This window comes from Labeo rohita, chromosome 9 (assembly GCF_022985175.1).
Source record: "Labeo rohita strain BAU-BD-2019 chromosome 9, IGBB_LRoh.1.0, whole genome shotgun sequence".
NCBI classification, from domain to species: Eukaryota; Metazoa; Chordata; class Actinopteri; order Cypriniformes; family Cyprinidae; genus Labeo; species Labeo rohita.
Genome location: NC_066877.1, coordinates 29,976,429 through 30,048,517, shown reverse-complemented (window position 1 = coordinate 30,048,517; position 72,089 = coordinate 29,976,429). Strand labels below are relative to the sequence as shown.

The window sequence follows — 72,089 nt, the reverse complement described above, 5'->3', positions numbered from 1 at the left end:
TTGCGGCACTCATCAATCGTTATAAACGGCATTTTTTTTTTTTTTTTTTTGCACTTTTTTTTTATTTTTTTTATTTTTACTAGATTTTTTATTTGAAAATTGTCAAACGGCGTTATTTGCGGCATTTTAAATGACAGAAAGCGACGTCAGTTGCGGCACTCATTATTGAAAATTCATTTAAGTTACGCCGTTTAGGGGATAATGAGTGCCGCAACTGACAGCGCTCTCTGTCGTACAACACCGTTTAGGGCAGAACTGGGCAAGCTCTATCCTGGAGGGCCGGTGGTGTCTCCTGCAGAGTTAGCTCCAACCCTGATAAAACTTGAACAAGCTAATCAACCCTGATAAAACTCACCTGAACAAGCTAATCAGTGTCTTCAGGTTTACTAGAAAGCTACAAACTGGTGAGTTTTATCAGGGTTGGAGTTAAACTCTGCAGGGACACCGGCCCTCCAGGATAGAGCTTGCCCAGTTCTGCCCTAAACGGTGTTGTATGACAGAGAGCGCAGTCAGTTGCGGCACTCATTATCCCCTAAATGGCGCAACTTAAATTTTTTTTTTTTTTTATTTTGCATTTTACTAGTTTCTTTATTTGAAAATTGTCAAACGGCGTTATTTGTGGCATTTTAAACGACAGAAAGCGACGTCAGTTGCGGCACTCATTATCCCCTAAACGGCGTAACTTACATTTTTTTTTTTATTTTGCATTTTACTAGTTTCTTTATTTGAAAATTGTCAAACAGCGTTATTTACGGCATTTTAAACGACAAAGTTTCAGTTGCGGCGCTCATTATCCCATAAGCGGTGTTGTTATTCAAAATATTTTTTTTTTTATTTTGCATCATACTAGTTTTACTTTTTTTTATTTGAAAATTGTCAAACAGTGTTATTTACGGCATTTTAAACGATAGAAAGTGCCGCCAGTAGCGGCGCTCATTATCCCATAAACGGTGTTATTCAAAATTTTTTTTTTTATTTTGCATCATATTTTTTTTTTTTTTTTATTTGAAAATTGTCAAACAGCGTTATTTACGGTGTTTTAAACCTAATTTAGGCCTTCAGGTTACGTCGGTATTTGGTCATGCAGCAATTTAATTGAGGTTACCACTACTAACGTTACTACTTTTGTTGCGGTTGTTGTTTAACGTTACATTTTCTCACTCACCACAAGACAGGAGCGGCGGACTCTTCTTCTTCCATCAAATCCGCGAATCCGTGAGTTGCTGGCCTCTAGTAGACACTCATCGCACATGGCTTTGTGTACTCATGGTAGTAGCCGCATCGCTTAATCGCTCGTTTGCAGCGTTGATTCGGGCGTATTTCTTCTCTTCTCTATAATCATCGTGTAGCGTGCGGTGGAGAGGAGATTCTCCCAGTCGATACCACTTTTCGTCCCATTGACTTCCATTCAGAAAAGCAAACGCGTGCAAAAGTTTGGCGTTTCGCTGCATTGCACAGTTAAAGCTTCGTGAACTCTGACCTGCCAATTCGTATCACGTGAAACCGTGTGACCAATAGCAGATCGATACGTCACCGCGTGACCTCGTAGCTAGGTGTTGGCTAGAAAGAATACAGCTCTTGCTACTGGGCATGCGCACATAAATCTAACGTTATTTTTGTCACACTGTACAACAATAATACTTTTTTTTTTTTTTTTTTTTTTTTTTTTATTATAGTAAGGGCTACGTTTATGGTTGGGGTAGGTGTAGACGTTATAAAACACAGTCTAATAGCTAGAACAATTCATTTCATTGTTAGTTTCCGGTCGGAGTTACCCTTATTTCACTTCCTATATCCGGTAAGCGAAGCAGTGTATCCCCAAAATATTATTTTAAATGAAAACTAATAGGAGAATCCTCTCTTTTCTTTCTAAAAGGTGTTACTGCAGTGTGTTTGGCTGCTTTTATTCTAAACAATTTCCAATTTTATTGTTTTAAGTTTTTCCTACACATACCATGGTTAATTTTCGTAAGAGCGGTATAAAATAGATGAATGAATGCGCGGGCGTTGCCTTAAAAAATAACAATGTTGAAATTTTGCTAATAATCTGAATAATAAATAAATTTAACCTGATTGCAGTCAATTTAAGAATTTTGGCATTAACAATGTTTTTCATCATGAAATATTTTATACCTGAAAAATGACAAAATAAATTTTAAATAAAAATATGTTGACTAAATTAACCATGGATTTACTATAGTAAATGTAGTAACCATGTTGAAATTTTTGTTTATGAGCCATGGGTTTTCAGATCGGTTTTTGGATTAAAACTAGTTCCGTTGCGTTTGGAAAATTCTGTGCACAGTAATCATCAGAATATTTCTTCGCCTGTCTCTGAAAATGTCCGGATTTTGAAATCAACCTGCAGATGCTCATTTTAACAGGCTTTTATTCAACTAGTGATTACAGCATATTGAAAAATATACATAACTGGAAGAATCGAAACACTGCTTCGACAAGCACTTCCGGTGAAGTGGAAAAATAAACAAACCGGTTGGGTTAAAATAACCTAACCCGCGTGTTCAGTGGTGAAAGAACCCCTAGAGCCCATTTGACCCAGCATGATCAACCCAAACTTTGTGTTTACAGTACCTCAAACAACCCAGAATTTTGACCCAGCACAATTAACCCAACAATGTGTTCACAGAAATAACCCAGCACTTTGACCTCAAAGTAAAGTCTACATGGACAGGCGAGGGGGCTGAATTGGCTTTAATTGCGGGAAGTTTGTGTCATAATCCAGGCTACTTTGATTTATGTAATGGGCCGTGATGGCACCCCTGGTCCCAGGTAGGCATCTGTGCTGGGAAACAGTGAGGTAAACAAAGCTCAGCTGCATTATGGTATACATGGAGTAACATGCCCCTTAAACCCTAACCAGGCTCAGTCTATTTAATGAGATTCACAGTGGATGAATGTGTCAAAGTCACACTCACAGCTCTGGAAACTCTGGTCCCTGTGCACGCATCCTCCCCATGAGCCACACCATCACACGCTCTAAATATACCCGCATACCATCTACTGTAATGTGTTAATGCAATTTCCACGCATCGGTGTGAAAATCTATTTAGAGTCATTGTGACGAGCACCTGCTATAGGCGGTGTTTGAGCGTTCGGGCATTTACCGGGAAAACACTGTCGGTAATTAAGAAGTGGTTTAAAGTGGAACTGCCTACTTCGGAATGAGTCTTCTACACCTCTGGCTAAATTATGGAATGATAATGGAATCTCATTAGCATTATAACTTACTTGAAGATTGAAAAAAAAAAAAAGTAATGAAGCTAAGTTATTCATCTTAATGTTCTCATTTCTGAAAGTGTCCGCCCTTTTTAGGTGGGGATAATCATAATAATGTTAAAGCAGATTTCTGGGCTAGAATCTGCATCTGTAATCTGGAAAAAATTACAGATTGAATTTTTGAAAAGTTTTGATCGAATTGGTTAAGTGAATCCCTAGGGGTTGACCAATATGTGTTTTTCAGGGCCAATGCCGATACCGATTATTACAGATCAAGCATATCGATAACCGATATTCTGAACCGATATACACTACCAGTCAAAAGGTTTTGAACAGTAAGATTTTTAATGTTTTTAAAATAAGTCTCTTCTGCTCACCAAGCCTGCATTTATTTGATCCAAAATACAGCAAAACGAGCAAAATTTAAAAGTGTAAAATATGTTTGCTATTTAAAATTAACTGTTTTCTATTTAGTATATATTTAAAATATAATTTAATCCTGTGATCAAAGCTAAATTTTCAGCATCATTACTCCAGTTTTCAGTGTCACATGATCCTTCAGAAATTATTATAATATGCTGATTTGTTGTTCAAGAAACATTTATTATTATTATTATTATTATTATTATTATTATTATCATCATCAATATTTAAAACAGCTGAGTACATTATTATTATTATTTCTAAATTCTTTGATAAACAGAAAGATCCAAAGATCAGCCTTTATCTGAAATAAAAAGCTTTTGTTACATTATACACTATACCATTCAAAAGCTTGGAGTCAGTATAATTTTTGGGGGGAATAAAATTATAGAAATTAATACTTTTATTTAGCAAAGATGCTTTAAATAAATTCTGCTCTTCTGAACTTTCTATTCATCAAAGAATCCTGAAAAATTCTACTCAGCTGTTTTCAACATAATAATAATAATAAATGTTTTTTTGTTGTTTTTTTTCCGAATCAGAATGTTAGAATGGTTTCTGAAGGATCATGTGACTGGAGTAATGATGCTAAAAATTCAGCTTTGAAATCATAGAAATAAATAACATTTTAAAATATATTCTAATAGAAAAAAGTTATTTTAAATAGTAAAAATATTTACAAATTTTACTTTTTAGTGCTTTTGTTGCACTTTGGATCACATAAATGCAGACTTAGTGAGCTGAAGAGACTTCTTTTAAAAATATTAAAAATCTTACTGTTCAAAAACTTGTCTGGTTTAAAAATGAAAATTAATGTCAAAATTAAGAATAACAAGGACTCTGACAAAAAAAAATCTTTAAATGTTTTAAATAAAAAACAAAACGGTTCTGAAAATGACCAATACGCATAACCAAAAAATGCTTAAAGGGGTCATCGGATGCAAAGTTCACTTTTTCATGTTGTTTGAACATTAATGTGTGTTGACCGTGTATGTACAAATCTACCCTATAATGATAAAAATGCAGTGGTTTTTAATTAATCTGTAAAAATAATATCCCCTTTTTCAAATCGAGCCACTCTCAGATGCCTGTCGTTGTTGCGTCACACCGACAGAGGCCGCCCCTACGACAGTTTATTGACATGAGCGTCTTACCTCAGACCCGCTTTAAATCAGCTGTAACAGTTCGACCTCCATTGTTTCGATGCTGGATGTAATAATGAACATAGTGGTCGTCATTTACTCCCGACATCTGAGCTGAAGATTCAGTGGATTACATTTGTTTGTGAAGGGAATGCGCCTCCCAATCTACATATATCCGTCTATGTTTGCACAAATCATTCGTGATCCAGCTTCACTTACAGCAGAAGTGAGTATAAGGTTTTTTTTTTTATGAATCTTTGCAATTGCCTTTCCTAATAACGTGCTAGTTAACAAGTTTAACGGCTAAACGCAGCTAAACGCGGCTAAAGTAAACAGGCTTGTCACTCCACAGAGAGAAGAGAGGGGCGGGGCGAGCAGAGCTCATTAACATTTAAAGCAACCTCGACCAGAACAGGATGATTTTTGCAGAGCTGATTTTGGCAAGGTAAAAAGGGTGTTGTTTTACACAACCATTGAGAATTTTTAACCAAAGTATATTATAGACTTTTCATTAAGACCCTAAAGAATCATATCAACTTGTGGAAAATGGGCATCTGATGACCCCTTTAATATCGTATATGTATAAAAAAAAAAATTCCAAATATCTGTTGACCCTAAATAAAAAATACATTTTTTCCTTTGCCTTTTTAACATTGTCAAACGATTCCCCTTTCACACAGAATTGCCAAAATGAATAAAAGAACTGTAATATACAGGGGTTGGACAATGAAACTGAAACACTGGCCAATATAGTGTTGGAGGTTTCATGGCTATATTTATGCAGCCTGGTGGCCGGTCTTTACTGATCGCACATTCCACCAATAAGAGCAGAGTGTGAAGGTTGACTTTGTGCACCCAATAGCTCAAACATTGTACCCTGAAGGTGGTGCCGTGTATTAGGATGATAATGCACCAATACACACAGCAAGACTGGTGACAAGAGTGATTTGATGAACATGAAAGTAAAGTTAAACATCTCCCATGGCCTGCACAGTCACCAGATCTGGATATTATTGAGCCACTTTGGGGTGTTTTGGAGGAGCGAGTCAGGAAATGTTTTCATACACCAACATCACGTAGTGACCTGGCCACTGTTCTGCGAAAGGAATGGCTCAAAATCCTTCTGGCTACTGTGCAGGACTTGTATTTGTCATTCCCAAGATGAAATAATGCTGTATTGGCTGCAAAAGGAGGCCAAACACCATACTAATTGTGGTCTAAACCCAGGTGTTTCAGTTTCACTGTCCAACCCCTGTATATGCAAGGCCTGTAGTTGGCCATATCACTTTTCTATAGAGTGAACAGGTAGTACATTTTTTTTTTTTTTTACACATTTGCATTTTGATCGTTTACACTGATTCGATAACTGAATCACTTTCAAAAACTTGCACTTTCAAACCTGTTTTCACATATATATATATATATATATATATATATATATATATAAAGACAGCAAGTCACATGTTTAGTTTCAGAATGAATCTGTGTTTTGGAACGAATCGAATGAGCGAATGATTCAGTGATCACAATCTCTTCTTTCGTTCCAGACTGTTTTTGAAAGAATCAGTTGATAGAATAAGTTCACTTATAAAGACAGTCACCTGTCACCACCTACTGGCCACATTCTATATTTGAGAAGTAAAAATACCTGCTGTAAAAGTACAATCAAAACCACTGGATGCATTACAATAATGAGAATTTGAAATATAAAGCAAATATTCGAAATAATAAATAAATAAAAACTGCAAAAATAAATAAATAAATGTACAAATCCACATATTTCTGCTCAAATATAAATATATAACTGTGAAGACATATACATTGTATTTAGGGTCCTATGATTTACGCGATGTGGAAAACGTGGACGGAATCACAGAACCCAGTCATAAAAACGGAATTTTACTCTTTAACGTGAAATTTATGACCTTTAATAAATTGATGCTAAATTGTATAATTTCATGATTATAATTAATTAGATCTGCTTTTTTGATGAATAAAATTGAATTTAACCATTAAAAAGGAGTCCAGAAAAATTAAAACGGAAAATAACAGACAGAAAAAAATAAAACAGAATTTGGGAAAAAATAAAATGGATTTCAAAGGGCCCTATTATACTATTTTATTACATTTTGTCTCTAAATTAAAATGTGACTTGCATATATTATAATGAGATTCACCTAAACATAAAAACAGCTGAAATCCTGCTCGACTGAAGTCTAACTACCACTGATTCACAAATTACAGGACTAAAGGAGCAGGAACCCTGTAGCACATGTAATCACACAGACAAATGAACAGTGGTTGTAATTATTGCAATTAACAGACCTAGACTGACTCCATGGGTGAGTGATTAAATAACAACAACAACAGCTGTTACAAACAAACAAACAAGGAAATATTCAAAGTCAGACGCACTTCATCACGGGCCAAAGGGTTAGTTGTCCGCCAGGAAACAAAACTGTTTTTACAATATACGAGACTGCCACAATGAGGAAGAATTCATCAATAGCTTTGCTTGAGTTTGCAATGCAGTCTATGTGAATTCAATCAGTGCAGCAAAATGCCATGATACACACATTCTGTCCATGATGACACAGCGAAAGCGGTTATAAATAGAGTCAGGATGTCTCTGGATATTACTTTGCACTAGCAGTTCGAGAACATGTTGTATAACAACAGATTTTGCATATTGCAAAGCAGGAAGCACTTAAACCCACTCTACTTTTCCCAAATCCCTCAAAAATAACACCACATGGGGCTTTTAAAGGGGTGCACCACAAGATAAAACGAAAAGTGTGTTTATCAGAAGATGCCACAGATAAAAGCCAGAAAGCAACAAACTGATGGATGTAATGGAGAGATGCTAGCCTACACAATGTATAATTGATGCGCATGCTATTTTTAACAGACAAGGTAGCAAAGAACATAACGTCAAGGAAGAGAAGAGATATCAAAAAAAATCAGGCCTGGAAAGTGCAAAGAGATGGGTAGGTTTAAGTTTGAAGACACAGAAGAGTGCTGCAGACCGAGAAGCCACCATGTGCAGCTGGTGTTAGGCCAAATTTTAATTTTGAGATGGTCAGAATAGTTTGTTTTAAATTAATTTAATTTTGTGAGAAATCAAACTAGCAGAGTGAGTTCACAGAATAAACTTAATAACTTCAGTTTGCTCAGTTTACACGGCACACTGCAGACGTTTTAGAAGTGCGTTAACTCCACAGAGTAAATATAAACAGATATAAATCACAGTTTTGAGAAGATAAAATATCACAACTGCTGGATATGATTCATAATTCTGACTTATTTTCACAAAATCCTGTTTTCATCTCAGAATTAATTTTTTTCTGCCACAGAATAAAAAAATTAAAAAGGTAATCACAACTTTTTACAATTGTAAGTTTATATCACTCAGTACTGCAGTTATATCACATATTTATGCATTTATATCTAACAATTTTGAGTTTTGAGAAAAAGTCAGAATTGTAAAAAAAATAAAAAATGCAGGATAAAAATCCTGTTGCAGAAACAAGCCTTCCTTCAGACATATTCTCTCACACATAAAAAATGTACAATTAATACATTAACACATCTTCTAACAATATGAGTGGGAAACTGTATTTTCTTTAAGCCCAGACTTTTGAGTTAGGGACATGTTTAGTCTGTATGCATTTTATGTGACCCTGGACCACCAGTCATAAAGGTCAGTTTTTTTGAGATTTATGAGATTTATAGACAATATTTGGCCGAAAGTCTGGAATGTGAGGGTGCAAAAAAAAAAAATTGTCCAAATGAAGTTCTTAGTGATGCATATTACTATTTATAAATTAAGTTTTGTTATATTTACAGTAGGAAATTTACAAAATATCTTCATGGAACATGATCTTTCCTTAACCACCGTAATGATTTTTGACATGAAAGTAAAATTGATCATTTTGACTCATACAGTGTATTTTTGGCTATTGCTACAAATATACCTATGCTACTTATGACTGGTTTTGTGTTCCAGGGTCACATATGAGAATGTTTTATATGACCAAATTCCATTTCCCATTATTCTCTGTGGCAGCACAAGAAAAAAAAAATCCAATGTGTTATCTTTTGTTCTTCATTACGCTGCACTAGCGCTAAATGCTCCTTGTTTTTGTCATTAAAAACAATGAAATTGTTCAGCGAGTAATTATGATTTCCAAACTCATAAGAAGAAACTTCCCAGGAGTACTTACAGTAGCTGAAATTATTAAAATAAGTCGGGGAAGCCTTGGTTCTTAATATTGTGTGTGTTTGTCTGGATGATCTACGACTGTTTGTTTTGTTTTGTGATGGTTGTTCATGAGTCTCTTGTTAATTCTAAACAGTTAAACTGAGCACTGTTCTTCAGAGAAATCCAGGTACTGCAGATTCTTCAGTTTTCCAGCATCTTTTGCATATTTGATGGGGGGTGTGAAAACTTTTGAACAGAATGAAGACATCCAATTTTTTCTTACTGAAATATGTAAATGTTTGAACCTGTTTTAATAAAGTTCCAAATGTAGGTTCGGGAAGAGCCTAATCATTCATTCCTGTCAATTATCATTACGAGCCTATATACTGTAAGCAGCTCTCATTGCACCGTCCCAGCGTCAGTTCTTCCGGCATCCCTCCACCTCACTTTCTCCTCCTCTATTTCTGTTATTCTCCCTCTAGGTAATATCGCAATGGGGGGTTGAACTCGGCTCTCGGCCTCCATTAAGGACAGCAAGACAAGTTTGTTTACCATTACCCATTAGGACTGGATGGGCAGGTGAACTTGTGAAATAGTTGTGTTTGAGTCCCTCAGTTGTCCTCAGTGAAAAGATGGATCTCAAAATCATACAGTCACTGCTGAAAAAGGTTCAAATATGTAAAATATGCTGGAAAACTGAAGAACCTGCAGGACCTGGAGGATTTTTCTGAAGAACAGTGTTCAGTTTAACTGTTCAGAATAAACAAGGGACTCATCAACAAACATCACAAAACAAAACAAAAAAACTGCCGTAGATCATCCAAGTAACCACATAAAGTATTAAGAACCAAGGGTTCCCAGACTTCTGAAGGGGGTTATTTTAATAATTTCAGCTATTTTTTTTAGTCTTGTGGTCTGTATCAAACATCTTTTAAGTAAAATATCTTACTCAGGACAGAACTAAATAAAAATAACATGCATTTTGTATTTTCTCTCTTATTTTGTTGAAATTATTCACATATTCTGCAAGGGGTTCCCAAATGTTCACATGCCACTGTATATGTGAATTCTCCATCATTTTGAGTCACCGAGGTAAAAAAAAAAGTCTAGCAATGCTGAAACATTAACAGCGACAGTTTTAAATAGAAGCATAATAATCAGAAAGACTACACTTTTTAACTTTAGCGCATGCAATTTAAAATGGGTCAAGTGAATCAAAATGATAAAGCAGACCACATATAATAAGTTAAAATGGTGTTTCATCACAAAACACCAAATAGAATTGAAACACTGGAATAAATCCATGTTTTTCTTCCTGTAAGAGTGGGCATTTGTAAATTTTATGGGTCTGGCTTTTGGTCTCATCGGCATCCAGCTGTTTTTAGCTGTACAAAACAGCTCATTTTGCTGCTTGATATTGCAAATTGATGTGTCTTACCATATTATTTTAATGTATTATCTTAACTATGAACACACTGGTTTGTAGTGCTAACAGTTTTACCATTTACAACACGTTGTTATTCTTCTCGTTATTTACCAGCAGCTGATAGTGAACCAGGAGTTCTCACCCATAGGCTTACTTCCACATCGAGGAAAAACGTGGATAAAACCAAACCCAAAGAAGGGATTTGCCTCCTCATTTCAAAGGATCACCACAGGCTAACAGTTTATCAAAATCATCTTTTCATGTGAATGGGATTAGAGCATCTGTCTGCGCTTTTAGTGGACTCAGATTAGCCCCTCCCCTTCCTCTTTCACTTCCTCTTCCATCCTCATTTCCCCCTGTGGATTTGTAGAAAACGGTTTAATAAACTAGTGAATCAGATTTTCTTTATACTCATCCTCTGCCCTTTTCATTCTCACTGGAACACGCATGTCTAGACAAAAGCCAGTGGGTTTCTGAGAGACAGAACTGAACCCCACCCGAGAGACATGGCGGTCACAGCCCTCGGGAATTAAACCAGCGGATCAATTCAGATCCTGTCCACGAGTAATTACAGATTGTGACACACACAGTAATATCTATCCCGCAGAAGCCATCCGGCATCGGCAGGGCCAGAATTCATTCTCCTGAACAGACTGGTAGAACAGCAAAGGAAATGTTCATACGAGGTGATAAAAGGCGTAAATTAAGGCTGCAGAAGGAAGATGATATTTGTCATGTGGATACTGACCAAATGCTGAGGCTGGTCTGAATAATCCTATAACACTGTGATACGCCTGAATACATTGCCAAATTGCCTTTTTAGATTAACTATGGGCAATATGTCCAGGAATGCTTATAGTGATTTATGCTTGTGTCGTCTGAAAGTCAGCAGAGTATTAAACAATGACAGATAATAAGGGGAAAAGAGAATTTAGCCATCATGTTGATATTCATGGACTTGTTAATGTAACAAGACAATCTAAACAACAATTACTTTTGTGGAGAGCTACAGTACAAGCGTTTCTCGTTACCTCTCATGCAAAACTTCCACCAGATTCACAACAGGTGTGTTCTCACATTTGTTCTCATGTTAATTAATTCAGTTTATTCTAAACAAGTGATTAGCATAAGACACGCCCAAACCATTTCCATATATGGACATCTATAGCAATCTCTCTTATCCACCTTTTTCTTCCTGTAAGAGTGGATGCAGCCATTTGTAAATTTTACAGGTCTGGCTTCTGGTCTCATCTGCATCCAGCTATTTTTAGCTGTACAAAACAGCTTGTTTAGCTGATTGACATTGCAAATTGGAGTGTCCAATACCATATTATTTTAATATATTATCTTAGTTGTGAGCACACTGGTTTGTAGTGCAAACAGTTTTACCATTTACAGCATGTTACTCTTCTCATTATTTCCCTATAGCGGATAATGAACCAGAAGTCTCAACCATAGGCTTACTTCCGCATTGAGGAAAAAGGTGGATAAAGTCATGATATGCTGCGTTCCAAATGGGATGGATCCACTAACGAAGGGCTCTTTGGAGAAAGAACGATCATGGCTGAAGGATCATTTCTAACTGAAGTGCTCAAAACTGGGCACTTCAAATAGCCCTTTGGAATCTGAAGAGTGCAACAGATGCACACTTAGCTTCCGTGATTTTTTTCACAGGTTTATTCGTGCAATGACGGACCCTCCTTAATTGGCTCGAGAAGATGATGCAGATGTGCGTTCTGGTCCCCTACACCCTTCATCCCTTCAAAGCCCTCATTCTGGAGGGTAAACCCTTCAAAGGGATTAGGGCATAGGGATGAGCCCTTCAGAAAAGACCGCAGTGATAGTCACTATTCAAATGCATGCTCTCTTAAGATGACTGACAAGATTTGGGATTAAAGCTAAACATGTTATTCACAAAACCACCTTTCACAAAAGCACAGACTACTCATGATGTATTTTCTATGCTGAAACAATCCTAGATTGAGCTACAAAAATATTATATTGTTTTATCATGTAAATATTTAAACAATAAAGGGTTTGCACTTACGTCACCGTTTGGTCAGTTACCCAGATGCACGGCCATATTGGAGATACTCAGATGTAAACATTTTAATATCACATTCTATAATAAAAGTAAGAGATTACCTGATTAACCAAGGTCTCCATAAAACCAATAAAGCATATTATACAAATACTTATTATTTAATAGTATTAAATCATTTGTTGATTGTATTTAACAGATAATACTTTAAATAAAACATCTGCAGTTGCAGTTTGTAGTGTGTTTTCATGCTTGGGTTGAGTTTTAGTTGCATTTACACTGTTCTGACATCAGCCGTCAAGCACTTCAAAACAGTGAATCGTTTTGCGAATTGCAAACTGATTCAATTGATTCAAAGTTTAGAGAAGCTTCGTGTCTGAGCGAGCTGTTTACTGAACAATATACTTTAATAGATTCTCATTAGGTTGTGATTAAACACCGTTATTTCCCTCTGGAAATTAGTGCAAGTTTTTCTAAACCATTATAGTTTTCACCAAGGGTTTAACGTTTCAGTCAAGAGCTGCGTTATGAAAACACAAAGCTGGCAGGTAGTAGAAACACAAGCAAAAAGAAACCAGAGAATACTTGCACCAAGGGGTATATTAGCTCCGAAAATGCAATATTAAGTACAGGGAATATCTAAAATAAGCGCACTGGTATTTGGTTGTTCTGTAGCATTACTGCCATCAGCACGGCTCTCTGCGTGTGTCTGGCACAGGAGAATTACCTCTGCCTCCCACGCCTGACAGTGTGGGTGGCTGAGAGTCACGCTCAAGGATCCTTATGGCATTTTCATCCTTCTCTGCTCTCCTTCGGTGAAGTCACTTTCGTTGTGCTACTCTCTTATTGAGACGAACAGAAATACCCCGACAGAGATCACAATCACAGCTCGCTGCTGCAGGAATACTAATGTCTTGTGATGAAAAGAGGCTCAACACCTGAGGATATGACATCATTGCTGTTCTATCTGACACAATGTGATCTGAATATTAAAAAGTTGTTTTTGCTTTACATTGTCCTTTTCATATGTAAGTCACCTATTGTGGGCTATAACCAAATAAAATTAGCACATTTTCCACATTCCCAGTGTGATGACCTCTATTTTCAGAATTATTCATGATTCATCATGAGAATGAGTTCTCATAGACGGTTTGCACTTACATCACGATTTGGTCAGTTCCCAGATAGCACACATACATCTGCAAGATGTCTGTTAAAGATCACTTAATCTGGAAAGCATCTGCTGTGTAAAAACATCTAACAGATGTCCGTAAGATGTCAGTTTTACATACATTTTAAATCATAAACAGTGTTGGGGATAACGCATTATAAGTAATGTGATTTACGTAATCAGATTACTTTTTTCAAGTAACTCGTAAAGAAATGCATTGCTTTTGAGTTTTTAAGAGTTACTTTTTCAAATAAGTAACGCCAGTTACTTTTTTTTTTTTGTTTAGCATTTATTGACTGACAAGTAAATATTGTGTAAATATTATTGGGGTAAATATTGATTCAGTATTCCTCAAAATTAATAAAAACAGCAAAATGTAAACACAGAATATGACACAAACCATGAATAATTAATTATGTGAAACTGAGATTTATACATCATATATATGAATAAATAAGCTTTCCATTGATGTACGGTTTGTAGGATAGGACAATATTTGGCCGAGATCTGAGAGGTCCAAAAAATCTAAATATTGAGAAAATCACCTTTGAAGTTGTCAAAATGAAGTTCTTAGCACTGCGTATTACTAATCAAAAATTAAGTTTTGATATATTTACAGTAGGAATTTTACAAAATATCTTCATGGAACATGATCTTTACTTAATATCCTAATGATTTTTGGCATAAAAGAAAAATCAATAATTTTGACCCATACAATGTATTTTTGGCTATTGCTACAAATATAGCCATGCTACTTAAGGTTTTGTGGTCCAGGGTCACAAATATCCTTTATGTATTTAATCCCGCTTTAGTAACCAATATTTTTGCTTTGATCCAATTGAACCATACTAATAAGCAAAAATTATTTTATATACACTAACATTCGAGCTTCATTTTATGTATTGCTGAAGAGTGTTCTTCCACTGAGAGTATTTACTTTTCTTTCAGCCTGATGTGCACTCATTTCACTTTTAGTGTGAAAGGGGTTTTATATTATAAAAAAAAAGTAAAGTAACGGAAAAAGCAACGTAATGCATTAGTTTCCATAAAAAGTAACTAAGGTAATTAACTAATGTAATTAGTTACTTTTTCGAGGAGTAATGCAAAATTGTAATGCATTACTTTTAAAAGTAACTTTCCCCAATACTGATCATAAACATCTTAAAGGCAACTAACAGACGTCTACTTGACATCTGATAGGACGTTTTGCTGATGAGTAATGTAAACACAAATGTTGTCAAGATTTTTGCCCTGGAAATCCTGATTTAGTTTGGCCAACCACAAACGCCTTTTGTTCCTCAGACAGTTTTTTGCACTCTTCTCCTTGATTTGATATAACTTTTGACAGTCTATAGTACTCCAAATGTTTTTTCCGGGTTGGATGACATTGATGACATGTCATGAAAACACTCTATAGACAACTATTGATTTTACTGAGATTGGAGGATCCTAGGTCTCCAACTTTTAGTACATTTGAGATGTCTTCTTCTTCTTCTTCTTTTCTTTTTTTTTTTTTTTTTGACGCTCTGCCAAAATTCCCTTGACACCAATAAAGCATGCTCTTGAAACATTTTTTTACTTACTCAGCAAGTATTAAGCTGGTTTTCCCTTCTGGACATCACATAAAATTACTCTTTTTGTTTTCACTGACCATATACACAAGTGTAACATAGTCTTTCCCTTGTGTAAGCGCTCTAACTCTATCACACATACTGAGAGGCATCTGTCGTCACTTGCCACAATCTGTCCTTTGGCGTAGCGAGGGCAAAGCAGGACGTCTGGCTCTGTTGAGAAAGCGAGCTGTGTGGACACTAGCATGCCAGCACCTCCAAGTGGGCTCAGCCTCCATCACATTCACAGCCTAATTATGACTTCAAAACGAGCAGATACTCTAGGCTAGTCATTAGCTTTCAATGGCATTGCCAGCAACATCTCTTATACATTACACCAGCACTGGCTCACATACGAGCAGATGTTAATCTGTGCAGCTAGCAACAAGACTGGTGATGATGAGCTGAATCAGAAGGGCAAAAAGAGTTTACTTGTTGGATTTTCAGCTTTTCAAACAGCCTTGGTTGGGTTAGACTTGAAAATGAAATATAAAGTAGTTATCAATAGTTCCATGAAGAACCTGTAACTTCTATGGAACCTTTCCATTGCACAAAAGGTTCTCTAAATTATTATAATGTTCTTCACTAAGAAAAAAATATTCTAAAAACTGCTACCTGAAAGCTGTGAAAACCCCCTTCTGGAGCCTTAACTTTTAAAAGAACCTCCTAACGTGTTTTTGGAGGGTGGGAATTGAGGAAAAGCGGTCCAATTTAGTAGTTTAGAAAACCACTTATAGCACATATTAGATTTGAGTTTGTGTACGAGAAGCTGATCATAAACCAGCAATTAAGGAACGGTTTTATCTCGCAACAGCAATCTGAAGCAGCAGGCAGTGAGGTAATTCACCACGGATCCTCCATCTCAAGCATATTGTTAGCGCCACAAGATTCCTCCAGGACTTCATTTGGAAACCATTTAAAGCAAGACACTGTGAATTAGCCTGAGGTAATTAGGACAAATAAGGCCAAGGTGCAGTGACATACTGATTTGCACATTTCAACTACTCCCATTAGGTCTGCGTAGTTCATCTGCAGCAGGACAAAAGGTTGAAGGAAAAGAAACGTCCATTGTGAGAATAAAGTGTTTTTTTTTTTTTCAAAATCAATGACCTGTCTATATATTCTGCATTTTAAGATTATAATAGCCTATCAACGTTAATAATAATAACATAAAATAGGGAGTATCAGGGGTGCTTCCTCCAAAGAGGCTTCCTCAAAATATTGGACGAGAATTAATTCAGATTAGCCTACAAAAATAAAACAACCACAATATTGCAAAATATAACATTAAAAAGTTTATTAATCACAAGAAACATTGTCCAACAGCGACAAGTCCACATTTCTCTCACCTCCCCTAAGTCCACTGAGTTTTAACAGACCCGGAAATTCACGTGAGAGTAGGTAATATCTGATTACGCAGGCCAAACTGTAAGTCGTAGAGACTTGAAACTTGGAGGGATGGTAGTACTCACACTCACCAAGGCTCGTCCCAACTGGCCTGACGGTGCTACAGTGAACAAAAGTACAAAATCGTTCATAACTCCTAAACTATTAGTCGCAGGCTCAAGTGCCTTATGCCTCAGATTCTATCGTGAACCTGGCGAAAGTTTCGGGTATTTTGGATTTTTTTAAAAACCTACTTTTGTGAACGGAAAACCAAAATGAAACCAAACCACTGCAAACTCCAACTCACTGTTGCAAAGGGATGCCAAAACGTTCGAAAGGGGCATGGCTACTTTTAGTAAAAAATTTAGTAAAAAACTCCTGAACAGAATGAGATATCTTCTCCAACCTCAATCTGAGGTCACAGGAAAAAACAAACAAACAAACAAACAAACAAAAAAAAAAAATCACAGAGCTTCGCCACCTCATGGCACTATAAAATGGAAAAAACATAAAAATGGCTATTACTACGCAACCATTTGTCCTATCAACATGCAAGCAATATTTGTATCAAATGATAGAACTCCTCATTCCGGACAACTTTGTTTCTAGAACCACTGCTGTCAATCAAATCGTTTGTTCAATGTCAAAAGGTACCGGGTTTGGTACTTTCTGTACTGAAATTTTAAAAACGTACATTTCCCGCTCACATCTGAGCACTGTTGAGCCAATTTTTAAACATAGCTGATTGGCCATAGTGTTCACGGGCTTAACAGACATGACTGTGATTGGCTACAATGATAAGCGCTTCATGCTCCTCACCGAGCGCTCACAGATAAGCACAATGGGAACATTTGAAAGCCGTATCTGTCAGCAGATCCATCTGCAGATGTATTAGGGATCTGCTGACACATGCGGTTTTCAAACGCTGAGCGAGTGAACACTATGGCCAATCGGCAATGTTTAAAAAACAGTTCAACAGCGCTCAAATGTGAGCGGGAAAATGTACGTTTTTAAAATTTCAGTACCGAAAACTCTAGTTCAATGATTAAGAATATATAAAAAAAAACTACTTTTGCGAACTAGTCCTAGGTTTTTTGGTCAATCTGGAAAAAACAATGCAGCACAATTCTCTGGACTCTCTAGGTTAGGGGTGCCCAGACTCAGTCCTGAAGGGCCGGTGTCCTGCAGAGTTTAGATCCAACTTGCCTCAACACACCTGCTGGAAAGTTTCCAGTATGCCTAGTAAGAGCTTGATTAGCTGCTTCAGGTGTGTCTAATTGGGGCTAGAGCTAAACTCTGCAGGATACCGGCCCTTCAGGTCCGAGTTTGGGCACCCATGCTCTAGGTCAATAATTATCAAAACAAATCTTACAGACTAATTATACAGTACCTACGCCTGTTGTTTGTTCGATACCTGACACACTCTGAGGAAGGCTAAAGGCCGAAATGCATCAGTGTGCATTTTTAATGTTTATGTTGATGGACCTTGGATTCTGGATTCTTTTTTGTAATAATTATCAAAAATTGTTGAAATTTACACTTTGGGAAGCTATAACGGGGTTGTTCAGAAAAGAGGCTTGCCTAAATTTACCCAAAATCCTATAAAAGCCTAGAGGAAAACTACCATCCAACGTTTTAATGAGATTGTTGGTGCTATAGTAATAAAAAAACATAATATTTCTATGGTAAATTACCAGAATTTGTCAAAAATTAAAATCATTGATTTAGGCAGTTACAGGCTTGCTAAATAATGTCTTTTTTCATATGTGCTCAAATGCCTTAAAACGTTTGAACCCTGGTAATTGCTGCTTGCAGCTATATTTATTAATATTTTTATTTAAAAAATAAAAAACGTTTGCCTCCTCATTTCAGAACACCACCACACACCAATGGTTTGTATCTACCCGAGTTCAGGAACACTGTGAGATCTGGCCACCATACACTGCCACTAGTAATGCGTATGTGGATTTGTATTATTTATTATCCTGTTTGATGGCATAATGGACCAATAATAGGATGATGGACTAGTTGGTGCCATAATGGAACACTGATGGCTCTAGATCCTGCATCCCAATTTATTTCATATTGAAATGTTATGGAGGAAGCAGACATGGAAAGACTACAAATTAATAAATGGGCACATTATTTATGATGTACCTTCATTTTATGCACTGTCCATGACTTCACAAAGCTCTGCCAAAAACATACTCTTCCATACACACCTTTTCCATTACGGTGTCCAGACCTGGCTCTGCCAGGACGGATGAGCGCAATCAAATAATACATGCAATCCACAAATAAACCAATTGCTGAGATTAATCCTCATCCTCAATTCCCAGAAAAAAATCATCTGGAAAATATTAGGAAGTATGAAAACATTAATTTCAGAAAGGCTGAGTGCATCTTTTCCATGGAAAGTCTGATTTGAGTTCATAGATTCAAAGTTCATAGACGAACGCAAATTATTTTAGCTACAGTTTTCAGTAGTGTGAAGGTACTTCTGATTTTGCCATTAAAGTTGAACTTTTCCATCTACAATCTTTTCAAACAAGTAGCAGTTGTTGCTAAAGAAGTTGTTCGCTCAAAAATGAACAATTGTAGGAAATCTGTTGCATCATGGAAACAGATTTGGAGAAATTTAGCATTACATAACTTGCTCACCGCTGGATCCTCTGCAGTGAATGGGTGCCGTCAGAATGAGAGTCCAAACAGCTGGTAAAAACATCACAGTAATCCACACCACTCCAGTCCATCAATTAACGTCTCGTGAAGCGAAAAGCTATAGGTTTAAAAGAAACAAATACATCAGTCTAAAGTATTTTAACTTTAAACCATCGCTTCTGTCCAAAATATGATCCCACAATCCATAACCGTGCTTGATCTGTGCATATTTCTCACCTGATTCAGAAGGCTAGACTTTTTCACAGAAGCCAGAACCAACGGGACTCTCATCCTACATTTCTCCACATCTGATGAACAAACTCTACATCTGGGATGGCCTGAAGGTGAGTAAATTATCAGCATATTTTCAATTCCTCACCCCATCTAAGATTCATTCATTCAAAAACCCTAATTGTTTTTAGACAGTCCAATATGCTAATTATGAACTGGCCTTTTTCAATAGCTTCAGTGTCAATGACTACTTTTCGTTAGTAGCTTGTAGTGTGGCTAATTACTTTCTTAGAAGAAGGACTGAAGTACTTTGAGTTATGTTGCTTTTCAAACAGTGGCCTGCCTAGTGAAGAGGTCCAGCAGTAGATAGTCTATGAATAGATCGAGTCATTTCAATCAGCGGGGTCGATTTTGACGGTTCCTGGCTCTGCTGAAAGAAGGGAGTGAAGATGTTTCTCAATAACGTGTTGATGAGCCGTGAGGTGACTTCACACGTCCCCCACCCTCTTCCAGCGGCTATGACAGGCGTCTTCATGTATCCTCTACTGTGATGGATTACCCAGGTCTTCCTCTCAATAATTCAGAGCAGGGAACTCTTATGGGATGCAGAAGCAGCACAAACATGTCCCTCTTAGGGACAGAACACGACTTCTACATTGTCCCTCCTTCACAGCTTTGCGTTGCCAGATCTTGCAAGAAAAGCAAGCAATCTCATCTGAAAAAAAGAAGTGTGAAATCAGTGTTAGATGTTGGATTACTGAATACTGGATTTTATTCATTCTGATTTACTCAGTAAATGCAGTAAATGTACATCTTTTTGTAAATGTTATGGGTCCAGTCTCATCCGCTTCCAGCTATTTTTAGCTGTACAAAACAGCTTGTTTTACTGCTTGATATTGCAAATTGGTGTGTCTTACCATATTAGTTTAATGTATTATCTTAATTATGAGCACACTGGTTTGTAGTGCAAAAAGTTTTACCATTTACTGCACATTGTTATTCTTCTTGTTATATCCCTATAGCAGATAATGAACCGGAAGTCTCGTCCATAGGCTTACTTCCGTGTTGAAAAAAAAGGTGGATAAGGAAAGTGCATTGTGCATTGGGAGAAATGTGGGAAGAAAAAAATTAATAATAACAATATATCAAGTGGGAAGATCTGACAGCTGCATTTAGGGGAAGATACAAGACTGTATTCTGGAAATAAACCCTTCAAATATTGCAACTACCTATATTTATAAACAACTTTGTGCGAAAACAGGAGAGGACATAGCCACAAGGACTAAAATCTGTCTGCATCTGTTACAGAACAAATGTGGATTGTGGTTTCTTGTTTGTTATGTGCACAGCTGAATATTTCAAAACACTGGGTTACAAGATAAATTAGCCTGGAAATTGTTGTTTCTTCAGCATGCATTTCACCTAAAATGAAACCCTAAAACAAAAGAAGCATGGACTCGGTTCATCAAATGATTTTTCTCAAACCTTCTTTCCCCCACTGAGGCACCATATTCTCTTTTGCAGTCAATACAAATACCATTTTCACTGAGTACACAGACAGTAATTGACACCAGCCGACCGACCAGCTGCTTTGTACAGACAGACATACAAAAAAGATGAGGAAAGACAACATTTAAACAGGATTCTCATGATAGTTGTGTTTCTGTACTTGCAGACAGGAAATAATTTAGATTAGGGCTGTCACAATTTTTTGATTCAATTTGAGTACTCACTTTTAAAAAATCTTGATTGCATGTCAAGTAACCGGCAAAATACCGGAAGTGCCGCATTCCACGGGCGAGAATCCGTGAAAAACATTATTAGACCGTTTTCAAATGCTGCTATATTAAACAAATTTAAAAGTCAAAAATAAAGCATAATGCTATTGTGATGTTCACAAACTCTACGATTCAATTAAATAAATATATGTGATGCAGGGTTAATACATATGCTTTAATTATTTCCATATGTGTAGGTTATGTATATGTGTGGAGTGTCTCAGTCTTTGCATATTGTTCTAATGCATAATGTATGTAAGCTCTATTGTTTATAATGCATTATATATTTTAACAGTTTTGTTCTATAAAACCATACAATTACTTGCTTTTGACACTTTATTTGAACCAATCTTCTATTGCCTCATTGCTATTATATGTGTATTTTAAGTAATTTTGAAGGTTGATGTTCATTTGGATCTATTTTTATTACCACAAAAAATGAATTATACATATAGCTGCAAGCAGCAATTACCAGGGTTCAAGCGCTTTAAGGCATTTAGGCACAAATGAAAAAGACATTATTTAGCAAGCTTGTAACCACCTAAATCATTTATTTAAAAGCATTTTTGAGAAATCCAGGTAATGTACTATAAATATTGTGTTTTGTAACAGTTATGACTGTTATAGTGCCACCTTTGGTCCGATCTCCTTAAAACTTTAAATGCTTGTTTAGAATCACCTGTCACATGTGCTCATCAGGTTTCGTGAAGTTTTGAGTTTTCCTTTAGGCTTTGTAGGATTTTGGGTAAATTTGGACAAGCCCCTTTTCTAAATAACCCCGTTATAGCTTCCCAAAGGGTAAATTTCAACATTTTTTTTTTGATAATTATTAACCTAGAGAGTCCTGAGAATTGTACTGCAGTGTTTTTTCCAGATTGAGCGAAAAACTTAGGACTAGTTCACAAAAGTAGTTTTAACATCTTCTTAATCATTTAACAAATTAGTTGACTGACAGCGGTTCTTGAGGCAGAGTTGTCTGTATTGAGGAGTTCTATCATATGATACGAATATCATGCAACGTACAATCGTTTACGCCCTTGAAAAATGCAATATCACCCCCAGTGGCCAATTTCTTTCAAATTTCTCTTAGACCTTTGGGGCTGTGAGTCAAACAGGCCCACCGAATTTCGTTCCGATCGACCTCCGTTAACCTTGTCTAATAGGTGCTCAAACTTTGTTGCCAATGGTGACCATGTTTTTTGAGATAAGCAAATGTCCTTATAGACACTTGTGGCACTCTGAACCCAGGCTGTGCACACCGATTTTCATGTTGAAAGGACAAATGTTTGCGCTGTTCTAGCCATTTTTATGTTTTTTTCTCTTTAATAGTGCCACCAATTGGATAAGCTCTAAATTTTTCCTGTGACCTCAGATTGAGCTCTCACATAAGTGTTTGGCAAAGATATCTAATTTCATTCAGGAGTTATAGGCATTTTACTAAAAGTGGCCCTGCCCCTTTCGAACATTTAGCCGTCCCTTTGCGACAGTGAGTCAAAAGTTCGACTTTTTATTTGATATTTTTATTGATATTCGCTCTCCAAAGGATCTTTCTGCACTGGTTTAGGAATTCCTAGGAAAACCTAGGAATAGTTCACAAAAGTAGGTTTTTCAAAAAATGCAAAATACCCGAAACTTTCACCAGGCACACGATCAAATCTGATTCCAATGACATAAGACACTTAAGTCTGCGACTGATCTTTTTGGAGTTATGAGCGATTTCGTACTTTTGTTTGCTGTAGTGGCCCCATCAGGCTGATTAGGGTGAGCCTTGGTGACGTTGTTGGCGGCGTGAGTACTACTATCCCTCCAAGTTTCAAGTCTCTATGACATACGTTGTTTTTGGTCTGCACGATTAGTTTTACTTGGAGATTGCTGATCCTTGGCCATTCTAACAATTACAATAGGGTTTCAGCATTACTTGAACCCCTAAATATCCGATTACCTGATTAATCGTCAGAATAATTGACCGATTACTCGAATACTGACATAATTGTTAGTGACAGCCCTAATAGATATCTGGATCTTATTTTCTCCATCCACAAGTGCATTTCACAAGCACCTTGATCATAAGATGAAATACGTGCACTGCAGATTTCCACAAAACTGAAGAGCTTTACTGTGCTTTTATGATGCTTTCAGCTGTCAGGAATCATATAGTGCGCTCACCTCAATTTGACAAGTATTAGCATGATTTCCCCCTAAAATCAGTGTGATAAATACGATAAAAGTCAGCAGATTACGTCTGGGCTTGGGCATAAATATAAGCGGTGCATAATCACATCGCTTCATGGGAATCTTTATCGCTTTAAGGGAAGTCGTATGTGCCTCATTAATACCCGGGTGTTATGTTTTAAGCATCATATCCTGGTGTGATTAAGGATTGCTGTGTTCTCGTATGCATGAGCACCAGTGAAGATGACCTCATTTTTCTCTGGAATCTCAATGGTGGATTCAGACCATGTCGTTCCACATCAGTGACATCAGAGCGCTCATTTGGGGGACGTGGGCTGCATTGATTGATTATCTGACACTGGCCGCTCAATGGACCTCAAAGTTTCCAAGTTATCTTTTTGAGGAAAGCCCATGCACACTAAAAGGGAAGAAACAGAGAGAGAAATGAGCAGAGGGAGAGAGAGCGTGAGTGAGAAATAAAACAATCTGAGTGTAATCTTTCTCCATTCCACTGATATGCTGGCATAAGGGTTATTCAATAACAAAATCCTGCCTACTTAGAAAGAAAAACAATCAAATCATAATGCAATTCAATCTTCTCACAGAGGCACAGAACAGAATATTACATCCTCAAGGACTGATTAGAAAACATTAAATAACAGATAAAGAGTGCAGAGAAGACAAGAGCATGAAGATAAACACAGAAGAAGGAGGGGGAAAACAGGGATCTTAGGGGTCTGTGCACCTGGTGGTCAAATCTATTGGACACATAACAACAACCCAAATGTAATCCGGACTGCAATGTTGGATTAAATCAAAGAGGCAATGAATGCATAAATACTGATATTGATTTTGTATAGATATTGAATATATATCAGCTGATACTCAGTATTTATTTTTTTAAATTTTTACATTTAGATTAGCTTTGGTGTCATAACACTCACCTTAAGTTAAGCTCTATAAACACTAATAATTGATCAACAAATTAAATGTAATTTTAAGCAGATGTATTATTTTTATTTTTAAATTTTAAAAATACACGTCACAATTTTTATTTTATTTTATTTTAAGAGACAAAATACTATAGCATTTTTATACCAGTCTTTGGATCAGCCGTAATATGACAATTATTATCTGCAATAATTTCAAGCTACTGTATTAGTCATTGTACATTATAATGCCCAAACACACGTTCACAAGTTGTTTATATATTTGTTTTATATATGTTTTAAAATATTTTAAAAGACAAAATAGTATATAATTTTAATACTAGTCATTTCTTAACATAACATGATAATTATCTGCAATAATTTCAAGCAATTTTAATAATTTCAAGCAATTCCTAAACACACTTTTGCAATTATAAATGTAATTTAATTTAATTTAATTTGATTTTATTTTAAAAGACAAAATAGCATATAATTTTAATTTAAGCTATTATATTTAGGCATTGTACATTATAATACCTAAACACTCTTTTGCAATTATTAATTTAATTTAATTTAATTTAATTTTATGTTATTTTATTTTAAAAGACAAAATAGTGTCATCATTTTAATACCAGTCATTTCCCAAATATCATAACATGATAATTATCTGCAATAATTTCAAGCATTGTATTTATTTGTGTTATTTGTTTGTTTATTTATTATTAATTAATGACATTTTAATTTACTTTATTTAAAAGACAAAACAGTATATCATAACATATTAAAAAATTATGTTTTCAAGATATTCTTGAGATTATAATTTCAAACTTTCGCAAAAATTATTTTAATTTTTTGTATTTATTCATTTATTTTAAAAGACAAACTATAGCATTTTAATACCAGTCTTTTAGTGGATCAGACATAGCATGATAATAATTTAATAATTTCAAGCTATTGTATTTAGGCATCGTACATTAAAATGTCTAAAAACATTTTCACAATTATTTATTTATTTATTAAAAAGACAAAATAGCACATCATTTTCATACCAGTCATTTATCAGATATCATAACATGATAACAATTATCTGCAATATTTTCAAGATATTGCATTTAAGCATTGTATATTATAATGCCTAAATTTTTTTTAATAGGACAAAATAGTATATAATTGTAATACCAGTTATTTATTGGATATTATACAACAGTTATTTCTGGTCCTCGAATCTGATTGGCTGAGAGGAGTGTGATATTCTAGTGATATCGGAATTCCAACAGTTTGTATCGTTTGAGCCATTTCTCACAGCAAGTGTCATGGCTGGCGCCCCAAATCCAATATAATTTTATAAATAATACTGTTTTTGTATCACAGAATGTAGTTTTAAGAGTTTGTTAGGCAAGAATGTACTTGTTTAAACTTCAAATATGCAGTTTCTTAATAAAGATAATGTCCTTATGAAAATTTGCTTCTATGTTTTTTTTATTTTAACGAAAAAACTGTTCCTGTACTACTAATAACTATGACAAAAAAATCTGTTTTTAAAAGAAGCCAGAATTGTACCTGTAGACCAAAGCATTCAAGAGCTGCAGGCATTTCATTTTGTCTGCTTAAGAGAGGTTAATAACTAATGTCGTTGCCTGAAGTACCTTTAAGTTTAAAATCATCCAGAAATTCATTTCATTTTCTAAAATAAACTCAACATCAGCTGTATATACGCTCCAAAATAAACACAGCAATTATGGAAGCCCGGGCTGAAATTCATGCAGGGGAGAGAAACTGAATGACGATATGTGGATTTACATAATGTTTATATAACTATGCGGAGCAGTAACATTCTCTGTAATGGAAACAGCATTGACTGTGTACTTAATTGTGACTGTCTGCAGGGTACTGACAGAAATGATAAGCACCATTAGCATATGAGCTCTCATTATGCTCAGAGGTCATTTCAATCAATAGCTTGTTCTGTGGGCCTGTTTTAACAACACACTGGGAATAAAAAAGAGAGCGATAAATGGGTTTAAGAGAGACAAAGAGAAAAGAAATAGAGAGAGAGATGAGCTAATTTAATATCTCTTCATGTGAGGGTAAATCTGTCAAAACACGTCCAGGCCACATTTCACCCTCAAATCAAACAGAAAAAAAAATACTTTGCATAAAGAAAATAAAGTTTATTTTTAGCATTACTAGTTTTTTGCATCAAATTTACATCTGTAAGGAAAAAAATAAATCTCATGAATGTAGTACACAAGCATTCAACGTTAATTTTATTATTCATATTTTAGATAAAAAGCAAAAATGATAACATTTTTGTATTCTTTTATTTATGGTGACTAAAATGAAAAAGTGACTTAAAAAATATTAAATTTGAATAAAAAATATATTATAAAATTGTGATGGTCCTAAAAAGAACTTTAGTTTTCTTGCAAAATATTATTTATTTATTTATTTTATTTTATTTATTTATTTTTTAATTATACTCTTTTGATTTAGGGACAAAATGTAACCTGGACATGTTCTCGACATGTTTTATAATTATATTAAATTATATTACACACTGTAAAAAATAAGTGTTATTTTAATTGTAAAATTTTGTAAAAACGCTACAGAAAAAAAAAAAAAAAACTGTTAATAGGTTAACAGTAAGTTCCCGTACTAAATACAGGGAAAATAATCATAAGTCAGTATGTTACAAAACAGATTTTAATAGCAGTGTGCGTTGATGAATTTACTGGTTTACATTCAAATTTTCTTTTTTGTAAATTACAGTTTTATACTGTAAAATGTACAGTTTTTGGTCGTAAATGTGTTTACAGTGTTTCTGTATTTTTGACAAAATTATTCTGGCAACCACAGCTGCCAAAATTATTTTGTAAAAACTACAGAATTTCACATTGTAGGGGTGTGACGAGACACTTATCCCACGGGACGAGACACGAGACTGGGTTCGCGAGAACAAGACCAGACGAGATTTTTAAACTTTTCTTAAGAAATCCTCAATGATGAAATATATAGGGAAAATAGTCTTTTATTCAACTGAAAAAGACAAAATGCACAAAAATGTAGGTGCATTTTGAACTTTATGAGATTAAATGAATTATATGCAGTAATAAACAACATTTAAAAAAGAGCTTCACGATTCTGGATAAATTGAGATTCCCAGTTGTTTTTAATAAATTGGAGACCATGATTCTCTCACGATTCTGGAGAAAAAAAGAGAAAACTAAACAAAATTACGTAATTTACTAGTGGTTCTGACAAAATGTTCATTGTTTAAGTCTTTTAAAAACATACTCATTTAAACAAAATAAAAAAAAAAAAAACATTCAATGAAGGAGTCAGTGTCTCACTTCAATACGACTTGTTTGACTATTGAAATCTCGTGAATGAATGATTTAATGACATACTTTTTTTAACGGGCAGTTGTCGCCACCTCCTAGCGGAAGAGGATAAATACATACAAGTGTTAAGATGCTTTCGTTTTGATCGCTACTATAGACAATAAGTGTTTGTACCCAAACTATAAACTTTTATCACAGTACTTCTATTATGTTTAATGTCTGTAACAGAAATAATGATTATAATGTGGTTGAAAAGACTGTTTGTGAGCCTCTTTCTGCTTCACATTTACCCCGACCCTCTGATTCATTAACATGGGCAGCGACAAACGTGCTTTTCACGCTCCACTGACACTCACGATGTCAAACAGTCCTAATAGTCTTAGCTAAATCGTTGGCATTTAGGAATAAAATCGGGTGGGTGTTTGAATCGAGATCTCCATATTTTAAGGATTAATTGTACAGCTTTAATGTAAACACTGCAAAATGTTTTGCAAGGATATCGTCACGGGATCTCGCGAGATCTGGTCACATCCCTATCATGCTGTGCATTTTATAAAAATCCACTTTTTTGCACTTTTATTATTCATACAAGAAAGACTGCAGTTAGCAGTATTTTCCGAGCGGCGCTCCCATGCAATGTTATGAAATGTGGTAATAATCTTTTTAAGCTTTTAGACACGGTTTACAAGAAAAATGCAACCCTAGAGGAACCAAATTGATGCTAAAGCAAAAGACAATATTAACAAATCAACATCATGCTGTGAAAATATAAGGGAATTTGATCTCATTACACTGTATATTAGAAACAATCACGCTCGTGGATTATAACACCTCTGAATTCACTGGGAATAAAAGTTGTTGGGTTTATACTTCGTCGACCTGGAATAAGAATCCAATACGGGTCTAGAGAGCCTCTTACTGCCCCGGAGGGAGAGAGGCTAACGGTTAACAGCGGAGATTGCAAGGAAGTAGCTGTGCCGACAGATTTCAATAAAGCTAACAGGAATTCCTCGCGGAGGTTTTTCAAATTAATAGTCCAGTTGAGGTGTCGGGGCAATCATTCTCGTGGAGCTGTCGGAGCGTGGCTGCGGCTACTGAATAATGAATGTGCCGGGCACATTCGGTGGAGGGGCAGACAGTGTTTGGACATGGAGCAGAGTTCCGTTAGGCCTCTATGTTCTGCTCAGCTGTGACCTTGACAAGCTGCTGCCGCTGCAGACAGGTGCAAGTCAGAGCCCAGATGGGACTCCAGCAAAGAAAACATGTAAATGTCATGGAGAGCTTCGGAGGACTCTGGGAATAAGTGCTATTCGTGAGCGCCAGTTCATAAATTTCATATATAATCTTTGCTGTGATATACAGCACTTTTATAAAGACTTTCAGAAAGTGTTCATTTCGTCAGCCATTTTTTAATTTAGTCTTAGTCTTAATTCTGTATCAAATGTACACTACAGGTCAAAAGATTTTCAATGTTTTTTAAAGTCTCTTCTGCTCACCAAGCCTGCATTTATTTGATCCAAAGTACTGCAAAAACAGTAAAATTGTGAAATATTTTTACTATTTAAACTGTTTTCTATTTTAATATATTTTAAAATGTAATTTATTTCTGTGATTTAAAAGCCACATTTTTTAAAGTCTATTAACATACAGTATTTACTGACATATCGCTCAAGACTTACTGATATAAAAATTGTAATTAAACTTTATTTGGAGTACCGCTTGTGCACAATGCATGTTTCTTAATATGAAGCCTAAAATATGTTAATGTCACTACTGATGAGGATTGTATGATCTTTAAATGCATAATATTTAAAGTGCACCTTAAAGTATACTTGCACTAGTTCCACTTTAGCACAATCGAATGTGCTTAAGTATATCTTTAGTTGGACTTTACTACACTGTAAAAAATAAAAAACAATTTGTTGAGTCAGCTTAAAATAATTTGTTACCCTGCCTTAAAATTTTAAGTTCAGTCAACTAAAATAAGTTTAGTCAACTTGAAATGTGAAGTTGTACTAAGTAAGAACTTAGATATTTGTGTTTGCTAAACTTAACAGATGGGTGAGTAACCCAGCTGCCTTAAAATTTTAAGTTGATTCAACTCAAATATCTAAGTTGTCACTAAGTATAACTAAACATTTCAAGTTGAATAAACATTTTTTGAGTTGACTGATCTTTAAATTTTAAGGCAGCCAGGTTACAAATTATTTTAAGTTGACTAAACAAATTGTTTTTTACAGTGTACTTCTGCACAATTTAAGTGCATTAAGCACTTAATTAGTTCAATTTAGCAGACTTTAAATATAGCAGTTTAGTGTAATAAAAATACAATTGCAGTATTTTTATTAAGTATAATATGTAAATGTATTTGTAATATACTTAGCTTGACAGAAATGTATTTTAAATACATTTTAGTATATGTATTTTTCACTAGGGGTGATACTTCAGAAGTCATTCTAATATTCTGAATTTGCTACTCAAAAAACATTTAGTATTATTATTATGTTGAAAACAGCTGATTTGTTTTTTTTAGGTTTCTTTGATGAATAAAAAGTTCAGAGGAACAGTATTTATCTGAAATAGAAATCTTTTGTAACATTATAAATGTCTTTATCATGGCTTTTGATCAATGTAAAGCATCCTTGCTAAATAAAAGTATTAATTTCTATAATTCTTAAATTAAAAAAAATATATATATATATACTGACTCCAAGCTTTTGAATGGTATAGTGTATAATGTTACAAAGCTTTTTATTTCAGATAAATGCTGATCTTTGGATCTTTCTATTCATGAAAGAATCCTGAAAAAAAGTACTCAATTGTTTTAAATATTGATGATAATAATAATAATAAATGTTTCTTGAACAGCAAATCAGCATATTAGAATGATTTCTGAAGGACCATGTGACACTGAAGACTAGTGAAAATGTAGCTTTGATCACAGGAATAAATTACATTTTAAAATATATTCATATATTTATTTAAATATTAAAAATATTTCAAAGTTTTACTGTTTTTGCTGTACTTTTGATCAAATAAATGCAGGCTTGGTGAGCAGAAGGGACTTCTTTAAAAAACATTTAAAATCTTACTGTTCATAAACCTTTGACTGGTAGTGTACATTTTTGTTATATTTAGTCAACCTTGTCCTGTTTTTGTTGACTAAATGTCTGAGGATTTTAGTCTAGTTTTAGTCAGTGAAATGTAATCGTAATGATTGTTGTCATTTGACAAATGTATTTTTGCATTTCGAGTATTGCATTTTCAACGATAAGCACAATCAATTTTTTATGTTACCTCATCTTGTGTACTGATTTATTATAGGTAATTTATTATATAAATGAATATCAAATACTTGTGCACTCTTTCTGTCTACATTATAAAAACTGATAAAACAAATAAACAAAAAATAACAGTGACATTTCTAATAGTAATTCCAATAATTCCAAATTGCAATAATGTTACTCCGTTAAAACAGAAGTTGAGTAAGTGCATTTAATCAGCAACTACAATCGCAAACAGTATGGTTGAGATCTCATGACAGAACGCAGAGAGGCTGAATGACACTTTCATTTAAGCCAAACATCTCACATCATCATCGGTGCTTCTGTAAAAAAGAGCGAGCGTGTGCGCATGGTTGCCAGACTGCAAAAAGTATGCCAAAACACCAGGCAAAAAAATTATCCTTTTAACAGTAATGAAGCTGTGATTTGGGGATTTAAACTCTTGATATCTGGCAACCGCACAAATAAAAGTTTTCATAGTATAGAGGCATGTACAGCAGTTCACAATAATATTTTGTTAACTTTTTTATGACAATAAAGTGATTTTGGTAAAGTATTTATTTTTTAAAATACATTTTAGTCTCATCTTTGATCGTCAGTGATATTGCATGTTGATGTAGTCACAGTTATCTTTTATCAAGCTTATTGTCATCTCTCATCGTCGCATTTTAGGAAAAAGCTCATCAACAACATTTTTCATCATAGTTTTAACACTACGAAATTAACACTACTTTCAGCTCACTTTGACATCAAAACATTGTAAAATACCAGCTGAGGAAAAATCAACATGATGCTTTGAGATTTTTGAGTTATCTTTTAACTGTCTCAATAACTGTTCACAGTAACACAAGGCTGATTACTTTCTAATGGCAAAATGTCTCCATCAGCCAATAAATTAAAGATCAAATCAGAACAAGTCAGCAGTTAGCAACACATAAGTTTTTTTTTTTTTTATTTTAACACATGAAATGAAATCAAATGACCTCAGCTGTCAAATCAACTAAATTGCAAACATGAACCTGTTTGTTCAGGCAACTATTAGTTCTTTGAACTACATGTTAGGGAATGTGTTTTGTGTTAGAGTTGATGCGTCTAAGTAATTCACATTTCTTTGGATTCAATAAGCAAGTAAGCTAGATAAATCAAATTGTTGTCAAATCAAATTTTAGCATTTTTTTACAGTGCACATGCCAAGTTCAGAAGCAGTCTGTGGAATCACAGCTCTGAAAAAGTCATTATGGATGTAAATATTGTGATCCTAGACAAAATAGCTTCTGCATGTGATCTGACTTTAAATGTACACTGTTGTTCAAATCTTTGAGGTAGGTAATATTTGTTTATGCTTATATATAAGGTTAAATACGTTTCTTATGCTCACCAAGGCTGCATTTATTTGATGAAAAATATAGTAAAACAGTAATATTGTGAAATATTTTTCTAATTTAAAAGAACTGTTTTCTAACTTATATATTTTAAAATATAATTTTTGATGCAAAGCTGATTTTCAGCATCATTACTCCAGTCTTCAGTGTCACATGATCCATCAGCACTCATTCTAATATGCTGATTTGTTGCTCAAGAAATATTTTTAATTATTATAAATGTTAATAGGTTGTACTGCTTAATATGTGGAAACTGATATATTTTCTCAAGACTTTTTGTTGAATAGAAATTACTTAATACTTATCCATTGAGTTTTTAAAGAAATAGTTATAAAATAGTTATAAAAACTGTCATAATTTACTCACCCTCATGTTGTTCAGTCCCTATATTATTTGCACAGAGGAGAATGAAGAACCTAGCTTTTATTTTTCTTTTTTCGGCCACAACAACTGTGGATAGTGATTTTTATTCCCAATGTCCTAAAGCGACAAGGAAAACACAACAACTCTAGTCCATGACACATGCACTACCTCGTAATTCTTCTGAACCTCCATAAAATAGATTTTTGTGAGGAACAGGCCCAAATTTAACTGTTAAACTGACCATGGACCATATGTGCCCCTGGAACACAAAACCAGTCATAAGGGCCAATTTGTTAAAATTGAGGTTTATACATCATCTGAAAGCTGAATAAATAAGCTTTCCATTGATAGGACAATAGGATAATATTTGGTCAAGATACAACTATTTAAAAATCTGGAATCTGAGGGTGCAAAAAAAATAAAAAATAAAAAATAAATATTGAGAAAATCTGTTCAAATGAAGTTCTTAGCAATACATATTTCTAATCAAAAATTTAGTTTTGATATATTTACGGTAGGAAATTTACTAAATATCTTCATGGAACATGATCTTTACTTAATATCCTAATGATTTTTAGCATAAAAGAAAAATAAATAATTTCAACCCATACAATGTATTTTTGGCTACTGCAACACATTCTACTTGTGACTGTTTTTTTGACCCAGGGTCACATATTTTAGTCACGTAATTTTAGGCTAGCACATGCATTTTCTATTTTTTATCTAAACTCCATTAGTCTTTTAAAGCAGGTACATTTTTCAGGGCAGCGGAGCTGGTGGCGTGTCCCCAGGGACCAGTCAAGTACCGGACCCGGACCACCAACAAGCGGACTGCAGCCGTTTGTTATCTATACCACCGCAGCACAGACAACAAATCTGTTGTACCACCATTATAGAGGAGAGCAAGCGCGATAGGGATCAGGACGAAGCTGTTATCATACCTTCCTGCCGCCAGCGGAGAGCGCAGAACCCGATCCAGAGCGCAGGTGGGCCGGCGTTTGCCTTGATCATGTTTCCTCCGCTCTCTGAGGGTCTGTCCTGCGGCATGCTGCGAAAAATGATAGTTCTCTATTTACAGACCTGCATCCTCTAGCTTGAAGCCACTTGTCATTTTCCCTGTCAATTTTCCTCTCGTCACAGACTGTCTGTCATAAGTACAAGCGGGTCGGCATCGCATAAAAATGAGAGACCTGGAGTCAAGAGGAGATATTGAGAACGTTAGTAAGGAAATGTTCGTTCTTATAATTACAGTGCATAAAAAATATTTGATTTTAATTGCTTAAAACTTTGAATAAGCACGAGCCTATCATTCTTACATGCTACTTTTACTATTTCTTTATATACTACCAGTCAAAAGTTTTAGAACAGTAAGATTTTTAATGTTCTTTAAAAAAGTCTGCTCACCAAGCCTGCATTTATTTGATCCAAAATCAGCAAAAGCAGTAATATTGTGAAATATTTTTTACAATTTAAAATAACTGCTTTCTAATTGAATATATATTAAAATGTAATTTATTCCTGTGATCAAACCTACATTTTGAGCATCATTACTCCAGTCTTTAGTGTCACATGATCCTTCAGAAATCATTCTAATATGCTGATTTGCTGTTCAAGAAACATTTTTTATTTTTATTATTAGCAATATTTAAACCAGTTGAATAAGAAGGGGAAGAAGGGGGAAGAAATTATAGAAAGTAATGCTTTTCTATTTACTTTTCTTTTAATACTATTTCTATTTCTTCTGAACGTTTTATTCATCAAAGAAACCTGAAAAAAATCTGCTCAGCTGTTTTCAACATAAAAATAGTAATAAATGTTTTTTGAGCAGCAAATCTGACTATTAGAATGATTTCTGAAGGATCATGTGACTGAAGTAATAATGCTAAAAATTCAGCTTTTAAATCACAGGAATAAATTATATTTTAAAATATATTCAAATAGAAAACAATTGTTTTAAACAGTAAAAATATTTCAAAATTGTACTGTTTTTGCCCTAACTTGGATCAAATAAATGCAGGCTTGGTGAGCAGAAAAAAATCTTACTGTTCAAAAACTTTTGCCTGGAAGTGTATATCTGTATTTCACAGAAATAGCTAGAGTAGTATGGTAGTACCCTGTTTCAAGCACTAAAAAATAAAATAAAATAAATTTTTAATTATTTCAAATTGTTTAATTTTGAACATTTTTTTATTTCTGTTGTCATTTTATTTAATTTTGTTTTTTGTGGTTTTATGTGACTTGTCATTTATAGTTTTTAAAAACGTTTCTATCTTTTTAATGTTTCTATTTCATTTATTTAATCTATTTAGATTTGTTTTATTTTTGTTTTAGAGATTTTCCTCAATTTAGACTTTATTTCAATAAGCTGCCAAGACAACATTTCTAATTCTTATTTTTTTAAGTTTTCTTTTAATATAAATATTTTGTTTTACCTTCATTTCAAATAAGTTTGCTTCTTGCTTCCTCTAACAAACATAATTTTAAATATTTTTGTTAACAATAACAACACTTGTGTGGCACGCTATGGTGTGCTGATCATCTGCTTAGACATGGATCGAATTAGAGAAGATGGAAAAATCTCTGTAATCAAAAACATGAGAGCTATAGCAGATACAAAGCTAGATCCGATCCTTAGACCACTTAAGATTACAAAGCGGGACATGAAATGAAAAGCAAAAACACATGGTCTATGTAATGGTTGGTCAATTTCAAACAGCTTTGCACACTGTTGCCTCTAGTGGCAGATTTCTTATCCTACAGTATGAAATGGGGTAATGTATGACTAAAATCAATTTTAAGCTGCAATAGTGGAAGACAAATTGTTCAAATACAAAACCTAGCTCCTTGTGTTTTGAAAAGATGTAAAATGTGAAATGTATAGGGCTAAACATGCACACGACCTAAGATTTAAAGGATAAATAAAATGGATTTAAATCTGTATATTTGCTAACCCGGCAAACCGATCTCTAAGCCACACAAACCTAATACAATCCAGGCAAACTAATATTTAAAGGCCATGTTTAACTGAACACAATATTCTCAGTGGAGGTAGTGGACTGTATTGTGTTTGTCCACTTTAATTGCAAATGTGCACTGAGCTTGAGTACCACTTATGAAGAAGCTGTTGTTAATTTTAAATGGTCTCCTAGGAATTCAATAATTTAACTGACAATATAATATTTCCTAATCATAATATAGGTGCAAGCAGCAATTAAGCGATCAAGCACATCAACTGGAGCATGACAAGAAAAACAAGCATGTCTAAAAAAAAAAAAAAAACTAACGATTTCAAAACAACAATTTTAGGCAGAGCAGTTCAAATTAAGGTTATGCATTCATTCCTGTAGCTCAAACAGAAGTTTGAACATTAATGTGTGTAATTTCGACAGATAGCAGTGGAAATGAATACTACAGTCCAAATTCAAAATATTGGAGAGTGTTGTTTTTCCTTTTCTCCCTCCCCAGACTCAACATTCACACGGGTTGCCAGATTGAGGACACACAACAGGAACAAACGCAATTGACAATGGAAAGCCTTACACTGTGAGTTGATTTATCTGCATTTTAATAAGCCTCTGGAGGCTTTTTAGCCAGAAACTGAGGCTTTTTGGGTTGCTGGCTTCCATGGCTGCAATACACTGTGTTTTCCATCAACTGGCAACCTGGGGTGTCAAAATATTATTGGGTTAATTGACAGTGGGCAGAATCAAACTCTTGACCTGGGAAAGATGGGTATCATTGTACTCAGTAGGACTCAGTGTAATTATAAGATCCAATTTAAAGGCGACATATCATGAAAATGTGACTTTTCCGTGCTATAGTCAGGTCCCCGGTGCATCTACTCAGTAAATTTGTTTTGGTAAGCCTTTCTCTTATGTGTGTTTTTAACATAAACTTGTATGTATTTGATAGTTTAAGCGCAAAAAGAGATGAAAGAGAACTTAGTTTGGTACTCACATGCCGTGTGACAGCTGCTTTCTGTGCGCATGCTTCGGATGTGTACGCTTAGAAAACCCTGTATCAGAAATTTTAAACTAATATGGTTTAAAATGCATAATTTCAGTGCAATAGACATGCTATTAAAATCAAACAGATGTTTTTTGGTAGAGTATCTGATGTACAAGCTGCAAAGGTACAGCCCTATTCTGGAAAAGGGGGTGGGGACCAGCAGCTCATTTGCATTTAAAGAGACATGCACGAAAACAGCATGTTTCTGCTTCCACCCTTATAAAAAAATGGTATAGGGTATTTTGAGCTAAAACTTCACAAACACATTCTGTGGACACCTGAGACTTATATAAAAAAATGTTAAAAAAAGGGCATAATAGGTCTCTAATTTTAGTTTAATACACCAAAGCATTGGTAAAACACAGCATTTTATACTAGCTGGCAGAAAGTAATGCTGACCACAGAACACTGGGTGTCATTCAACTCTATATATCAAATTTTGTGGACATGGTGATGATGACATATACCTTGTTATAACAGACCAAACTGTTGTCAAGATACACCCTTAATTTCTGTTAAGCACTTTTAATGTTAAACATTTTGAATGTAACTGATAAATGTTTCTTTTTTTTTAAATCACACATCTAATATAGAGTTTTCCGATACGTTTTCCAAGGCAGGGTCTAAAGATCATCTAAAGCCTGGAACACATACACAACCTTCATAAATTGAATAGATTTTAAAAAGGCATCATACACTTGCAGACTTTGTAAACAGTTACAGAGAAAAACTGGGCATTGCAAATGAATGGAATGAGGTTCAGACACTACCAGACTTTTAAGCCGTTCCGAATGCAAACTCACAGAAACATGCGCCTCATTGCTAGGAGACAAAAACACATGGACTACATAATGGTTGGTAGATTTCAAAGTGCTCTACACACTGTTGCCCCTATCCTACGTTAAGAAATCCTTATCCTACGTTAAGAAATGGCAAATTTGTCTGCTGAAACTGCAAGCAAGCTATGCAAGCCACACAAACCCAATACAAATCACAACTCAAGACAAATAAAAACAACAAGTGTTCTAACATGTGCTCAAAACATCTTTGATATCCTCAGGATGGAATCAGTGTGTGAAGCTAAAAATTTAGAGTGTGTGCCCATCATACACTGTGATTTTCTGTGAAATACATCAGCTACAATTGCCCAAAATCTGCAGACTGGTTCTGTTTTTGGGAAAGCGTTGACTCGTCCAGACTGTAAGTCACGAAGTGTATTTCAACTTTTGTGCAGACTGAACAACATTTCTAATAACAGAAAAAAAAGATTTTTGAGTTTGTAATGATTTAAAATAGCAGTTGGTCCATTTGGTGGTGCTACCAAGACAACATCTGCAAACTTGTCAAATGACACTAGTGTCAACAAAACATTGGCTTTTTAAATGCATGTTAATCAGATGAGCTGTGTGCATTAAGAAGATATGACCTATAATGGACAGAAATGATTTTCACACGGTCTAGATTCCTTATAATGAGACCAACATGCTTTTCCTTTCACTAGCAAAATGTCATCTGTCAGAAGACATCGGCATAAATGCAGTGGGAGGGACGAACCGGGGCAGTGTCCATGCATGAAATGCGGCGTAGACGACTCTAGCACATGCATGATTCAAAGCACTGCTGACTGCTGGCAGCTTTGTCCTGAGATGTGTTATGCAGCACAGATTTCAAATCCCTCTATTCAGAGTGATACAGTGGCGTCGTAAACACCAAACAAAAGTGTGTTTACTGGCAATATTCTGATGTGCTTGAACAGATGCAATTACACGCATGGAGCCGATCCCACATGTGGCCGTGAGGGAAGGACGCTGCTGAGTCAGCAAGAAGGCATTTGCCGCACTGACGCACCATTCAGTATGGCAAGTCGTCCTTGCAGTCATTTCAAGACAGAACCAAAATTGACCATATTTAGCTTCTTAAAAGATTAGTTCAATTCCAGAATAAGATTTTGATGTTTTTCTACTGTCAAGGGGAAAAAATCTGAAAAAAAGATTTACGAAACTGCTTTGAAATCCTGAAACAATTGATACGCCATATGTGTTCTGAAGTTCAGAGCTTAATGTAATGATTTGTGAACCCGCACCAAGCCCCAATCTGAATCATATGATTCATGATCCGCACTCCGAAGTTCTGTTCTAAAACAAAAGTTTGTGAACCTGCTCCAAAATTCCAATCTAAATGAAATGATTTGCGAACCGATAAGAAGTTCCGATCTAAAGCAAAAAAATGCATGAACCTGCTCCAAAGTTCTGATCTAATGATTTGTGATCCGCACTCCGAAGTTCCAATCTAAAGCAAAAGATACACAAACCTGCTCCTAAGTTCTGATCTAAATTAAATGATTCGTGATCCGTGTTTTGAAGTTCTGATCTAAAGCAAAAGATACACAAACCTGCTGCAAAGTTCCGATCTAAATCAAACGATTCGTGATCCGTGTTTCGAAGTTCTGATCTAACGCAAAAGATGCACAACCTGCTCCAAAGTTCCAATCTAAATCAAATGATTCGTGATCTGTGCTTCGAAATTCCGATTTAAAACAAAAGATGCACGAACCTGCTTCAAAGTTCTGATCTAAATCAAATGATTCATGAACTGCACTCCAAAGTTCTCATCTAAATCTAATGATTCGTGATCCGCACTCCAAAGTTCCAATCTAAAGCAAAATATTTGCGAATCTGCTCTAAAGTTCCAATCTAAATCAAATGATTCGTGATCCGTGCTTCGAAACTCCGATCTAAAACAAATGATGCACGAAACAGCTTCAAAATTCCTATCTAAATCAAATGATTCCAAAAGTTCCAATCTAAATCTAATGATTCGTGATCCACACTCCAAAGTTCAGATTTAAAGCAAAAGATACACAAACCTGTTTCAAAGTTCCAATCTAAAGCAAAAGATTTGCAAACCTGCTCTAAAGTTCCAATCTAAATCAAATGATTCACGATCCGTGTTTTGAAGTTCCGATCTAAAGCAAATGATGCACGAAACTGCTTCAAAATTCCTATCTAAATCAAATGATTCCAAAAGTTCCGATCTAAATCTAATGATCCGTGATCCACACTCCAAAGTTCAGATTTAAAGCAAAAGATACACAAACCTGTTCCAAAGTTCCAATCTAAATCAAATGATTCACGATCCGCAATACAAAGTTCTGATCTAAAGCAAAAGATCTGCGAACCTGCTCCAAAGTTCAGATCTAAATCAAATGATTCATGATCCATGCTCCGAAGTTCTGATCTGAATAATGATTCACGAACTATCATTTTAGATCAGGAGTGTGGATTTCCTGATAATTTACTCACTCCCGTGTCATCCAAGATGTTCATGTCTTTTTTTTCATTCGAAAGGAAATTAAGGTTTTGGAGGAAAACATTTCAGATTGTTCTCCATAGTGGACTTCAATGGGAGCCAATGGGCTGAAGATCCAAATCGCAGTTTCAATGCAGCTTCAAAGGGCTCTACACGATTCCAGCCAAGGAATAAGGGTCTTATCTAGCAAAACAGTCGGTCATTTTCTAAAAAAAAAAGAAACCAAAAATTCCACCACAAATGCTCGTCTTGCACTAGCTCTGTGATGTGCATCCACGACTTCACTTTTTATGTAATCATGTTGGAAAGGTCACGCATAGTTAGTTCTTCGTCTGTGTACTTCGGTTCAAAAAAGTAGGGCAAAAACGCTCATTTTCTTCTCCAACTTCAAAATCGTCCAACACTGTTGTTTTACCTTTTTTGTAAAGAGTGGGTCGGTACATTCCACCAACACTGGGTCGGTACATTCCACCTATATCACGCATGTCTATGTTTACGTAATTCGTGAAGTCAAGCTAATGCAAGATTAACATCTGTGGTTAAAGTGTACATTTTTATTTTTATTTTTAGAAAATGACCAATAGTTTTGCTAGATAAGACCCTTATTCATTAACTGGGATCAAGAAGAACCCTTTGAAGCTGCACTGAAACTGCAATTTGGACCTCCAGAAAAACCCTGGAATGCTTTCCTCAAAAACCTTCATTTCTTTTCGACTGAAGAAAGAAAGACATGAACATCTTGGATGATGTGGGGGTGAGTAAACCATCAGGAAATTTTTATTTGGGAAGTCGCCTAATCCTTTAAGACATTTGAACTTAACACCAACCAAAGTCTTCTCTGCATTTCTCTGTTACATATTACAGTGTTTTCGTAATCAACACCTGAATAAACCCTCGTCAACTGAGTTTGGGAGCTTTTCACATCAAGACATTTATAGGAACCAAAGGCAACATATTTCAATAAAAGAAAAACACTATAAACACCACTTGGACCTGCCTCAAAGAAACTCATTCCATTTAATGCAGATCTTTGGCTGCTCTGTCAGCCACTCCTACTCCTCATGCCGTTCAAAGCACTGCAGGCCCAGGCTAAACTACAGGAAGAGGAGGAATAAAGGCCCTACTTTACACTACAGCTGACCTCTCCATAAATCAAAACACACACTGTAAAAAGAAGTATAAAGAAGGATTACACACCCACTTGCAATGCCAATCACTGCTGGACCGCAAACATCCTGAGAGAAAAAAGAGAGAAAGACAGCAAGAGACAGATGGGCATTAAGAGGAAATGAGAGAGCACTGAAATATACTGAAGAGAGATTTTTCAGCATAGCTTTCCAGCATAAACGCAGGTCCGTTGAGAGTTTTAATCCATTTTTACAGGCTCACATTATCATCTGAGTTTGGAGTCACTCTGGAGAGTGAAAGGATGTCATTCAAAAGCTGAGATATATCTTTAGCTGTGTTTTCACATACTTTTTTTACAAACTGAAAAAAAGAAGTGGTAACAGATCCAGCAGATAAACATAGGTGCACTTCGGTATTATATAATATATGCAAAAAGTTTGTAAAATGAGAAGCATGAATGTGTATTCATGGAACAGTAGGTAGACAACACCTAGATGATCTACTGCATCCACTGAGAATATCACAACCAGTTAAGTTAACAGTAAGATGTTCTTTTAAAGAAGCTTCCATTTATTTGAGCCACAGTATTGCAAAACTGTTTTCTAGTTGAATAGCTTTTAATTTTTTAATAGAATTTTTAGCATCATTACTCCAGTCACATGATCCTTCAGAAATTGTTCTAATATTTAGATTTGCTGCTAAAAAAACATTGTTTATTATTATGAAAACAGCAGAGTAGAATGTTTTTCAGGTCTCTTTGATGAATAGAAAGTTCAGAAGATTTAGCATTTATTAGAATTTATCTGAAATAGAAATCTTCAAGCTTTTTATAAAAGCTTTTTATATGAGATAAACGCTGATCTTTGGATGCTTCTATACGTCAAAGAATCCTGAAAAAAAAATACTGTTTAAAATATTGAAAACAATAAATAATGTTTCTTGAACAAATCAGCATATTAGAATTATTTCTGAAGGATCATGTGACACTGAAAACTGGAGTAATGATGCTAAAAATGTAGTTTTGAAATCACAGGAATAAATTACATTTTAAAATATATTCAAATAGAAAGCAGTTATTTTAAATAGTAAAAATATTTAACAATATTACTGGTTTTGCTATATTCTGGATCAAATAAATGAGCTGAAGACAATACTTTAAAAAATATTAAAAATCTTAAAAAACTTTTGACTGGTAGTATATATAATATAATACAGTATAAGGAGCTAACCTTGTTTTAACACCAGAAGAGTACTAGGCTCAAGATATCTCCAGCTGTTCCTCTGAAACACTGTAAGAGCAAAAAAATATATTGCTGTGAGGTACAAATGTACTTTAGTGCTAATAAATATGCTGTGCATCACATGAAACTGCTCTCAGTAATTAAATTGATCCAATTAAAACTCTCTGATAGGAGTTTATCTCTTCGCCAGTAACAAGCACCCAAGGGACATGAAACAAGAGACAAGGGAAAGAAAAAATGGATCAAGTTCTTATTTTTTTATTTTTTTTTCCTGCGCTGTGTCAGGCAGGCATTTTATTTAAAGAGCACAGAGTGCTTTTGCACCCCTGACTAAGCATGACTAGAATGTCAACATTTTTTTTTTTTGTATAAAAATGGTGCTTAGCATGTTAGAAAATCACTGAAAATGGTGATTAGTGTGTCATATTGTGGGATAGTGATCCTTTTTTATTAAAAAAAAAAACAAAAAAAAAGAAAAAATATACAATTTAAAAGATTAAAAAGAATTAAAAAGAAACTGAAAGTAAAAAAAAAATCATAAGGTGGAATTTACCAGATTTTTTTTTTTTTTTGCCATTTTTGCCTTTATTAAGACAGATCAGAAATGACAGGAAGTGGGAGAGAGATAGGGGGCGGGATCGGGAAAGGTCCTCAAGTCGGGATTCGAACTTGGGACACCCATAGTGCAACCGACGAATTTACCAGATATTAAAGTCTTACAAATTTTACGCTGCAAGAACTCAAATAAAACACAAAATTTTAAGGGCCAAAAAATAAATAAATAAGTAAATATAAATATTATATTAATATAAACATTAAGCACTATATACACTGCCATTCAAAAGTCTGGAATTCTGGAAAGTCTCTTATGCTCATCAAGGCTGCATTTGTTTGATCAAAAATACAGTACAAACAGTAATATTGTGAAATATTATTACAATTTAAAATAACCGATATGCTGATTTATTATGTAACAGTTGTGCTGCATTTTTTTTGGAAGCTGTGAATTATTGTTTTATTTTTGTGTTATTTTTACGTATGTTCTAATGTTCTAACAAATTATGTTCTAACAAAAGTCTTTACTATCACTTTTCATCAATTTAACACATCCTTGCTGAATAAAAATATTAATTTCTTTCAAAAAGAAAAAAAAATACTGACCCCAAACATTTCAATGGTAGTGTATATTGTTACAAAATACTTAGATTTTTAAATAAATGCTGTTTTTTTGGTTTACTTTTTATTCAAAGAAGAATCCTGAAAAAAGTATTACAAGTTCCAAAAAAATATTAAGCAGCACAACTGTTTTCAACACTGAAGGATCATGTGACACTGGAAGAATATGGTCAGTTCTGATGAAAATTCATCTTTGCATCACAGGAATAAAATATATTTTAAAGTATATTAAATTTGAAAACTGCTATTTTAAATTGTAATAATATTTAACAATATTACAGTTTTTTTTTTAGTATTTTTGGTCAAATAAATGGAGGCTTGTTTTGTGTCTGTGTATAACATGTTGAATGTCTAAATGCCTATTTCAGGCATATCAAAATACAGGATAATCCAGTGGTTTCTATTAGGCCTGAGCTGATTTTCAGTCCCAGTCCGTCGGTACATGTCACAGTTCAAATTAATGTGTGACCATCTCTCACCTAACCAGGTCTTGAAGGAGAATGAAATGTTTCTATCCTCTCTCTCTCCTTCCCTCCCAATTCTGCCAAAAAGTCCATTTCAAACTTTCAAACCTTGTGTGTGACCTAGTTTAGCAGCACCACTTTCCAGGTGAGCTTAGCGGCTTCAGCCCTGATGAGTCCTTGTGGATGTCATTTCTGTACGGGATTTTTCTTTGTCTGTTTGGAGCTGGGGTGGCGTGTGTTTGGTTTGTCATCGCGGATGCTGTCATATTATTCTCAGCCTTAGACAGCAGAGCCGCCTACAGTCCTTCAGTGACAGTCTGGTGCATCTGGCAAGCTCTAATCTGATTGGCTGTCTTAACGCAGCTTCTGGGAGTAAGGACAGACAGGGTTTTATCGATCTTCCCGGAAACAAAGTGTTTATCAAAAGTGCTTGTTGTATTAAATTTGTAAAGAATGAATCACAGGAACCGTCAATGGTTTTGTAAGATACTAAGTACAGTTTTGCTTGAGATAAGAAGCATATTACAGGGTTCATACAGATACTGTAAAATAAAATTCCAGAACTTCCCAAAGTATTACTACTGAAGTATACTACACTTTTACTATAGTAAAACCACGGTTAATTTTCTTAAGGGACTTGTATTTGTGTATACTTACTTTCTTCTTTCTTTGTTTTGTTTTTATAACTGTACTGCCTAAATTATTTGATGTTTTATACGGTTAAGAAAAAAAATCTGAAAAAAAGTTTTACAAAACCACTCTGAAATCCTGGAAACAAATGATTCGTCCAAACACACTTCGAAGTCCCTAATTGAATCAAACGATTCGCGAACCAACACCGAAGTCCTGATCTGAATCAAATGATTTGTGATCTGCACTTCAAAGCTCCAATCTAAAACAAAAGATTTACAAACCTGCTCCAAAGTTCTGATCTAAATCAAATGATTCATGATCCATGCAATGAAATCCTGATCTACATAATGATTCGCAAACCATCATAATGATTCTCGAACCATCATTTCAGATCAGGACTCGCAAAACATTTGACTTAGATTGGAACTTATCACGTATTGGACACGTATCAAGAATCATTTGATTTAGATCAGGACTTTAAATCAGGTATCGCAAATCATTTGGTTTGAATCATTCAATTCGCAAAATGATTAACAAACCCGTTCTTATCTAAATCAAATGATTAGCGATCTGTCGGAGCACAAATCATTTGACTTAGATCGACATTTCATGTATCGTGAATCATTTGATTTGATTCATTCAATTTATGAAATGATTCACTAACCCGTTCCGATCTAAGTCAAATGAATTTCAAACGTGCTCCGAAGTCCCGATCTGAATTAAATGATTCGTGCACCCACTCAAATGATTCGTGAGCCCACACTGAAGTCCTGATCTGAATCAAATGATTTGCGATCCGCATTCCGAAGTTCCGATCTAAAGTAAAAGATTCGCAATCCATGCTCCGAAGTCCTGATCTGAATAATGATTCACGAACCATCATTTCAGATCAAGACTCAAAGCATGGATCACAAAACATTTGACTTAGGTCGGAGCTTCAAGTATCACAAATCATCTGATTTAGATCAGGACTTCAAATCGCGTATTGCAAATGATTTGGTTTGAACCATTCAATTCGCGAAATGATTCACGAACCCGTTCTTATCTAAATCAAATGATTAGCGATCCATGCTCCGAAGTCCCAATCTGAAAAATGATTCGCGAACCATCATTTCAGATCAGGACTCGAAGCATGGATCGCAAAACATTTGACTTAGGTCGGAACTTCAAGTATCATGAATCATCTGATTTAGATCAGGTTTAAATTAAAGCATTCAATTTGCGAAATGATTCACAAACCTGTTCCGATCTAAGTTAAATGATTCACGAACCTACTCCAAAGTCCCGAACTGAATTAAATGATTCGCAAACTTGCACCAAAGTCCCAATCTGAATCAAATGATTTACGATCCACTCTCTGAAGTTCCAATTTTAAAGTAAAAGATTACAAATCATTTGACTTAAATCATTTGATTTAGATCAGGATTTCAAATCACGCATAGCAAGTAGTTTTATTCTAATTATTTAATTCGCTAAATGATTTTTACGAACCTGTTCCGATCTAAGTCAAATGATTCGCGAACTTGCTCCAAAGTCCCGATCTGAAACGATATAACAAGCGATGTCGAAATTTAAAAATGAATGGCTCTTTTAATTTGATCTGGCTTTTTCTAGTGAATCCCCTTGAAATAAATGATCGAAGTCAACAGTTTGAATCAATCTAAGCGGTTCCACCGTAAATGACTCAACTGATTTGGTTCACCTGTTTCCGTCTTTATCGAAAGCGCTTACCGTTTAAATCAGCGAACTGTCAGTACTGCCACTGGCTTAGCTCTCTAGTTGTATGACATTAACTGAAATAAGCACAAAAATTATGTTTTTTTAAATGTGTGAATTTTGTGTGAAAAGATATGAACTTATTGAAAAAATTAAACAATTCTTTCATAGATGTCTATTAATAATTTAAGCACTTTTCAAGTACCCCTTCAAGAATATTGCTATTTTCAAGGGTTTTCCAGGCCTTTCAGACCAAGGCCAAGTCAAATTCAAGTACCTCAAGCACTTTAAGCATCTTGTCCAAATCCTGATATTAAAAGAATAGTTAATCCAAAAATAAAACTTTACTCACCCTCAGAGCATCCAAGACATAGATGAGTTTGTTTCTTCATCAAAACAGATATGGAGACCTGCTCACCAATGTATCCCCTGCAGTGAATGGGTGCCGTCAGAATGAGAGTCCAAACAGCTGATAAAAACATCACAATAATTCACATGTAATCAACACCACTCCAGTCCATCAGTTAATGTCTTGTGAAAAGTTATGTTTAGAAATTACTATATTAGTTTAGAATTAACCCAAAATAGGTTGTAAATTAAAAATCAGACACGTAATTACTAGAGGCATCAGCAATAATTTAAAGGTGAACTTTTATTAATAAACAATTAAAAATATTTATTTAATTATTATTTTCTCAACTTATTAATAAATGTACATTTACTGAACATTCATAAACATTAATTTCCATCCTATTTTTAGTTCATTTTAAGCAAGAAAAACAGTCATTTTTAAGCAATAGTTGAGCTGAATAAAACTACCCAGAAGTTTGGGTTAAACATGTAACAAAACATCAAGAAAGTTCTGCCTTGCAACATCCTATACTTTAGCCACCAACTTCAGCATTTCAATGTCTCACATTCATTTTTCTACAAGTGGACTATCAATCTCAGCCCCTGTCACCAGCACAGGAAGTCCTCGCAATGCAGTTCACAGTGTCTCAGCTACTACTGAATGCACCTCAATGTCCTACCAACATAGCACAAGGACAGGGACACTATGTACACTGCTTTTTTTTTTTTTTCCATCATTCTGTTCAAAACAACTGCACATCGGGTGCAGCATCAATCAAAATACACTGACTTTAGTAAAGTCGTCTGGGAATAAACCAGCAAATCTGTCTCCACAGTGCATTTGAAAAGAGAAAACCCTCCACATTTCTGTGTATCCATGAAACTAATCCTACTACAAATTTATAAGAAGTCCTGTGTGTGTTAATGACCCATGAACAATTTAATGTGAATTCCCAAGTTAAGCATGCACCTGATGGAATGTTGTGATTGTTTGCTGAAAGACGCTCAGGGTGTGGAACTGGAATGGGAATAATAGGACAGAGTCAATTCGGAAAGATGAATTGCTCACAAACACGCACACTGCCTGCAGACAGGATGGTCCATCCAGAGAATATTCCAGAGACAACGGCGGTGCGCCAACACAAAGGACTCCAGCACAGCGGGGACGCTCTCCAAGGTAAAGTTTGGAGCAGTCCATTAAAATGGAAAAACAATCATGAGCGGGCGGTGATGGAGTGTAGACCATTTCACGGTTTCAAGACTTATTCCTCCCCCTAACTGCAAAAGATTTCCGGGAAGGGGCACGTTGTATGCACAGTTGGATAATAAACTACTAATTACCATGCAGAATCACCCTGTCTGATTCACTCCAAAACAATGTGGCGATAAACACTAGTGTGTTACGGACACAGTGAGAAGGAGATTTCATTACACAGCTCTTAAGCTGCACACAAGCCTTGACCGATCGCAAAACTTCCCAAATCCTTTCCAGAAAGGAGCAGTTCACCCAAAAAAAGAAAATTTGCTCAATATGTACTCACTTTCAGCCCATCCAAGATGTATATCCAAACAGCTGATAAAAACATCACAGTAATCCGCAAGTAATCCACATGTCTCCAATCCATCAATTAATATCTTGTGAAGTGAAAAGCCACGTGTTTAACATTAAACTGTTGCTTCTGGCCAAAATATGGGCCCATAATAATGGTTCCTCCAGTAAAAAAAGTGCATTCCGTTGTCGTCGCACATAAAAAAACACTGACATATTTGTTTACGACTATTTTGATCTATGCATATTTCTCTCCCGATTCAGACTTACATGCAACTGTTTCACTGGAGAAAAGATTTTAGCTGGAAGCAATGGCTTGAAGTTAAAAAACACCAGCTTTTCACTTCAAGATGTTAACTGATGGATTGGGGTCGTGTGGATTACTTGTGGATTATCGTGATGTTTTTATCAGCTGTTTGGAGTTTTATTCTGACGCCACCCATTCACTGCAGAGGATCCATTGGTGAGAAAGTGATGAAATGCTTCATTTCGCCAAATTGGTTTCTATTAAGAAACAAATTCTTCCACATCTTGGATGGCCTGAGGTTGAGTGCATTTTCATTTTTTTTGTGAACTACTGTTTTCCCTCAAGACGAACGCCTAAAAAAATGAGAAAGGAATACTGTTAGATATTAACGAATGAATTAACAACATTTGTAGAAAATACTGAATATATAGAAATCACTGATTCAGAATAAACCCGTGCATACTATAATGTAGTAATGCTTTCTACATTTATCTATAGTTTTTTTCTTTTTCTGACAAAAAATAAGATGAACTTGAATCAATCTTTCATGGTAATTCAGAATTTTTATCTAGATATGCCACTGCAGTAAAACATAACATATATAATACACATAATATTCTAAACCCACAACAATATGGAAAATAAGTTTCAAAAGCAAGAATTTAAACCACATTAACTTTTAAACTGTAGATAATGCACATGCATTACTATCACAATGCCTTTTGTCTGTCTTAACACTTTTATGATACAGTTAAAATGAACTAATATGACATAACAAAAAGACTAAAAGAGAAACAGTGTGTTATATAAGTCCTTGATTTGCTGTTAAAAGGATAATGGCCACACACACCAGTATCCTACATGCATTTCTATTCCTGTTCAAGTCAAAACAAGTAGGCAGGCTTGTGCTAAATCATTCTGGAAACTGAGAATAATAAGCCCAGCAGGGGGTGGAATGAACAGTGAAATGTTGTCAATTATCGCAAAATGTAGAGCAGTTGGATCCAAATTTCAGCTGAGAAAGTTTTCACTCAGTGAGTGTTGGGTTTTAATCACAGCCTTCATATAACATATGATTTGAGCTGAATTCAGCACTGGTAAGTTAACTAGAAGTTAGTCAAGACAAACTTTGAACTTGCTTGAACAGGATACAGGCCTTGCATACAAGAATAATTGTAAAACAAAGACACTAATCAAATAACATTTTACTCAAACCCTCCGGCTGATTTGAAATGAGAGAGTTTCTACTGAATTTGATGCAAAATGCAAAATAGAAGAATCTCCACAAGTGGTCTCAGACATTTGGACTCCTCTTCATATTTAAAATTATTTCTCTAAATGGCAAAACAACAAACTGAAAGCTTTTGAAGTGTGCCAATATGGAGCAAAATAAGTTCATAAACTGCATGTCAATTCTAATGAAATATCAAGGACTAAAGATGCACTATAGGAGCATTTCGACCAGATCCAGTGCACATATCAACAGATCAATCCAGCAGCTGTGTTGCATTGACAGAGAGCCTTTGAAGTAGCTTTTCCGATCAATGTCCGAGATGCACATCTATGGGAGTAAAGATTTCTGCAGCCAAAATAAATAAATAAATACAAAAAAAAAAAAAAAAAAAAAAAAAAAAAAAGAAAAAAAGAGGTTGCTAACTGGACCAGGACATATAAAATAGTTTATTTATAATATTAAAATAGATTCGCTACCAGTCAAAAGTTTTTGAACAGTACGATTTTTAATGTTTCTTAGAGAGGTCTCTTCTGCTCACCAAGCCTGCATTTACTTGATCCAAAGTACAGCAAAAACAGTACAATTTTGAAATATGTTTACTATTTAAAATAACAGTTTTCTATTTGAACATATTTTAAAATGTAATTTATTCCTGTGATTTCAAAGCTGAATTTTCAGCATCATTACTTCAGTCACATGATCCTACACATTATTCTAATATTCTGATTTGCTGCTCAAAGATGCACATTTATTATAATAATAATAATAATAATTATTATTATTATGTTGAAAACAGCCGAGTAGAATTTTTTCAGGTTTCTTGGATGAACAGAAAGTTCAGAAGGACAGCATTTATCTGAAATAGAAATCACTTTTGATCAATATAAAGCATCTTTGCTAAACAAAAGTATCAATTTCTCTAATTTCTTTCCCAAAAATAATTAAATAATTGTTAAAAATATATATATATATATATATATATTACTGACTCCAAGCTTTTGAATGGTATAGTGTATAATGTTACAAAAGCTTTTTATTTTAGATAAATGCTGATCTTTGAATCTTTCTATTCAAAGAATCCTGAAAAAAATGTACTGTTTTAAATATTGATAATAATAATAATAAAAAATGTTCCTTGAACAGCAAATCAGCATACTGGATAGATTTCTGAAGGATCGTGTGGCACTGAAGACTGGAGTAATGATGCTGAAAATTTAGCTTTGATCACCAGAATAAATTATATTTATAATACATTCAAATAAAAAACTGTTATTTTAAATAGTAAAACTATTTCAAAAATTTACTGTTTTTGCTATACTTTAGATCAAATGAAAAGCAGGCTTGGTAAGCAGAAAATCTTACTGTTCAAAAACTTTCGACTTTTTTGTATATACTGTCAAATAATTGAAATTAAACTGTTTAAAATCCAAAAATGAAAAACAAACAAATAAATAAATAAATAATGCAGGTATGCAATGGGTCATGTTCAGAATTATTCTGAATCCAAAAATATTCTCATGAAAAAAACAACCACCTTAGGGCTCGTTCTTGTTAAATATGAAACAATAGAACTATGTTTTGACAGCCATAGAGAAACAATTTTTGTTCTTCAAAAAATCTCTCGGTGAAAAATTCCTAAAAAGAACCTTTTGTGCTGTGAAAACATTCTACAGATGTTTTAGGTTCTTCATAGAGACATAAATGCCAATAAAGAACATTAGTTTCTCACATTATTGCAAAAATAATGAAACCGGTTTCCTAAGCACTGGCTTAGGTTGGGTAAATAGTCCTTTCCCACACTCACCAATAATGCTGCTGTTGAGCTTTTTGGGATGTTTAAACAAACAGAGCAATCTGTTGATCGCACCATAGAGACACAGTGTTTACTTATTTGGGGGGAATCATTTATTACTAGGATAAGAGCAAGTATTTAACATGATAAAACCCACCTGCATCACCTTGTGTGGCCTCTGGCTTTCATTTATTTTCAAATCTGCCTATGAGAAACAAATAAGATATAAACACTATCTCCATTGCGATTCGTCATTCCTATGGGAAGTGATTGAGAGGGCGAGATGCGGTGAAGAAAGGATATTTTAAGCTTTTAAGTCAAACTGATGAGCAAGAGGTGAGAATATGCATGAAGGAGACAGAAAGAGACACACTCAGAGTGTGTTTGTATTGTGTGTGTGGAGAGAGACTCACTGAGGGATGAGGCAGAAACTGCTGCTATTTATATCCCCTTCAGTAGCTACAGGGAACAGCCACCATCTGCATAGAGCAGGCAAAATCAGAGCCCAAATTTTCACCGAATACTCACGACTCGTATCAACACAACTTCTCAAATAGCAGCGGAAGCCGACCCTGGTAATAAAGAGCATGAATAATGACGTTCAGTTATACTGCAGTGTTTTTATTAAATATTAAAATTGGATTTGTGCAGAAGGCTCCATTCACCTCTGGTTGAGATGGATTGCGTGCTCGCTTACATCAACAGCTTCCTGCGGGGAGCTGGCCGCAGCATCTAATACTGTCGGAGTCACCGTTTATACGCTTGAGCTATTTATACAGCAGCAGCAGCTTTTAATAGCTCTGTTCGCCCCGGCACACCATCCTGCTGCTGCACTCAAACATACTACTGCAGTGATCTGTTCTCGGCAACTAAGGTGGCAAGAGAAGAAAAGACTGACAAAAAACAATGCAAAAATGGAGATTAGACAAGCCAGAGATGCATTCAATTCTATTTCTGCAGAGCAAGATGTGCAGTATTTAACAGAATCCTGAGCACTGCCCTATCTCACAATGCAGTGCAGTCAACTTGACCTTTATATTTACAATGTGAACAAGAACGATACATTCAGAATAGCACACTAACATCCTATTTCTGCAGTTTATATTATGTATACTGTGCCCTGTAAGCAAATTTCTGCATACAAAGAATAACTGGAAGACCAACAGTGTGCTGCAGTGATGATGTATTTTTGTTGGTCAGCTCAGATTTTAGCATGGCTTTTGGATTATTGCAGAAAATAGGCTCTGTGACCAACAAAAGTCAGATTTTAACACATTTGTGACCCTGGACCACAAAACCAGTTTTAAGTAGCACGGGTATATTTGTAGCAACAGCCAACAATACATTGTATGGGTCAAAATGATCGATTTTTGTTTTATGCCAAAAATCATTAGGATATTCAGTAAAGATCATGTTCCATGAAGATATATTGTAACTTTTCTACCATATATATATAAAAACGTAATTTTTGATTAGTAATACGCATTGGTGATAGTTAGTAATATGCTAAGAACTTCATTTGGACAACTTTAAAGGTGATTTTCTCAATATTTTGATTTTTTTGCACACTCACTTTTTCAAATAGTTGTATCTCGGCAAAATATTATCCTATTCAAACAAACCATACATTAAGGTAAAGGTTATGTACCCTTATGGCAGTCATAAGGGTCATTGATCTTTACTTAATATCCTAATAATTTAATTTAAGCAGCACAGGTATACTGCTAGCAATAGTCAACAATACATTGTATGGGTCAATATTATTGATTTTACTTTTATGCCAAAAATCATTAGGATATTAAGTAAAGATCATGTTCCATGAAAATACTTTGTAAATTTTCTACCATAAATATATCAAAACTTAATTTTTGATTAGTAAATGGATTGCTAAAAACTTCATTTGGACAACTTTAAAGGTGATTTTTTCAATATTTTGATTTTTTTGCACTCTCAACAATGTATTTCAATCTAAACAAAGATAAAGCACCAGATGAAGTTCCTAGCAATGCATATTACTAATAAAAATTAAGTTTTGATATATTTATGGTAGGAAATTTACAAAATATCTTTATGGAACATGATCTTTACTTAATATCCTAACAAGTTTGGGCATAAAAGTAAGATAGACCATTTTGACCAATATAATGTATTTTTACAAATATACCTGTGCTACTAAAGACTGGTATCATGGTTCAGGGTCACATTTGTTCTTCATAAAAATCTTCATAAATTGACTTTCCCAAAAATAAAAATCTCTGCACACTGCAAAGTAATTTAAAAGTAGTATGCTAGTATTCAATTATGAACACAGCCATACTCTATGCAAGTTTGCAGATGTGAAGGGCTGGCTTTTATTATCACAGCGCTGTTCATATAAGAGTAACTCTGAATTAGAGACTCAGGAACAAGCCTTTAAGTCCACCAGACGTATTTTCCACACAATATTGCAACATATGATGCTGATCTTGGAAATTCCTTATTAAAAGTAAGTGGCACTAAATTAAAACAAAAAGGATCAGAGACTAATATAACCCTGGACCACATAACCAGTCATAGGTAGCACAGGTATATTGGTAGCAATAGCCAACAATACATTGTATGGGTCAAAGTTAACAATTTTACTTTTTATGCCAAAAATCATTAGGATATTAAGAAGAGATCATGTTCCATGAAGAGATTTAGTAAGTTTTCTACCATAAATATATCAAAACTTAATTTCTGATCAGTAATACGCACTACTAAGAACTTCATTTGGACAACTTTAAAGGCGATTTTCTCATCATTTTGATTTTTTTTGCACACGCAGATTCCAGAATTTTAAATAGTCGTATCTTGGCCAAATTCTGTTCTATCCTAACAAACCATACATCAGTTGAAATTTTATTTTACGTTCATAAGATTATTTTTTTTCCATAGAAAAACAAATAAAAAATATTGACCCTTATGACCAGTTTTGTGGTCCAGGGTCACAAATGATTAGTCAAAGCTGTGTAATTCCCTCTAGCAGAGTAAACTGCTTCTGAAAATTCAAACATCTCAGCAGTTTTAGTTTAACAGCATATCGGTGACGGTTTCTCTTGCTTCTAGCTCCTCAGCTGTAAAGCCAATTTCCACAAATGAAAGCCAGCTTTCACAACATATTAATGAAGGGATGAATGAGAACATGCAAAAAGGCATTCGTATTATCCACAGTCATGCTAGCAAAAGACACAGCAATCTGTTTTATGTAAACTTAAATGTTTGCTAATGTAATCTTTCACCAGCACTGTAGCATCTGATTGTGGGCTAAAAATCATTGGCAAACTGTAAAGCAGCAGATGCAGCATTATAATGCTGCCATCTAGTGACAAACCATGAACAGTTAGTCAACCAGCAAGTCAAATTGAAAAGTTAAGTGAATGGTGTACATCCACCTAGTGCCGCAAGTCACTGGATATGCTAAAGCAGGGGTGCTCAACCCTGGTCCTGGAGATTGACTTTCCTGCAGAGTTCAGCTCCAACCCTGACCAAACACACCTGAACCAGCTAATTAGGATCTCAAGGAGCACTTGATAATTATAGACAGGTGTGTTTGATTAGGGTTGGAACTAAACTCTGCAGGAAAGTCCATCTCCAGGAACAGGGTTGGGCACCCCTGTGCTAAAGTTCGCCAGGTTAAGGACAGTTTATTTCAAGTCTGACTACAAAAGACTAGAGACCTAGTACTGGCACCATAAAAACATTTAGCTATGAATACTATTACCAGTAATGCATTGTGCAATATTCACATCTTTATTCAGAGGAGTTGCAGCAGATGACAAATGTGCAGCAAAATAAAAGGAGTACAAATACATCATCCCTCAAACTCTCACTCTAGTTTCTTGACCACCTTCCCCTTTAGTTTCTTTTGTTGGATCAGGAGGTCAACATACAGACATTGATCCATAACAGTTGAAGCGCAGAGAAGTCCACCATGTAGAGCACCAGAGTAACCAGCAGAGAAAACATCTTGCCCTGAGCAGAGACAGAACACCTTCATATAGGAAACTTTATATCTGGACCACATCATTTTGATTGAAACTTGTAATGGAGCATTACCTGTCAGGTAGAGGTTCTTAACAGGCGTGTTGCACCTGGTCATAGCAATGTTCAGAGGCTGGTATCGCCCTAAATTGTGCTCTGCAGACAGCATTGACCCATATGAGGCCCCCAGTCCATGCATGGTAATAGGAGTGACTGCATGCAACACTGCCAACTACAAAAAGGCACAAAAATAAATGGGATTACACTTTTGTAGCTTTTCTACAGTCATTTCAGCAGCACCCATAACCAAACTTTACCTTCTCTTTCAGCTTGGGGAAGTGGACACAAGCCCAGTCAAAAAGATGATTAGCAAATCTCATCTTGTATTTTTCATAGTCTTCACCCCTTTCAGTCTCACTGATGTTGCTCCACTGTTCAAACCACTTTGGATTGACCATAGTGTGGATCACCATACGGGACTGTCCTAAAACACAAACCGCACAATGACAATTTAAATCAGCTGGTTTACATTTTGGATGTGCAATTGAGTGTAATGTTTAACCTGGGAAACGAGTGCAGGAAGTGGGATCCTTAGCAGAGGGGAAGGAAATGTACATCATGGGGATGTTGTCAGGTGCAGCTTCCTTGTCTGAATTGAAGTACTCTTCCATCCTAAAGCAATACATTTTAGTTGAGAGAGAATATAGACAATTTTATCCAAAGACTGATTGATGGACTTGTACACCTACATTTCATCCATGTTGTTGCTCTTATAGAGTCGCATGTTAGTTGAAGAAATGCCCAGTTCTTCCATAGTTGCATTAAAGCCTGCATAGAGCTGGAAAAATCCTTTGCCTGGTTTCAGGGTATTTAGATAGTCTTGGGCCTCTGGGGGAAGCAGATGTACACGTTACCCCAGAAAAGTCTACCCAGAAATACAGAACTTAAGGGTTATTATATACCGCACGTATCAAAGACATTCAGAAACCTGGATTTGCCTGGACCTCTGGAGGCAGAAGAGTCTTGAAGGTGGTGAACACACCAGCATTAGAAATAATCACAGCAGCCCGAACTTCAACATCTTTACCTCCACTCTTCACAGTCACTCCTGGTCAAAGAGAACACTGATGTGATAGTGGAACCCAATATATGGGCCATTCGACAGAATGGGTGCAAAATGCTGTCCCACAAGCAAAAAACATTTAAAAAGCATTTCAAGTTTTCAAATCTTTGATGTTTACAAAGATCCTTCAATTATCTATTAAAACCCACAATAATATTTAAAATATTAGTAAGCTTTACATAAAATCACTTATTTGGTACTTTCCATTGGGAGGTGGCTGTCTTGAACCCTATCCCCTAAATTTCAACTTATGAAAATAAAATTATATATTGCTGGGTTTTGGTAGTGACAAATTTGGGGAGAGGACAAATATTTCAAAACTTCCAGAAAATGCAACACGAGAATTAACTGAACAATTACTAGAAACTTGTAATCTGGAACTATACAATTTGCACGCACACAAAAGTTGTGGAAAAACTTTTTTTCCCACCACAAGATGTTTCCAACTCTGACATTACAACAATTCTGGAGGATGGCCCATATATAAACTTTCAAAAGATGGCACAGTAACTCACCACATGCATTTTGTTTTCCATCTACTAGAATGCTGGACACAGGAGCATTGACTAGGACTTTCCCTCCATTCTTCTCCATAACCTGAATGATGTGGTATGGGATCTCACTGGCACCACCTTTAGGATAGTAGACACCACGCTTAGAATGGTGCAGGAAGAGGGCGTCAATCATGCAACTGGAGTTTTTGGGTGGGACACCTTGGAGAAACAGTAAATCTAGTCAAACACACAAATGCACTAAATGCAAATGAAGTTGAGAACAGAACAGGAACTGGCATTCTCTTACCATAAAATATTTGAGAAAACACTGTAAGGAGGTCCTGGTTGCTGGTAAGAGACTTGACTACATCTGTTGTGCTGGTGCGGGAGTATCTGAAAACTGGGGATATTAAATCAGCGATTCCACTCCATAGGATGAAGCGAGCAAACCAGAGTGGGACCATCTTCAGCATACACAGCAGATGGATCTTCTTAGAACAGATCTAAAGCAGAAACAAGTTACAGGACACTGAAGGCCACCAATGTGTGAAATACAAGCTTTAAAGCATTCAACAAATACCTTCATGATTTTGAAGAGCTCCTCCACTGCTTTATTATCATTTGGAAACTGCTTTTTAAGATGAGCCTCCATCTGCTTCTTACCATTGTAGATAGTGTATTCTTTACGTTGAGTTCCTGTACCAATAACGACAGTGTCCACATGGGAACTCTGCTCAGCAAAATGCACCTGGCCATCAGTGATCAGATCCAATGCAACTTTCAAGAAGCTATTCTCATGAAGTTGTCCCAAATAATGGAAGCCTTTAAGACAAAAGTACATCTTGCAATTGTTAAAATACATTCAGCATTTCATCAAACAATCATTTAGCTCCATTTACACACTGCTGAAGGCATCTTACCACAGTCAAACTCAAAGCCTTTCTCGGTGAAGGTCTTACACAGGCCTCCGGCCGGTTTATCTTGCTCCAGCACCAGGACTTTCTTTCCTAGTTTGGCTAAAACTGCTGCTGCTGTCAAACCACCAATACCGCTACCAATCACAATAACGTCCAAGTTTTTAGGTACTTCAAATTCATCAAACTCTGTAAGCCAAGAAGTAATGTTAGCTAGCAGTAAACATTTGTTACGTGCACTACAATATTTTCAAACTAAATTTTACGTACCTTTCCGAAGAAATCTGTCTTTTTTGTTTTGATCTATATCTAGTGGGCCTAGAGGGCTGATAGTCCCCTTGCAAAGGCCACTTCTTCTGCCAAACAGATACCAGTATGTGCCACGAGCCCAGTCCACAAGCCATTCTAAGAAAAGCAGAATCCACCACATTTTTCAATTACTAGAGAAGGCTCAGCTGGGAAACTGACATTTAATAAGATGTTGAAAACTCAGGAAGCTGCTCTTTCCAGAGGCTGCCACCAAGAGTTTAAAGCTGGTGATTTGAGTCAAGGCGTTATTTATTAGTCTAAATTGTGGGTGGAGGGAATTAGCTTGCTTGACTGCTACTGGTGTGATTTGACTCAATCAGGTTAGCAGACTGATCCCTCAGAGGTCCATTTCAGCTTCAACCCTAATCAAACACACCTGAACAAGTTCATCAAGGTCTTTAGGATCCCTAGAAAGTCACAGGCAGGTGAGTTTTATCAAGGTTGGAGTTAAACTCTGCAGGAAAATGGATCTCGCACCCCAGAGTTGAGAACCCCTGTCATGATGATTAACTTTGTTTTGCATTAAATGTGGAAGCATGGTGAATTATTTAAATCAGCTGGACTAGTTGTATTGATTAGGAGAAATGTTTTTCTCATTTTTCCTGATACAGTTGCAGACAAGCAAACAACAACAAATACTAACCCATGCAGTCAGTCTCTTTAATATCAATTCAATATATACTTTGATCAATTATAGTAAATTGTTCTGGATGATAAATCAGTTAATTGATTTACTTTTTAAATCTAGCTCCACTGAATTGTTTGAGAAATGATGCAGAGCTGACTTTGTAAGACAAGTATCAGCGCTTGAAGCATACTCTTTCATATACTGATTATCAACACTTGAAGAGAGCAAATATGTTTGTGCTGTGCGATTTGTCAAGCAAATGTGCATCTGTAAATGCCAATGTTAAAATTCATATGTGCAATAAGACAGTTGTACAGCAACATACACTGGCTGGATTTGAAAGCAAAATAATTGCCTTGCAACCCTGTCAGTTTATGGCAGTGTTTTGAGTATTAAGGCAATTCAGGCTTCCAAAGCACCATAACATGTCCAATAATCTATTTCTGATAGTCCTGTCCAATAATCTATTCCATAATTTCTGATGAATTCAGTTAGTTACTTTCTTTTGAACTTTAAAAGCAGAAATACAAATGTAATTTTCTTCAGTTTCCATTTTGCTTCAGCTGGCCTCTACAAGCGTTTTTACAAACAGCATTCTATACTCACATTGGAAACTCAACACAGTTTGTGAGTATCGCCCACAGCAATAACCACAACAATGGCAGGTAAAATAAGAAATATTAAGGGTAACACACATTCTCTGATAGTCTAGTTACACTTGATTTCTCTCAGGGGAATCTTGACTAGAATAGTTTGACTCCTTGACACCTGTTCATTCATGCGATTAATCACGATTAATCACATCCAAAATAAAAGTATTTGTATACATAATTTGAGTGTGTGTACTGAGTATATTTATTATGTATAAATGCACACACATGCATGCATATATTTAAGAAAAATATGTTATGTTTATATATTAAAATATTTATATATAATATCAGTTCTATGAATGTAAATGTATAAATGTAAATACTTTTAGAATATATACTGTATGTTTATTTATATATACATAAATATACACAGTATACACACATTATGTAAACCAAAACTTTTTATTTTGAATGCGATTAATCGTTTGACAGCAATATATATAAATTGAAAGTTGAATTCAAAATTTTAAAAAAAATTGTTTTGCTGCTTTTACATGTCAAAGACACATTCAAATGGAAATGAAATAGATTAACGACTGACATATAAGTCTCAGTAGCCCTTTCACATATTTTATAGTTTCTTTCACTCTAGTTTCTTGACTGCCTGCCTCTTCAGCTTCTTTTGGAGGAGCAGAAGGTCAATGTAAACACAGTGATCCACAACACTTGAAGCACAGAGAAGACCACCATGTAAAGCACCAGAGTAACCAGCGGAGAAAACATCTTGACCTGAGATGAAACACAAAAAAACACATTTGTAAGTACACGTGTCGTAAATATGCCATTTAAATATTCAATATTTACTAATTAGGCAATAAGCTGTTAGATATTTAATAATAATAGCAGCTAATCCAAGAAATCGCCTTCCTACGTTGCTGTGCTCATGTAATGTCTCGTCACTCAAACTCAGAGTATTACCTGACAGGTAGAGGTTCTTGACAGGTGTGTTGCACCTGGTCATGGCAATGTTCAGAGGCTGGTATCTCTCCAGACTGTGCTCTGCAGACAGCATGGATCCATGTGTGGCTCCCAGCCCATGCATATTGACGGGAGTGACTGGATGCAGCATCACCAACTACAAAAACACATCTTTTTGTTTCTGCTTCTTCAGTTTTATCACAGTTCAGTTATTAAGCAGCACTCAAAAATGACACAGGACTGATTTACCTTCTCTTTCAGCTTTGGAAAGTGGACACAAGCCCAGTCAAAGAGATGATTAGCAAATCTCATCTTGTATTTTTCATATTCTTGTCCTCTTTCAGTCTCACTGATGTTGTTCCACTGTCCAAACCACTTTGGATTGACCATAGTGTGGATCACCATACGTGACTGTCCTAAAAATGCGAACAGATACAGACAAATAATTTTGAGTTGTTGTCCTGACTGTATAAAACTTTGAAGAATAATGTAAAGGAGAGATGAGAAACCTGGGAAACGGGTACGCGAGGTGGGATCCTTTGCAGAGGGAAAGGAGACATACATCATGGGGATGTTATCAGGTGCGTCTTCCTTGTCCAAAGCGAAGTATTCTTCCATCCTAATCATTATATACACATATTAAGGTTTACTCTCATCACTGTTAACATATGTACTTTAACAGCATTGAAGAGTGAACAATGTACTGAGTAACAATGTGCACCTACATTTCATCCATGTTGTTACTCTTATAGAGTCGCATGTTGGTTGAAGAGATGCCCAGTTCCTCTTTAGTGGCATTAAAGCCTGCAAACACCTGGAAAAATCCTTTGCCTGGTTTTAGAGTATGAAGATAGTCCTTGACTTCTGTAAGGGGCAAGAGATGCATGTGTTACCACACAACATCATATGACCATTGATGGGCTTTTAAGTTCATAGTACTGCACATATCTTCTTGAAGATGTTCACTTGCTTACCCGGTTTTGCCTGAATCTCTGGAGGCAGAAGCTTCTTGAAGGTGGTGAACATGCCAACGTTTGAAATGATTACAGGAGCCCGAACTTCAACATCTTTACCTTCGCTCTTCACAGCCACTCCTGGTCAGACAAAAAACAATGCATTTTAAGAATGCAAATATGTGACCCTGAACCACAAAACCAGTCATAAGTAGCACGGGTACTATAGCATTTGTAGCAATAGCCAAAAATACATTGTATGGGTCAAAATTTTCGATTTTTCTTTTATGCCAAAAATCATTAGGATGTTCAGTAAAGATCATGTTCCATAAAGATATTTTGTAAATATATCAAAATGTAATTTTCGATTAGTAATATCACTGCTAAGAACTTCATTGGGACAACTTTAAAAGGCGATTTTCACAGTATGTCGATTTTTTTTTTTTTTGCACCCTCAGATTCCAGATGTTCAAATAGTTGTATCTGTATATCCTAACAAACCATACATCAATGGAAAGATTATTTATTCAGCTTTCAGATGATGCATAAATCTCAGTTTCAGAAAATTGACCCATATGACTGATTTCGTGGTCCAGGGTCACATATATCATGGAGAAACCACTGAACATTCATTGTTGTCTCAGGATCAGACGACAAACTCACCATATGCATTTTGCTTTTCATCAACTAGAATGCTGGACACTGGAGCATTGACCAAGACTTTTCCTCCATGCTTCTCCAAAAACTGGATCATGTGGTATGGGATCTCACTGGCACCACCCTTAGGATAGTACACGCCACGCTTGGAGTGATGTAGGAAGAGGGCATCGATCATGCAACTGGCATTTTTTGGTGGGATACCTTCAGGAGGAAAACAGTGATTCCAGTTAAAGGGGACCTATTATGCAAAAATCACTTTTATAAGGTGTTTGAACAGTTGTGCGGCTGCAGTGTGTAAAAACAACCAGCCTATAATGGTAAAAATCCGCCCACTTCTTTTTTTATAATCCCAATAAATCATAAACTGCCTCTATGAACAAGCAATTCCAGATTTCTCTCTACGTACACGTCATTGTAGGGAGAAAACCCACCCAAGGCTAATATTGCTAAAGCTACCATTGTCTTTTGAAATTGCATATGAAAGCAATGTGAAGTTATAATCACAAGTGGAACTTATAAAGTTTGTGATAGCATGCAATGGCACCATGGGACCAGCTATGTTGTTATTTTTATCGTGCCATGCTCCCCGTCTGTGTAATTCATAAACACGCATTTATTATGCACAATACAATCAGATGACTGACTTTTAAACCGATTCCGGTTTGAACATATAAGACTGTTTTGTTTTGTTTTTGCCAGACCTTGAAGCTCCACCCTCTTCTGAAAAGTGGGAGGGTGCACCAGGTTGTTTGCATTTAAAGGGACAAACACAAAAACGGCGCATTTTGGCTCATACCCTATAAAAGTGGCAATTTTAACAAGCTACTGTATTAAAAATGATCTATCGGGTATTTTGAACTAACACTTCACATACACACTCTGGGGACATTAGAGACTTATTTTACATCTTGTAAAAAGGGGCATAATAGGTCCCCTTTAAAGCTTCTCAAAACATGTACTCAATAGGTTAAGAATAGAATAGATATTTCTCCTCTCACCATAAAATATTTGAGAAAACACAGTGAGGAGGTCCTGGTTGCTGGTGAAGGACTTGACCACGTCTGTGGTACTGGTGCGGGAGTATCTGAAAATTGGAGAGATCAAGTCTGCGATTCCACTCCACAGAATGAAGCGAGCAAACCACAGTGGGACCATCTTCAGCATACACAGCAGATGGATCTTCTTAGAACAGATCTATTAGGAAACAATTGAGACTTTTATATAGCATTTACAGTGCATTTAAAGGCCATACTCAGTGGTATTTACAAAAAACTTCAACAGTCATTGAATAAGTACCTTCATGATTTTGAAAAGCTCCTCCACTGCTTTAGTATCATTGGGAAACTGCTTCTTAAGATGAGCCTCCATTTGCTTCTTGCCGCTGTAGATAGTGTATTCTTTGCATTGTTTGCCTTTACCAATAACAACCGTGTCCACATGGGAACTCTGCTCAGCGAAATGCACCTGGCCATCGGTGATCAGATCCAATGCAACTTTCAAGAAGCCATTCTCATGAAGTTGTCCCAAATAATGGAAGGCTTTAAGACAAAAGTACATCTTGCAATTGTTAAAATACATTCAGCATTTCATCAAACAATCATTTAGCTCCATTTACACATTGCTAAAGGCATCTTACCACAGTCAAACTCAAAGCCTTTTTCAGTGAAGGTCTTACACAGGCCTCCTGCCTGCTTGTCTTGCTCCAACACCAGGACTTTCTTTCCTAATTTGGCTAAAACCGCTGCTGCCGTCAACCCACCGATACCACTACCAATCACGACAACGTCTAGGTTTCTGGGTACTTCAAACTCATCGAATTCTGTAGGTTAAGAAATGGATGATTAGTCAGTGTTATACATGTTTGCATTCAAGTTGTTTTACAGTTGAATCCCTCTGAGGCTTGCTTACCTTTTCGAAGCACTCTGTTTTTTTTCTTTTCATCTATAGTTAGTTGGCCTGGAGGGCTGATGGTCCCCCTGCACAGTCCACTTCTCCTGCCAAACAGGTACCAGTATGTGCCACGAGCACAGTCCACAAGCCATTCAGAGAAGAGTAGAAACCACCTCATCTTTAGTTGCTGGAAGAAGAAGAGCAGTTGAAGTGCAGCTGGTGAGTGATTTGGCCTCTGTAAGGTGAAGAAAGCTCAAGCAGTGGCTCTTTCCAAACCCAGAAGTCTAGTGCTGGTGGTTGAGTGCAGACCCTATTTATTAGTCTAAATTGTGGGTGGAGAGAATAAACATGTTTTATCAATATCAGTGCATTGGCGTACCTTGAATTAATCAGGTTCGCAGATTGATTGCATTTAGTTGCTTGTCATGGTACGTAACAGTCTTGCATAAAATGAAGGTCAGTGTAAGAATGCATTTTTTTGTTATCTTTTAGATAAAACACCTTGATTGTTTGTATGGATTTAAGCAATTGTTATACATATATCAGCTTCCTGTAAGTCCACCGGAGACAGATCTCAGACAGATCACAAACCCATGCTCTTTCTCTTCAATATTGTTTTTTTGTACTTTGTTCAGATATTTTAAGTTGTACGTGACAAATTGTTTTGCAAAGGCTGCAGAATTGCAAGACACTAACCAAACAACTGGGGAATCAAATCAATAATTTTAGGACAGTGACCAAACTGCTATTCCATATACTGGCACTCAATCATCAGCATCTTTGAGAAGCAGGATGTTTAGAGTATTAAAGATATTAAATATTATAGACTATTACATGCACTCAGTTTTAGTATCAGAAGCTTTATGACCAAGATCATTTTTAGTAATTTCAGTATATATATATATATATATATATATATATATATATATATATATGCCCATTCTACAGAATTGGTCCAAAGTCAGAGTTGAAAGAAATTGTATGTATGCAAACTGTACAATATCCAAGGTACACATTTCTAATAATTGTGTAGTTAATTCTCATGTTTTTTTTAGAAGGTTTTGGAATATTTGTCCTCTCCCCTGGACCACAAAACCAGTCTTAAATCACTGGGGTATATTTGTAGCAATAGCCAAAAATACATTGTATGGGTCAAAATTATTGATTTTTCTTTTATGCCAAAAATCATTAGGAAATTAAATAAAGATCATGTTCCATGAAGATATTTTGCAAAATTCCAACTGTAAATATATGAAAACGTAATTTTTGATTAGTAATATACATTGTAATTAAGAACTTTATTTGGACGACTTTAAAGGCAATTTTCTCAATATTGTTTTTTTTTTGCACCCTCGACCAAATATTGTCCTATCCTAACAAACTATGCATCTATGGAAAGCCTATTTATTCAACTTTCAGATGATGTATAAATCTCAGTTTTGAAAAATTGACCCTTATGACTGTTTTTGTGATCCAGGGTCACACACACACACACACACACATATATATATATTATTTTATTATATATATATATATTTTTTTGCTATTTTGTTAAAATATTTTCAGAGGTGAATCCATAACAATTTAATTTTTAACAGTATTTCAAGAGTAATTTATGAGACTTCTTGTATTTTGAATCCAAATTTTCTTTGTAAAGGCACAAAGTTGATCATACTGATTTCAAAGTTAAGGATACATTAGTTTGAATATACACTGAACCAAACACTATCATAACATCTTAGTTGATAATTCAGTATACTGCACATTTTCGGTAGTGAGAGTAATGATTTGGTAGCGACCATATCACATTACAAAATTTTACCTTGCATACTAAAATACTACTAACACATACTAAAATACAAAATAATTGCATAACCTACTCACACTTTGTAGCTATGAGAGAGGGGGACACAGGAATATTCCCTGATCATAAATTTACGTGTTTATAAAAATCAGTCTCGGCCACTGGACTAAAATATACACTGTTTTGGTGGTGACATGAAAAATGTGCGACACCTTTTTTTTTTAACATAAAGTTTCATAATTTACAAAGAAAATTGTAAGAAAAGTTGAAGAGGACATAGAAGATCTTGATGAAGATGTTTATTGCAGCATAGCAGTGTCAAATTACATTTGTCGGAATGAACCCAGAAAATCCTTAGCTCATACCTTTTATACAGTTAAAGTTTACTACCCTTAATGTAAATTAAGTTGCTCCATTTGTAACAGCTATGGTCTGTATGTTAATCATATTCTGGATCCTCTTTGTCTGAGATGGTTCTCAGTGTCCCACACCCGCTTCCATGCTACAATGGGTCACCATTTGCTCAGGATGTAATCATCCTAAATGGTCTAGAAACAACGTAACTGTTGACTTTCTTCTTCTCTACAATAATTAAGCCATTTTGGGAAATGAGCATGATTAAACAAATATTGTGGAGTGGAATCTGGGTCGAGGCAGACTATAATTTCTTACAAAATATACTTTTTTTTTTTAACTTCACTTAAAAAAAAAATCAAATTTATTTATTAACAAATGTATTATTTCAATATTATTTTCATAAGTTGAAATTTAGTGGTTAGGGTTCATGACAGCCACCTCCCAACTGAAAGTACCCAATAAATGATGATTTTATATATATTAAGCTTACTAATATTTTAAACATTTTTGTGGGTTTCAATATGTAGTAAAAATATCTTAATAAACATCTAAGATTTGAATACTTACATGTTTTTACTTATACTTACATATATATATATATATATATATATGCACACACATACATACATATACTTGATCAAAAATACAGAAAAAAATTTTGAAATAATATTACAGTTTAAAATAATGTTTTTCTGTTTTAATATATTTTAAAACAATTGTTTCTGTGATGCAAATCTGAATTCAGTGTCACATAATCGTTAGAAAGCACTTCTCTTTAATATCACTTAATCTGTACTTAGATTAATTACTTGTGATAAGTTAATTAATTTATTCGACTTAAATATACATAAAGTCTGATTGTTTGTTCAGAGATAAACTGGCACCACTGCACTGCTGTGAAACAGGACATAGCTGAGCATGCAAGTCACTTATCATGAATACAATCTGTTGCTGAGGACATCGGCCAAACTACTGTATTATTTCAAGTACTTGCACTTAGTCTCTAACACAGTTGACAGGGATCATCTTCAAATTCTTAAAGAGTTTTAGTTTCATAAACATTACGACTGAGTGGCTTTATCTTTTCAGAAGTAATTTCATTTTTTTTTTTCTCTACCATGCTCACACTTCTAAGTAGATGGTGCTATTTCCTCAACAATTCAGAAACGTTCAGAAATACCCTGTTAGTTATGTAGTTCAAAAAGTTCCAGCTCTCTAAAATATAATGTGTTGTAAAAAGCATGCATGTCCAATCAAAAAATGTTGATTTTTCCAACATACAGCATGTGGCTGTTTATTTGTTTTTGTAAAAATATTTTAAGTGTTGAAGTGTTGCATTTTTGTATATATTAAACAGCATAAATAACTACAAAAATACATTTTAAATGTATTTTTTTTTAATTACATAGCATTGTCATTCTTGACACTGGTGAGATGCCAGTGCAATATATGCATGTCCTAATACAATGGAATAAAACATTAATCTTTTTTTACAGCTGTAAAGATAGTGAGGTCAACTTGAGGTCATTAATTGTCTCACTTATGACAACTTGTTGTCAGAGGCTGGGTTATTAGGTTAGTGTAAAAATCTGAAAAACTGTTTAACTGTAAATGATACACAGAAATGCATAGCCTTTAAACCAAGTTTTTTTCATTTTTTTTTTTAAGTAAAGTATAAAATGTCTGTGTTTCTGATGGCATCAAACAGAATTGCAAAAATAATGACTGTTGTCAATAAACTTTCAAACACTCTCCTGTCTACTGTTTTGTCGAACTCACACCATTGGTTAAGGCCATCCAGACAGACTTCAGTTCTGATTGGTGCCACAAGAAGCCCAGAAAGTACACACTTCCCTTAAACACAAAATCAAAGCAGGATTCTTTTTTTGTATGTGTATGCAATTTTGTAACTCATGTCGAATCACACTTGTATGTTTGTCAAAACATTTTTAAACTTTAAACTTAATTTAAACTAAAAGAATTACTAAACACAAAATGTTGCAATGGATATGACTAGCAACTGTGTCATTCGCCCTCCACCCACTTTTTAAAATATATTTAGAAAAAAACAGCACCAGCTACTTCTCTCTTTGTGGTTTAACTTCCTTGTTCAGAAACTGATAATCATCATTTTCTAACCACCATGCAAGCAGACAGAGAGTGATCTAGAGTAGAATGACTGAAAGTTTAGCAGCTGTGGTCCTGCTGGGTGTGACCCGTCACAGGAAATAAGCATTTAATAAGTGTAACCTTTATCCTGTATTTGTTTGCTAAGAATTTGTCAGGTTGCAAACCTGAATACCTAATTAACAAGCTTTTTAAGCTTTTTCTTAATTAATTAAGAATTAATGTTTTTTTAATTAATTAAGCTTTTTCACTTTTTGAACTTTAGTCAGTGTGTGGTGTGTATGTTTGGGTGTTATGATGTCAAACGTGGCCCATTAAAATATCATTAAAATATTGGAGCGTAACAAGCCGTAGACGTGAAAAAAGAGATTTACAGTTTTGATAGCTTCACTTATAACGTGAGTGTTTTGTAAATTGCATAAACTTGCACTAGACTAGGCTAGGCTAATCAGTGATGATGTTCTTTGATAATATTAATGTTCTTTGCACGTTTTCTGTAGCTGTTTTTTTGCATAACTAAGGAAATGTAAGCTTTATACAGTAATTGGTAACTCACAATGTTTTTATTCAATTGTTGTCATATTAAATACAAATTAAGTCATATTAAAAACATTAGGCTGCTTTTTGCCTTATGCTGGAGCTGGTTTTGGGCAATGAAACTAAGTATGTAAATAATTCAATAAATTCAATAAATCGCGATTTTGCAGGCTGACGATAGGACCCAACACTATTGTAGCATCAACTATACCTTAAAGGAGAACTCCACTTCCAGAATTTACAAATAATTTACTCATCCCCTTTTCATCCAAGAAGTTCATGTCTTCAATTATGGTTTTTGAGGAAAACATTTCAGGATTTTTCTCCATATTATGGACTTCATTGGTGCCCCAATTCTGAACTTCCATAATGTGGTTTAAATGCAGCTTCAAAGTGCTCTAAACGATCCCAGCTGAGGAAGAAGGGTCTTATCTAGTCTTTTTTTTTTCGAAAAAAATAACAATTTGTATACTTTTTAAGCACAAAAGCTCATGTAGCACAGGTTCTGGGATGCGTGTCCACGATGCTACGAATTACTGAGGGCTTGTTCCTGAACGATTCGTTAATTTTAAACAAATCTTTAATGTGACTCGGGAAGAATGAGTCGTCTCGGGGAGTGATTTGTTCAGTCGCGCATGCACAACATCCTATTAGGTTCTGTACTGGATTTCAAGGTTTCAAGTCTTCTGGTTTTTTGAGTCATTCATTCATCTTATGGGGCTGTCACGTGATGAACCTGAAAACTTGTCAGATAGCCTGGATCCTAATGTGCATACTATCCACCCTAAATTCTATGTGATACTAGTAAATTTCAATACTATTTAGGGCAGATAGGGTGAATAGTATGCACCTTGGGACATAGGTATAGACTAAAGACTAAAGGTAAACAATGAATTAATCTTTTCTGTTTCTTATAGCATTATAGTTTTGTGTTCTTGTATTGTGATCAACATTTGTGTAAGCAGTAGATGTGTTAGGGAAGTAACATGTAACATTTTAATTACATTTGATTAAAATGAACAAAATGACTTGGAAAAAGATCCGTTCATTTTGCTGAACGAGACTCAAAGGTCAGAGTCTGTAAAATGATCCGAACTTCTCATCACTATTACGAATCACGTCTAAGTTCATCGTTGTAGCTTTTTGTTTGTAAACAGCGTTTGACTTACTTGCACTTTGTTAATCTTTGCGCGTTCGCTTTGTGAACACTGGGTCCGTAGTTCCGCCTACGTTCTGCGTGACCTTTCGACGTAATGCAATAGTACGTAGCGTCGTGAAAGCGCATCCCAGAGCCTGTGCTACACAAGTTTTTGTGCTAAAAAAGTATACAAATGTTTATTTTTCAAAAAAAATTACTAGATAAGACCCTTCTTCCTCAGCTGGGATTGTTTAGAGCCTTTTGAAGCTGCATTTAAACTACACTTTGGAAGTTCAAAATCGAGGGCACCAACGAAGTCCATTATATGGAGAAAAATCCTGAAATGCTTTCCTCAAAAACCATAATTTCTTCACGACTGAAGACAGAAAGACATGAACATCTTGGATGACAAGGGGTGAGTAAATTATTTGTGAATTGATGTTCTGGAAGTGGATTTCTCCTTTAACATATCCTTAACTATAACGGAACTTGCTGCTTTGTCAAGGGGCATGCAAACACCGGAAACACTGTCTAAGTTGTTCGCCAATCACAACACAGTGGGACGGCTAACCAATCACAACACATTTCGTTTTTCGGAAGGCAGGCCTTCATTAAACCTGGAACTAATTGAGCCATTTGTGCCAGGCTGGGAGAAAGTTATTGTAATAATCTAAATTATGTGAAAATGCGTTTTTTTTTTTTTTCGAACCACCAAGCATGAGAGCATATTCTATTACACAACCAAAACAAAATCAAGACTTTGTAAAAGAGCATAATATGACTTCTTTAATGACATTTTACAGCATGCTAAATATTTTGGTTATCAATATTCTTCCAGTATCCATCTAGTGAGGAAAAATCCCAATCCTGAGACTTTCATAAGTTCATCCACCAGCCTATTGCAGGTCTGTGGAAGCATCTACAATTAACAAAAAAACAAAACAAAAAAACAATTCAATATTGCAATCATTTTTAAAAACACTGAGAAGTCAGAAACAGTACAGAGTCAAACAGAAAAGAAACAGAGAAGTCTTTTTCAGGAAATCAAGCTCACAGACTTAAGGTCAGAATAATATCTAATGAAAAAAAAATTATATCTCATGGTTGCAACTTAAAGAGAACATGCCTTTTTATATTTCATATTCTATTAATTGAACTATATTAAACTTAAAATCGGGCATTAGAAATAAGACAATAAAATATCCAAAAAAAAAATAACATGACAAATTAAATGTATGTGTCTCATTATGATGAATTTACAGAGTTGCATACCACTTGGGGGCACTCCACATACTATAGTTTGAGAAGCAATGATGCAGATGCATGTGGCACCCACTGTTGGCCTACGCACCACCAACAACGCATGATATCATAGTTGTTCACACTAATGACTTTGCAGATGTTTTTTTTTTTTTTTTTAAAGGAGTGAGTGAATAAGCGTCAACAATTCTTGCAGTACCACAATGCTAAGTTTCAAAGTAAGCTAAAGCAGAAGTACACTCTGAAAAGGGTTTTTCTGCTTTGATGTCAAAGAACTATTTTAGGTTCCCCAAAAAACCTTTCAGTGAACAACTCTTAAATTTTAAAAATCTGAAGAAAATCTGAACTATTTTCCAAAGAACCTTGGAGTTTCCATGGATGTTAAAAGTTCTTCATGGAACCATTTGCCAGTAAAAAACTCAGTAAACACTCAGTTTAACTGTGAATGTCAAAAGAAAAGGTGGTAAATGGTCATGAAAAAGTAAGTTATGACCGTTTCTGACATTAAAAGACCATGCCTAACATATTGTGATGTTGTTATAAATGTTGAAGGACATTAGTGTCATGATGTTCAGCAATAACTGGTTGTAGCTGTTAGTCTTTTTCACTTCAAGGGGCAGGGGATGGTCCAGCATGGAAAGGAAGACAGGCCAGGGAGAGCTCAGATTTCATTGGGAAAGTGAAAGCACAGAGCAG

The 72,089-nt window shown here is 35.2% G+C and overlaps 3 protein-coding genes across 3 annotated transcripts in view; all 3 read right to left on the bottom strand.

Annotated features, from left to right (window-relative positions):
• The window catches only part of LOC127170872 (glycerophosphodiester phosphodiesterase domain-containing protein 5-like), a 7,529-nt gene extending 5,884 nt beyond the window's left edge, over window positions 1–1,645 (bottom strand). The window contains exon 1 of the mRNA XM_051119164.1: window positions 1,166–1,645. Coding sequence (XP_050975121.1) covers window positions 1,166–1,200 — 35 coding nt within the window. The 5' untranslated portion in view covers window positions 1,201–1,645. The remainder of the gene's footprint in view (window positions 1–1,165) is intronic.
• A 53,731-nt stretch (window positions 1,646–55,376) lies between these two features.
• On the bottom strand, window positions 55,377–58,769 carry LOC127170702 (inactive all-trans-retinol 13,14-reductase-like). Its single transcript, XM_051118879.1, has 11 exons — window positions 58,430–58,769; window positions 58,166–58,348; window positions 57,826–58,067; window positions 57,553–57,748; window positions 57,267–57,464; window positions 56,617–56,736; window positions 56,378–56,516; window positions 56,191–56,300; window positions 55,946–56,112; window positions 55,704–55,860; window positions 55,377–55,619 (listed from the first exon to the last, which is right to left on the bottom strand). The coding sequence occupies exons 1-11, from the start codon at window positions 58,587–58,589 to the stop codon at window positions 55,474–55,476; spliced, it is 1,818 nt and encodes a 605-aa protein (XP_050974836.1). The 5' UTR covers window positions 58,590–58,769; the 3' UTR covers window positions 55,377–55,473.
• A 1,437-nt stretch (window positions 58,770–60,206) lies between these two features.
• Window positions 60,207–64,348, bottom strand: LOC127170703 (inactive all-trans-retinol 13,14-reductase-like). The gene is made up of 11 exons (XM_051118881.1): window positions 64,189–64,348; window positions 63,917–64,099; window positions 63,577–63,818; window positions 63,279–63,474; window positions 62,284–62,481; window positions 61,642–61,761; window positions 61,393–61,531; window positions 61,177–61,286; window positions 60,917–61,083; window positions 60,668–60,824; window positions 60,207–60,478 (listed from the first exon to the last, which is right to left on the bottom strand). Exons 1-11 carry the CDS (start codon window positions 64,346–64,348, stop codon window positions 60,333–60,335), a joined length of 1,818 nt encoding a protein of 605 aa, XP_050974838.1. The 3' UTR covers window positions 60,207–60,332.
• Between the last annotated feature and the right edge of the window lie 7,741 nt (window positions 64,349–72,089).

Bases quoted from the DNA above. Each gene is read 5' to 3' on its own strand.
- LOC127170702 (XM_051118879.1), bottom strand. From the start codon at position 58,589: ATGTGGTGGATTCTGCTTTTCTTAGAATGGCTTGTGGACTGGGCTCGT. The intron at 56,301-56,377 runs GTAGGTGTACAA...GTATTGCTTTAG, and splicing joins AGCAACAACATGGATGAAAT to GATGGAAGAGTACTTCAATT. The intron at 56,113-56,190 runs GTTAAACATTAC...TTTGTGTTTTAG, and splicing joins TTCCTGCACTCGTTTCCCAG to GACAGTCCCGTATGGTGATC.
- LOC127170703 (XM_051118881.1), bottom strand. From the start codon at position 64,348: ATGAGGTGGTTTCTACTCTTCTCTGAATGGCTTGTGGACTGTGCTCGT. The intron at 61,532-61,641 runs GTAAGCAAGTGA...TGCCCCTTACAG, and splicing joins AGAGATTCAGGCAAAACCGG to AAGTCAAGGACTATCTTCAT. The intron at 60,479-60,667 runs GTAATACTCTGA...GTTTCATCTCAG, and splicing joins CAAGAACCTCTACCTGTCAG to GTCAAGATGTTTTCTCCGCT.